Raw genomic sequence first — 72089 nt, 5'->3', positions numbered from 1 at the left:
TCGTAAAAGAAAGAAACGAATCGAAGGAAACGAGATTCCAGAAGAGTTGAGGTTCCAAAGATAACGTATACTATTTTCTCAACCCTGAAAAATTGACGAACGACGGGAAAACCGATCGAGCCAAGAACGAATGCTTAAAATAACCATCTTAACCCTTCATAATTCGTCAAATCTTTTTCTCCCCCCCCCCGAAATTCTGAATTCTTTTTCCATAAATAAAGCGGCACGAATAACGCAATCCCCCAAAATTTGCAGATCTGAAGTTACGTGGCCGGAAAGAAACGAGCGGAAACGGGGAGGACGATTACGAGGATTCAGCCGCCGCGTCGAGCAAGAACTCTTTCAGCTTGATTTTCGTCTTGGCCACATTCTCCATTTACCTCCGTCATCATCACCCTCAGTTAAGAACGTTGCATCCGGCTTGAGGATCGGCCCGCGTGCAGGCCGATCATCGTCATCATCGGATCCTCCTTTCGATCGCGAGCCATCGAAAATTTGTAAATCCACTTAAAAATCCATCGTCGCTCAGGGACTCTATATTTCGGGGATAAAAAAAATTTTATCGAATCATCGTCATCCGCGCTGACCATCACTCATCATCGATTCTATTGTAAAAAGACATTAATTACTATTATTATTATTGTCATTATTATTATTATTTATTATTATTTATTATTATTATTATCATTGCGTAACGATACTAGCCTAAATCATAGGTATAAAGGGAAAAAAGATAAAAAGAAAAAAAAAAAGAAAAAGAAACTGTAATTTCGTAGAGTTAAGGATGAAAATAGTCGTTTTTCATCATGGCGGACGTTACGTGGCGAGCAATAAGTAATAGGAGATCCTGTTCTGGAATTGAATTTAATAGGTGTGCAACGAGAGTCTGGAACATGCTCAAATGATGAATGATATTTCGAGCTAGTCAATATTGAATTTTATTCGTTGCTTTCGATCCATCACTTGCGTTTAGGTATGTAGTTTAAACGTATTTAACATATTCTTATTTCTAATTCTTATTTTCTAATTTAGAATTATAATGTATACATATTTAATCATAATATTTATATTATTTTATATTATAGGTATTATTTAATTAATGATTGGTAACGATTAATTAATCAATTAATTAATTTATTTATTTATTTATTTATTTATCAAATTCCTTATTTTTTTTTATAATTGAATGGTGCAGAAAGGTATCACAAAAAAATGAAGATAATAATAAAAAGGATACAAAGACAGGGATTATGTCTAAAATTTGTAAATTATTTACAAACTTTTTATCAGAATTTTAATAACGTTTAAATATTATCGAAGCCGGACAGGCTTTCTCGAAATAAAAAAAAATCAAATCATTCGTTCAGGTATATATACATATATATATATATATATATATATATATATATATATATATATATATATATATACATATATATTTTTAACTAGACAATATAACTTTTTTGCTTTTTTTTTTTTTTATATAAAATAGTTACTGATCCTAGTTTTTCTTTTCTTTCATTTTTAGTTAGTCATTTTCTAGATGGAAAGATCGTTAATACGAAAGAGTATATATATATATATATATATATATACGTATAGAGATCTAGTTAGAATCGAGTATTATATAATTAATAGCGAGCTTGAAATAAATAGCAGCAAGAGCCTCGATGGAAGCCTCCAGTGATTCGTATTCGTACCAATGAAAACTTATATCGAACGAGCATTCGTGTACATATACATATATATATATATATAGACAACGTATATATGTATATTATATATGATTATACATAAAATACATATACTGTATATGCATAGGATATGTGTATATAATATGACTATACATAGTACTTTAGATTATAGTGTTATTCAAAGACTGAGAGTATCGTTTCGACGCTCTTGAACTGCATCAATAAATAATGATAATATAAAAAAATGGTGGCTGAATATAACCCGATAAAGATCATGGATCAGTATGAAGAATAGTATCCTTTTCCGTTTTTGTGACATAACGTGTGCAACAAAAATTGTATAACAAGTTTTTTCGAAGTATATAAATATATATAAATATATATATATCTGTGTGAAAATTTATCGAGGGGATGTGCTGATTTGGAGGATCAAAAAGTTGAAATCAGAAATTACAGAATTAGAAAGTTTGTGTAAATCAGCTCGTTTCGACGCAATGTATTTTCACTATTGATAGATTTAATGAAATATTTTGTACAATTTTTATCAAGAAAGGCCTAAGCACTACCATACTTTTCGTTCTATCCAGAAAATTGAATTTTAGAAAACAAAAATTTTAAAGATCTTACGAAGCAGCATATTTTCGAAATTCAAATTTTTATCTTCAAGAAGATTTCCAAATAATCCTCTAAACTAGTATCATTTCTTTGATATTCTTGTTGATCGATCGATCGATCGATCGATCGATCCATCGTGAAATTAAATAAAATTTTCGTTTAAGAAATTTCTACTGATTCTATCGTTCGAAATTATAAATATTGAACGATATTTCAAAGTGTACATGCAAGTGCGTTAATACATTTTTGTAACGAAGTTTCCGTCTGAGAAGATTTAGAAATCTCAGATCGAACGGAAGAAAAGTCATTGACTTTTACTATATAGTTTATAAATATATAATACGAGTCAAATGTAAATTGAAACTTATAGGCTTAATTAAATATAGATTTTATTAAAAAAAAAGAAAGAAAAAAAGAAAAAAAAAAGAACGTACGAAGAAAACGTGTGAAAGCTTATATAGATTTTAGAATTGAAAATTTTAATATAAAAATTAAATAGATGTACAATATGTTGAAATTGAACATGGTATATCGGTACGACGATATTTCGACTTTATTTCATTGCAGATAATTTCTTCATTTTTTAATTTGCTCGTAAATATCGACGAACGTTCGAAAAATTAGCAATATTTCATCGATTCATCAGATTTCTCTTAATGTAATATGCAATAACGTTCATTCGATGCGAATAACATAACAATTCAAAAAAGAAAGAAAATGAAAGAAAATGAAGGAAAAGTTCTTTCAATCGAATTTTCACTGCCTTCTCGACTATAATATTTATGAATCGGATCATCGATTCGTTCGATGATAACACCAGCTCGTAAATGTAATGTACCTTATTTGAATATTTGAAAGAAAGCTGATTATTCGCGATTTTTAGAGCATAAATAAAGAGGTAATACCAATATGACTGTGAGGCAGGATAAAAAAGGATCGCGGGTAATGTCACGGACAGTGTAATATTCCGTTTTGGGATCGTTCGCGTATCCATTTTCCAGTGATCGTAAAAAAAAAGGGGGGGAAGGAAGAGAGGAAGAAGAGAGGAAACGAATTTAAAATCTTTTTATTATTCGATGATGTAAGACGTATCTATAAGGATTTTTTTTTTTTTTGGAAAACGTGTAATCGTTTATTTAATATCCTTTGAAAGAATAAATTATATCTATTTTCATTTTTACGAGAGTGATACGATAAAATAAAAACTCGAGAAAGCTTCGAATATTTGGAATGATAATTTACATTCACAGATATTCGAATATTGTATTCGAATGGAAGGAGGTTATTATTTCATCCGATTTATGATTGACGATCTTTTCCCCTTTCCTTTCTATTATTATTATATTTTAATTGAAATTTTTAATCTCAAACTTTTCTTGATTCCGTTTGGAATAATTCATATGTATCGAAGCCAGCAAGTGCAACAATAACAGAAATTTCGTTCGATCGAAATTCGATAATTCGAGCGATCTGTTAGAAGTAATAATATACATATATACATATATATATATATATATATATAAAACAATTACGCGCAGAATACGACATACTTTTATATCATCCGCATTGTAGATACCATTTGTAATCAATGTTGAATGATCGATGTAATTATATTGTGATGCGAAAGTGATGCGAGTGTTTCGAAAGCGAATTATTTGTATGCTTGTAAGTAGATCCTAACAATGAAATGTGAAAACTGAGAGAGATTAAATTCGACGAGAGTATATATATAGATGAGAAGAAGAGATGTAACGAGTTATTACACACGATGTACAGATAGGCTGCATTTTCCTTCGCTAAGTAGCGGCGTGACTATATATGCCTCTATAACGTATAATATTGCTCATGAATATACGCGACTGAGAGTAAATACGATTCTTAAATGTACACACACAATGTTGGAAGAGAAATCGTTGGTCGATAACATCCTATCGTTTTGTAATAAATTTGTCTCTGATGAATTTTCTTTGAATTTTCCAGACTTCCAATATTCGTGGTTTGGAAATTGGAAAGAATAATTTTAAAAGTATATATAATATATATATATTATATATGAGAGAACGAAATGAAATAACGCCGTTAAATCATTTGTTTTATTATTACTTTTGCAATATGGTTGCGCCATACATCGTGCTTTCGGCACGCAATCTAGTCTTATAAGCACCATTGAGACCAGGAAATTGTCCACTGTCCGTGTACACATGAAAATACAAATTTATCACGTACCATTACTTCGAATTTATTTCATTTCCAATGACACGGTTGAAAATTACACGGTTATTTCAGATGATATAAGTAAGTATATATAAAAATATGTATATACATTAATTTATATTATTAAATCTATGCAAAAATATATTTTAATTATCTCGAGTGATTTATTTGATTAAATATATAATAAAATTTTAGAAATATCGTTGAAAAGAAATTGAATAATATTGGAATAAATTGAAACATAAGATCAATGAGTTAATTTTACTCTGTGATAAAAATTTCAAATTTTATTATACATAAAATATCATAGAATAATAGAAAAATATCATTATCGACCGCTACAAATGTAGAAATTATAAAAATATAGAAATTATCGTCTGTATTTAAATTAGAGGAAAAAAAATAGTATAAAAAATTAGAAAATTAATAAAATAATAGTAAAATAGTAAAAATAATAGTAATTAAATATTCTATATTTTAAAATATTCGATTGAAATTGACAGACGCCTAGATTGACCTTGCCCATCGAGCAATAGTTACCAGGTGAGAAAAGGTTACACGTTAGCAGTTTCTTTTTGACTTCTATACCATTCGGATGTGTTGAGGCTATACGCGTACAATTTCATGTATAATTTAAAGTTACATACTAATTTTGTATTAATTACGTTTATTCAAAAAAGTTTTAATTATATTTTAACTACGAATGTAATAGTTGAGTGCGTTTTTTATACCAGTATAGAAACACTTCGTTATTAATACGAGTAAATGAAAAATTATTCCAACGTGTAATTTATGAACGATAAGTTAATTTTTTGTGAATTTATTTTTTAAAAATGTATAGCAATTATGAATACAATAATTGACTTATAAAACAAAATAAAAGTTTAGAATTTTTCAATTTTTATAGGATTATTTGTATAATATTAATTTTAAATTATTATTATAAAAACATACTGTAAGCGTAAAATTGATAATAAAATTTTTATGCCATTTCTATAACATTTCCAATATTATTCCGATAAAATATTTGAAATAAAATTTTAATAATTTATATTTTCTTTTCCAATATAAATTTGATAAATCTGTGATTAATTAGTTTATTCTTGTAAAAATTCAGAATATAATAAATCTGGAATAAAATAAATCGAAATTTTAATATTACTATAAAATTTTAATAATCTTAAATAATAAATATTTAAATATCGATACAAATTAATATTAAAATTAATATTTATTATTTTATAAAAATTCTATAAAAATTAAATATAAAATTAAATAACTTTAATTAAACTAGTATTTTTATATTGTAAATTTTTATTTATAAAATATTATATAAAAATATATATAAAAATATAATATTTAAAAATATGAAAATCCATATAAAATATATATGTTTACAAAAAAAGATTAAATCAAATAAAATAGATTAAAATTGTTAATTAGTAAATTGAATAATACAATAAAATTTATCGATCATTTTTTGTATATATTTATATATATATATATATAATATAGAGAATAAATATCCAAGAGACAAGAAAGGCAAATAATAGAGAAAAGGACAGAGATAATAAAACTATTGCAATCAGCGCCATCTTCAGAGTGCCGCAAATGAAACTCATAAAGGAAGGATAGAAAATAATAGAAAAAGGATAGAGATAAGCTAAGAATTGACTAGTGATACCATCTTTTGGCTTCGGAAAATATCTTCTTAAGATAAGGTAAAGTAGAATAGGAATTAACGTTTAGTGCCATCTCTTGGTGATTCTCTAAATTTATGTTTCTAAAAATATTCAAGAGATGGCACTAGTTTTCAATTCTTACTCTACATAATCTTTCACAACATTCAAGAGATGACGCTAATAATCATTTCTAATTCTATTTCTATCCTTTTCTCACTATTTTCTATCCTTTCATTATGAGTTTCATTTGCGGCACTCTGAAGATGGCGCTGATTTCAATATTTTTACCCTATCTCTATCCTTTTCCTACTATTTCTTTTCCTTGTCTTACTCTGCGAATTCATGGGCGAAAAGAATATTAATTTCTGATCAATTTTAACGTATTGTTAACCAATTTCTTAATTAGAAATCTTAATAAAATCAATTCTATTCACTTTTCATACGTCGTAAGTGTCTTTCAATTTTTATATTTTCACTTTTTTAATTTTTATTATAATTTTAAGGATATATTTTTATTATATTGTTTATAGATGGGTCTCTACACGTAATCACCTCCTCGTTGATGAGATCTGGTAATTGGCATCAAATATTCGATTAAGAAAAAAATGTATTATTATATTGGAAAAATTATACTAGTAATATTATATTAGAAAAATTATTTTATGAAAAGTAATGGCAAGAATTACGTATTAATAAACAAAAAATAAATAACTTCTTACATAAAAATTTCTTTTTTATTTTCAGCTTACAATTTCAATTTTTCCCTTTTCTTTTACATCATGATATGACAACGAATTACACAATTACTTCGGGGAGTAATAATGCTCATTGATTAATATTTTTAAAGGTAACATTATATATGATATGATATGATATGATCTCATTATGTAATTCAAGTTCATCATGTATGCATAACGAGCTATGATTTTGTTTCATTCGTATAGCTATTAATAATCATGTCGACAAGAAATTCTTATGCTATAATGAAGAATTAGATCATAACGTATAGTGCATCAACCGGATTTTGTCACAGGGTTGCCTTTGGGTTGGTTAACGAGAGTATCATCTTGTATTTCAGCGATGAATTGAGTTGTAAATTTATACAGAAGATATCAAAGCTATTTATGATATCACAGAGACAATAGATCGTTCAAACCACTATGTTAATTTTCCCTTTAGCAAAACCTATGGAGTGGTAATTTTATATAAACATGAAATATATCAACTTATGCTATTAATTAAACGCGAGAATATACGTGTACGATAAATAAATAAAAAATAATGAATAATAAATCATATCGTTATCGTTTTCTTGGAATAATATTTTGCATTAAATTTTATCATACATAAATATGCAAATAATTTTGTATCAAATCGAAAAAACGATGTCATTTGAAATTATCGATTTTTTGATTAAATAAATGATAAGTAAAGTAATTGCGATTAATTGTAAATAATATTACGGGATATATATTTTTTTTATGGAAAAGTAGTTACACGATAAAAATAATGTTTTTCGAGATGAAACAACAAAATACTATTGAACAAATATAATTAGCAGGAGCGATAAAATATCTCAAATATTTTTCAAATAATTTTTTCAATTTAATTTAATTTATGTATATATATGTATATATATATATATGTATATATATATAAATTTTATTAAATTCCATTCAACGAATTCTTTTGATCAAGAAAACAAGTTGTCTGAAATAAAAAACAATTTTTTAATTAAGGAAATAAAAATATTTTCAGTAGGGAATATTTTGAAAAATTAAAAATTTGTTCTTTGTTACAGAATAGTAGAGTGACATATGGAAAATTTAATATGAATTAAATGGAATTATATTCAAAAATATTAATTTTTTACTTTTTTTTTTTCTTTTTTTTTTTTTACATCACATAGTCATCACATCACAGGAGGTGAAAGGTAGGGTATTTGAATATAGAATACATTTTAAGTGGAATTTTTTAAATGGGAATTACGAAGACATTGATGACATTTTGAATTATTCTAGTATAAATGCATAAATTCTATATCCATATATAAAATTTGTTAAATAAGAGAAGAATTATTCCATACGAAATATCGCAAGGGAAAAAGCTTTTTAGTTTATTTCATTTCCATTTCATATTTCATCCATTAATCGAAATAGAGTAAACTGACAATTAGAAAGCATTTTCATTTTAAATTTTGGCCGTATATCTTTCCCTTTATTTATTGCGAAAATTATTGCTCGTTTTATCGTTTTTAAACGAATTAAATATTTATAGAATATTTCGTAATAGCGTAATCATTTTTTTTAAAATTTTATTAAAAATCATTCTCCGGAAAAATAATATCGTTTATTCCAGCAGCATTAGCAAGTAAAATAAATCACCTTTACAGAATTTTAATAAACTGAAACTATATGTTTTCATTATCACTATAAAGTTTGCAAAATAATAAAGATTAATAATCGATAAAAATCTGAATAAATTTAAATACGGATCAAAACTTTATTTAATAATTAAATAATAAATAACTTATTTTTTACTTTTACAACAGTATATGCACTATTCGTTATCAGAGATGGCAGAGATTTTCATTTTGAAAATTCTATACGTGCACTCTGCTATTATGATTCAAAATTTGGAAAAGGATAACAAATACAATATATCATACAATTAACGAAAATGATACACAATCAAGATAAAGATGTACGCGATAAAACTCAAATTTCCGTTTAAAAAATTTATCACATCGTATTAAATCATATATTATATAGATATTTGCAAAAAAGATAACATATATGTAGGTTATTTGTTTTTCAAAAAAGTATACAATATCAATTCCAATGAAAATCTTTGGATCATCTATACATATAAAACGTTTTCCAATGAAGCCAAATGAACGATTAAATATTTTTCATTTTTTAATATTATAATAAAAAAATAATAATGGACGAATTTGTTTTTCTATGAAATTTAAAAAAAAGTCAAATTTATTTAAATAAAATCGTATTTCATATTGTTAATTATAAAAAAAAGGAAAAGAAAAAGAAAAGAAATTGAATTTTGAATCAAGATAATGAAGAAATCAATGCAAAAGATGATTGTTACTAAGCTAAATAATAAATTGATAAAAGATGAATAAAAATCTCTTTTTGATCTCTTGTTCATTCCGTTGCATCGAATTGTTTATTACCGTATAAATCAAATGCAAACAGTTGTAAAAACACGTATAGAAGGTCTGCAGTGACATATAAAAGCAGTTGAAATCGGGATTTTTATTAAGTTCGAGGATTACAACCAAACGAATAACATGAATACATTCAACATGTCTCGCATTCTTCTTACTCTCCTAGTCATTTTGGCTATATTCTCTTCCTGTAAGTAACCGCATTATTGAAATAAATTATTATACAGTGTTATGCACTCGACTCATTTGCATTCGATTAAAAAAATTTTTTTATACCCGATTGAAATTTAATTCCATTTCAATCTTGCATAATTTTCGTAGAGTGAAAGATGACGTTTAAAATTACTTTATTTAGAAGAAAGAATTAAAATAATTATAAATATGTAAATTAATCCAGTCAAGTTTCTATTCAATCTGATAATTATAACCTAAAAAATCTTAATAAAAATTTCATTGCTTGCTTCGTATGAAATGGTAGTACAATTTCCTGGAATTATGCAGATTTCATCAAAAATCATTATGTGATTTACGTGAAAAAAATTTAATATAGCCTTATATTGCATAATACATTTTAATGTAACATTTTTCACAAATAAAAACAGCAACACTGGCAAAAGGAATATGTCGAGAGAACGAAGAATGGCAGAGCTGTGGCACTGCCTGTCAGCCATCTTGCTCCAACCCCACACCCATATGCACACTGGTTAGTATTTTCGAAATTGCATATTTTTATAACAAATTATTTCGTGTAATAATGCAAAATAATATTTTATAATTTAAGACAAATTTTCTTAATACCGTAATTAATTAAATATTATATTATTTCCAGCAATGCGTTCCAAGCTGCCAATGCGAATCTGGATTGCTCAGAAACGAGAATAAGCAATGCATTGAACCGTCTGAATGTTAATCTTGAAAAGTGAAGCATCGTTTTATTTGCTTTTCAGTTATTTGAGAATGAAGGCCTTGCAATTGTTTTATCGTCGTATACAATGAAACGAAATAAAGAGTAGTAATTCAAAAAATCAAAAATCATTCTCTCACATTGTTTTCTCCCGCATTGAGAAAAATTCTAACGAAATTCTTCGTATTATTAAATTAATTCATCCACTTTTCTTTAATTCGCATGGAAGTAATAAGAACTTCACTTGGGCTTGGGATTAAAAATGGTTTTGGCTCCTTTAGAGAAATTTGAATTGAATTTTTTACAAGTAGAATATTAAAAGTATCCAGATAATATCTTCCTTTCACGACACTTTCTCTTCTTCATTCCTTTTTCAAAGGAATGAATTCATCCTTTGAAGATCGAACGTCTACTTCATTTACACAAAAATACCTCGTTGAGATATATTTAATACACACACAATCAATCAATTTTCATTAAAATTACAATAACTATTTAAATTAAGTATCTCCAAGTATAGCACGTATCAAGAATGTTTCCAAGCAAATATCCAATTATTATCAGATTATTCTTCGCTCACGAGTAAATATTTTTCTCGAAATGCAAGAAATTATTAAATCGTGAGACGAATAACGTGGAACAACAATGATGCGACAATTGTTGCCCCAACAATTATATATATATAATATAATAATAATAATATATATATATATATATATATATATATATATATATGGAAAAAAAACGCTACAGAAAATTTCAACTCGTGCAAAATTTGAAAAAAAAAAGAAGAAAAAAAAATTATACAACCAAATGTTTTTCAATATGAAAAAAAAAGGAAAAATGTAAAAAAAGAAATTCCAACAATTCGTGAACGCGTCAATCTATTATAAATCGACATCGCGTGACATTGAATGATACCAGGGTCTCTTTATTTCCAACGAATATCTCGAGTTGCTGTTTTGACAGTCGGAAATAACGGCGATTTTCGGCACGACCGATTTTACGACACGGTCGTAACGTTAGATCGACCGTATATAAGTTTAAAGGAAAAAAAGAAAATGCATTCACAGTGCAACGTAAGTTCTTTTCTTCTTTTTTTTCGAAAAAACAACTTTGTTTGAGAAGAACAAGACATGTCTCGTCTGGTTCTTGCCTCCTTCCTTCTTTTGGCAATTTTCTCCATGCGTAAGTAAACGAGATCCACTTCCGTTTTTATTATTTGAGGATAAAGTTAGGATCTGATCTTTTGGAAATACACACATCTATATATTGTATGAAATAAAACATAGTTCGGTATAATTTAATGCCAATTAAATTAATTTTATTAATACATCGAAGTTATGAAATTGTTAGAAAAAAAGAAATATTCTAAGTGTGACATTCTAATAAATATAGTTGTTGGAGGATTTGGAGGATTTGGAGGATTTGGAGGACTTGGAGGACGTGGTAAATGTCCAAGCAATGAGATCTTCAGTAGATGCGATGGACGGTGCCAACGTTTTTGCCCCAATGTTGTTCCTAAACCTTTATGCATCAAGGTTGAGTAGCGTTATAATTTTGAAAGACAAAGTTGGATGTACATGTTGAATGTATAATCCATATTCGGTTCATCGTTTTTTATTTCAGATATGTGCACCAGGATGTGTATGTAGACTTGGTTATTTAAGGAATAAAAAGAAGGTATGCGTTCCGCGATCTAAATGCGGATGACTTTTATAATTATTTCATGATTATTTTATGATTGTTTAACAATTATTGTATTGTATTTTATCATTCATAAAAATTGTTATGTTATTATTTTATCAGTAAATATATATATATTATTTTCATTATTCATTTTAATAAAAGATGAATGGAATAATGTCAAGTAAAAAGTGATAAAATTACTACATTTTAATGATTATTCTTTCCTCAGAGTGAGATAACCTGCTTCCCTCATTTTCACTTCTCTCTTCTTTATTTAAACATTATTCCAATGGAGTCTTTTATTATCCTGTCCATCTTATAAACATAAAAATTCACCCATTAATTAGGCGAGGAATGAAATAGTTTTTAATTCGGCCTAGAAAAAATATATGAAATTCTTTGAAACGTGTGCATCGTCGCACGTTTCAAAAAAATTCCATTCCGTTTGACGAAACAGAGCAGAAGAAGAGACTGGCGAGAAGACTTGTTTCTTTTTTCTCAGAGTATGTCAGAAAATATAGATAGATAGAACGAATAAGCAAATTTAATCGTTCGTGACATATTTTTATACATGTAATAATTATATGCATAATAATCGACGAAGGATTATAATTATTCGAGTTAAAGATTAATCCACGACCATTGTTGTTTGTGATATTAAATATCCAAAGGCGTGCTTATTCTCTTATTGTCAAATTTTCGCTTGAATCATTTAATTTATTCAACCGTGGTTACTAAGGTGAATGGCCAGGGAAAATGGCGAACGACTTATCGGGATTATTCAAATGAATGTAACAATGGGTGTAAGTTCAAAGACACCGTCTCTGGAGGAATAATTTTTTTAGATTTAAACTTTGTTATCAACGTTCGTTCGTTCGTTCAGATTATTATCGCAATAAATATAATTGAAAAATATATAACAGGAACAGTAAATGAAATTCTTAAGAAGAGTGTTATAAATTGTCATGTAAATGGATAGATAAAAAATATGAATAGAATTTCTTAATCTTTTATCCGTTATCAAAGGATTAAACGAGAAGATAGAAGATATTTCGATTGGAATTCGACAACGATTCGATCGTCGATTAAATGCTACGTTATTTTATTTACATTATTTTTTTCGAAATTGAACGTCGTTGTTTCACGATATTTATTAAAAAAATCATATATTTGTGTAAAGTAAGAAAGAAAAATTGCAAAGATAATTTTACACACATAGACAAAACTGAAATTTATATAAAAATTTATTTCGATTTCATTGGAAAAAATGCATGGGAAAGAACGAGTAATACTACCGTAGTGAAGGAAGATTGAATGTAGTATAAATAATTCAATCTTTTCAGAGATAAATTTATTATGCTGCGAAATGGTTTTATCTCGTTCTATTTCGTTTAAAATGATATTTGAAATGGTATAAATATTAAACAAAACGGATGATACCGGAAAATTTGCGTATTAATTAAAATTGATTTATAGTAAATTTACAAATGTATTAATGTTATTATTGCCATTATCTCTGGAAAAAGATTTAAAGCGATAACGAGGGGGAAAAAAAAACTGATAAGGTATATAATCAAGAAGTTTACGGAAGATTAATTTATCTGAGAATTTTCGCGGAGACAAGAAGTCATTCGGTTTCAAGAAATTTGAATGTAAATTCGATAGCTTAGAGGCGTTGAATTGCATTTAAATTATCCATACCAATGATATTCAGAGATTTTCAATAAGGTTTCAATAAAAATGGATAAATGATAGCTTAGAGATGTTGGAAGTTGGCAATCAAGATCTCTTCAATATCTCTCAATTATATATCATTTCAATGGAACGTAGATTTCAACGACGCACGATAATTACATAATAAAATTTCATCCCATTGAAATATATTTTCTCCCCGGATAAATTAGATTTGAATTCTTTTAATGCTAATAATTTAATTAATATATATCGTAAGTTACAATTAAAAATAAATAAAATTGTGTTAATTAATTATTGCAGGAGAATATTTTTGTTTTTAATAATATAGAGATCAATGAATAATAATCATGATTAATAATAATAATTACCAGACATAAAAGTTCCATTTTACAAAAAAAGTTGCAGTATTTGTTCACATTGTGTATTATATTTACGTTGAAATAACCAAAAAACATTTGCATTGATGCAATATATTATTCTATAAAAGTTTAATAATATTTGTACATGCTTAAAATAAAAATAAAGAATATCTTTGTACATTTGTATAAATGCAATGGTTCATGAGTTTTATGAGTTGAAAATGGAATTCAAATCTTAGATAATAATGTTGATTATTCTAGCAATATATATATAGTTGCAGGTATAATGATAATACTTGTTATTCAAAAACATAATTATTTACAATAGATTACTGAGATTACAATTGTTAAGATATTGTTTCAATGAAGACTGATTAAACTTAAGCCTTAACATTCATTAATGTTGATTCACTTCTTCATTTCTTTTTATTGCAAACTACATGTAAAATCGATTAGTATTCAATTTCTATTAATATTTTAAAGAATCATCAATTAATTCTCCCTAAATTGTTATTTTGAAAAAAAAATATTTGTAAAAAGGATTTATAAATATTATTAATACATGATATTTCCTAAATATGGATTATGATATTAATTAAATTCTTAGATATTAATCTTTGATTATCAAGCTGAATGTTTCATGGAAATCAGTTATTAGAATCATCAATTATTTCTCTCTAAATTGTTATTTTGAAAAAAAAATTTGTAAAAAGAATTTATATTATTAGTACATGATATTTCCTAAATATGGATTATGATATTAATTAAATTCTTAGATATTAATCTTTGATTATCAAGCTGAATGTTTCATGGAAATCAGTTATTAGAATCATCAATTATTTCTCTCTAAATTGTTATTTTGAAAAAAAAATTTGTAAAAAGAATTTATATTATTAGTACATGATATTTCCTAAATATGGATTATGATATTAATTAAATTCTTAGATATTAATCTTTGATTATCAAGCTGAATATATTTCATGGAAATCAGTTCAAAGCTTTTAATCATAAAGTTCTTTCTTATTTAATCAGGAAAAAATTCGTGAAAGAAGGAACGAGTTTTAAGAAATGAAGGAACTTATCGGACTTAAAAATCAAAGAGATGTCACCGTTGTTGAAGAGAAAAAAGAAAGAAGAGAGTAAAAGCAAGATGTATATATCCAAATATCGTTTAAATATTTCTAATTCGTTCGTATGAAAAGAATTTTTCACAAATTTAAAAATATAAAAGGGACATGTCTATGAAGGCTCATTTAACAATCAAATTCTGTCTCCAATCAATAATCCATCACCGCGTACTTTTGCATGCAAAATAGTGCAGATTCGTATATGAATATTCATGACAAATATATAAAGGCGTCGAATCGAATCTTTTTTTATTTTTATTTCCCTCTCTTTTTATTTATATATTTATTTATTTAAATACAGATGTCCGCTATCATATTCACATATCATATTCTAAACACTAAATCTAATCTGTTTTTGACAATTATGGTTTATCGCGAATTTCAGTGAAAATGACAGAAATTTATATCTGCATATTTAATCTAAAAACGAAATACGCAAATATTTCTGACAATATGAGGTTGATAGACAGTGCTGGATATTAAATTTTCAATAATGCTGTACTTTCGAGAAGGGAAAAATATGGTTTATCGTATTCTTTTTTTTTTTTTCAAAATATTTTGCAACCGTAAATGGTTATTGTCAAATTTTCGTTAATAAGAAAATATACTATTTACTAAATCATGATTTGCTAAACGATATGAGCTTGCATCCAAAATTTTTTTTTCTGCCTATTATACTTTTTATTTTATTTTTACAATTTATTTTAACAAGATCGTGAAAAAGTTATTAAAACTTATTAATTTATTAAAAGTGATGGAAACTATTGAATAATCCAAAAATTAATCCAAAATTATAAAATAAATTTGGATTAAATGTATTATACGTTAAATTTAAAAATATTACTGTTCTTTTCTTTTTTTAACATATATAAAATGAACTTAATTATTCTTTTAAATTAGGATGAAAAAAAAATTCAAATTCAAGAATTGAAGTCGCAAAAAGCGCTTTATACGTGATTTTGCAACATGCGAAAAAATTATTGTCGAAGTTATGCATACAACAAGTTTTCAAATCGATAGAAAATAAAATGACGGTGGATGTAGAGTAAAAAATGGATTCCTATTTTATCAATACTTTTATAGTAGAATTGAGAATAATCTGAAATACTTTTAAAGGGGGAATTTCTGCATTTTATTATATTGCTTTTACACTGCCATGTACTCATCTACATTTCAAGATTCTACATGGACGTGGCTTTTATGCTAAGAAAACAATTCCGATGGAAACCAACCACTGTTGCACCAACCATTGTGGCATAGAATTTTTTCATAATATTTTATATTCTTAAAATCTACGTCTATTTAATAATATTTTATTTATAATTTTAAATTCTTAGGATATGAAAATATTGTTATAAACAATAAATATTCCATAAAAATAAATTTATCTGTTAGATTAATTTACTCTGAAATACGATCAAACTCGATTAAAATTAGGAAAGCTTTGAAATCTCTATAGATCCAAAGATAATGACCTTCTGTCAACGAGTGAAGGACTATTAGAAGCACAAAAGCTTGCTTTTAAAAACGCTCTTTCATTTATCTCGATACGACTTCCTGTTTCCGGGATATCATCGTCTAAATAAAAGTAATTTTTAGATAAATTATCCTATTAACCATAAATTATCCTAACAAATCCTATTAAATCCTAAAAATCCTATTAAAATTAGAAAAACTTTGAACCGCTATAGCTCTAAAGATAGTTGTTTTCTGTCAACGAGTGAACGATCGTTAGAAGCACAAAAGCTTGCCTTTTAAAATGCTCTTTCATTTATCTCGATACGACTTCCGGTTGCCGAGATCTCGTCGTGTAAAGAAAAGGGTGGTTTTTAATCGTTTTCTCACTGACCTATTCTAAAGACAAATTACAGACGACATTCCTGGCAAAATATAGTACGCATTTCTAAGATAAAAATGTAAGTCAATGGGTCTTTTAACCCATTGATAAAATTCTGCTACGTCTTGCAAGCACTTTGAATCCTTATATCTTAACAATCGTATGAGATATCAGGATAAAACAAGAAAGAAACTTTATTGGTATAGTTTCTTCTATATTTTAGATATATTTTGGTGACAAAATCTTTAATAATTTCTTAAGTTTGTTACATGAAAAAGGAAAGACATATATAATTAAAATTGCAATAACGCTAACAGAGGTTTAAATATGATAAAATTCATATTCTATTGTTACAAAGATGATATTTACCTAATTTTGTTGAAGAAAGAATATTTTAATTCCGTAATTTATCTTTTTTCACGGTATTGAATTTAACTTGTTCTGTTACTTCAAAGGAAAAATATTTTGTAAAAATATCTGATTCTCCATATATTTTCTCTCTGTGATAATATATCCTCGGGAAATAGAAGCGTTCTATAGTAATCATCGTTCGCGATGAGAATTTCAAGCAAGCAGTACAGAAGATGACATCAATGTACATCAATTGAGATAACAAATATAGATATGGTACGAATCTATTTCACCAGGACAAGTTTTCATGATTCTTTATGAAGAAGAAGAAGAAAGAAAAAAAAAGGAAATCTCTTATTTTCCGTAATATTAATATCTTTCACAATGCACTCGTTTAATTTATCGATAAATGTATCGCTACCCTTTTTTAAGATAATTATATTCTCCATTTGGAATTATTCTTATGATGTTATAAATATCGTACAGATTTGCATTTATTATTGAAGCACAATAAAACCCTATCGATAAAAATGATAAATGGTTTATGTTAAAACATTTAAAATACTGAATAATATAATATTTGAAATTTTATTTTCAGATTTATAATATTCGCACGTTTGAGGACAAATCAAATCGAAAGACAATCAGGGGACAGAGGAATAATTTAAATGTAGAAATTATTTTTTTAAAAAAGGATGATGAATACGATGAGATGAAGTGGATATTGAAGAGGAAGATATGGAGAGGAACAAGACATGGGACGAAGGAAAGTGATAAAGGGGATGAAATGAAAGATGACGTTAAAGGGGAGGAAATAAATGAACGTAATACAGATCTGAACATGGAAAATGATGATAAAGGAGAACGAAAATGGAAAAAATGGTAAAGAAGAGAAGTGGAAAATGATAAAAAGAAAGGAAAAGTAAGGAATGATTAACGAAAATAGAAAAGATGGGTCAAGGACGAATAATAAAAGAAGATAATGTAACATTTTTATACAATTGTAATCTTGTAATCTGTAATCGTAACTATCGATTTCGAAGAAATAATATAGCTTTATACGTATTGTAATGTAATTCGATTCTTCGAAATCGATAGTTCACAGATAGTATTGTAATAAAAATTATAGTAACTATTCCAAACTACTGTAAATTATTGTACTTCGAGATTTTGTATTACAATAAAGACTATTGTAAATTATTATATTGTATTATTGTAATTATTACAAACTATTGTAAATTATTATTGTATTTTATAACTTTATATTATAATAAAAACTTTTTTCTATTACAACAATAAAATATAATACTTTTGAATTTTTTCTTTATACATTCCTTGACATGTAATATAAAATTTAATTTAATTAAAGAAAATTTGGTTAATAAATATGACTGAAAGATAGTTTTTATATAAAGATAGGATATTTATAGTTTCAGTAGCTATTAGTTTTTTAAATATCTAAAATAAATTGCGAAACTTTTCCCTTTGCTTTTAGCATATTTGATCATAGAAAGTTTTTAGGTACTGCATAATTGATAATTCCCATTTTCATAATGTTAGAACTTTAAAATAGTAATTTCGATAATTTAGAACTTTGCAATAATTGGACATATACATATCGATAATTTTTGTTAAACTACATTTGCAAGTACAATTATTAGGAAAGTTATGTTCCTAATTTTCCAAGTACAAGGTAAAAATATTTAACTTCAATAGATGTAGTGAATATTTTAAACTAAATTATCAAAATTGAAAGATACATAACTTTGAATTCATTTGATTAAAATATAAAGGATTTAAAATTTTAGATTATTTTTCTCTTAAAAGTTTATTTTTTTGATATTGTTAGGCGATTTCCAAATTTAATAATTTTTTAATAGGAGATAGTCTAATGATTTTAATTCCATATAAAACTGTATTATTGATAATATCATTATTCTATAATTTGATTCTATTTGGTATTAAAATCTCATATCAGTTCATGTAAGATTGATTGAATCTTATATAGAAGAAAGTTATTTGGTAATTCAGTCATGGAATCAATTAATAGATAGATCTTTCGGATAGACCTCTTAATGAACAGTTTACCTATCTTGGTTCTCAGTTACTAAAATGAGGATAGCAGAATTAGTTTCGAAACGGAAATAGCTTTGCAAACCAATTACTATATAGAGATAGGATATAACTTTAACATATTATTAAATGAGTTTCCAAAAATAAAATGTTACCACTTTACGTATTATAATTAGAGAATATAGAAATACTTAACTTCATATTAGTATTATACTTTGGCTTTTAACATAGAAAAAAATGTCCTTATCAAATTTGATTACTTTGTGAAGAATATATATTAGAATAAAGTAAAATTAAAATTATAAAACAAATAATAAATAAAATAGTATAAATAATTAATAGTTCATAAAAAAATAAAAATCAAAAAGATATAAAAATATACAAAAAGAAAAGAAACTTCGTAAATAGAAATAAGTAAAATGTTGAAAAAATGAAATCTTCCCAAAAAATTGCATAAAAAGCTAAGTATGGAAAGGTAAGTATAAACCAGTAAGTCTAAAAAACTACAGACAAAAAAAGTGACACCAGTTTAAAAATTATATTATATAAAAAAAAAAAATTAGCTAACAAAACATTAACTTATGATTTCTATTAGGAAAATATAATTCTAAAAGAGGTGGCATGACAAATTCTGAGAGAAATTGTTCCCCTGACAAATTCTGGCTAAAATTTCGACTTTTCATTAGGAGAATATAATTCTAGAGGAGGTGGCACGATAAATTCTGAGAGAAATTGTTTCCCTGACAATTTCTGGCTAAAATTTCGACTTTTAATTAGGAGAATATAATTCTAGAAGAGGTAGCACGACAAATTCTGACAGAAATCGTTCCCCTGACAAATTCTGGCTAAAATTTCGACTTTTCATTAGGAGAATATAATTCTAGAGGAGGTGGCACGATAAATTCTGAGAGAAATTGTTCCCCTGAAAAATTCTGGCTAAAATTTCGACTTTTCATTAGGAGAATATAATTCTAGAAGAGGTGGCACGACAAGTTTTGCGAAAAATTGTTCCTCTGACAAATTCTGGCTAAAATTTCGATTTTTCATTAGGAGAATATAATTCTAGAGGAGGTGGCACGATAAATTCTGAGAGAAATTGTTTCCCTGACAATTTCTGGCTAAAATTTCGATTTTTCATTAGGAGAATATAATTCTAGAAGAGGTGGCACGACAAATTTTGCGAAAAATTGTTCCCCTGACAAATTCTGGCTAAAATTCCGACTTTTCATTAGGAGAATATAATTCTAGAGGAGGTGGCACGATAAATTCTGAGAGAAATTGTTTCCCTGACAATTTCTGGCTAAAATTTCGACTTTTCATTAGGAGAATATAATTCTAGAAGAGATGGGACGACAAATTTTGCGAAAAATTGTTTCCCTGACAAATTCTGGCTAAAATTTCGACTTTTCATTAGGAGAATATAATTCTAGAGGAGGTGGCACGATAAATTCTGAGAGAAATTGTTCCCTTGAAAAATTCTGGCTAAAATTTCGACTTTTCATTAGGAGAATATAATTCTAGAAGAGGTGGCACGACAAGTTTTGCGAAAAATTGTTCCTCTGACAAATTCTGGCTAAAATTTCGATTTTTCATTAGGAGAATATAATTCTAGAGGAGGTGGCACGATAAATTCTGAGAGAAATTGTTTCCCTGACAATTTCTGGCTAAAATTTCGACTTTTCATTAGGAGAATATAATTCTAGAAGAGGTGGCACGACAAATTTTGCGAAAAATTGTTCCCCTGACAAATTCTGACTAAAATTTCGACTTTTCATTAGGAGAATATAATTCTAGAGGAGGTGGCACGATAAATTCTGAGAGAAATTGTTTTCCTGACAATTTGTGGCTAAAATTTCGACTTTTCATTAGGAGAATATAATTCTAGAAGAGGTGGCACGACAAATTTTGCGAAAAATTGTTCCCCTGATAAATTCTGGCTAAAATTTCGACTTTTCATTAGGAGAATGTAATTCTAGAAGAGGTGGCACGACAAATTTTTAAATATGTGTAATACTGTATATTAAATTTTATATACTTACCTATACTTACCTGAAATACTTACCTTCTTTCGCCTTTGCATACGTAATTTTTTTTTTTTTTTACAGTTTCCTTATATCTAATATATACTTACCATTTATACTTACGTGTGTGCGTGCTATTGTAGTTTGCATGGGAAACCCGTGTAGAATATAATTTATCACTCCTTAGAAATCTGAGAACATATGTAAAAATAATATATATTTAGAAACATAAATTTTATATGAAAATTATAGTGAAAATATGCAGGAACATAAAAAATATATTAATTATATACGTACAAATATTTTATTTATGACAGATGAAAATAATATAATTTATGAAATAATGGAATATGGTTAAATATAATTATTATACATTTTTAGAAATTTATTAAATGTTTCATTGATTGACTACATAATGTGTTGAATTTTTATTGTACATGTATATATAAAGTTAATAGTAAATATATTGGTTATATATATAAAGTTTCACAATTATGTATTTATTTATTAGAGTTTTAATGTATTATATTTCCATTATTATGAATAAATTTTTCCAATAAAACATTTATTAATATCTTCAATTAATAGTATTATTCTCTATTTACATAATGTATTATTTTCTATGAATTCCTGTTATGTATATTTAATTTACAATTAGAAATTAGTGAAATGAATCTTTTTATTGCTGTATTACTTATTAGACTACGGATTTTTATGCAAATGCATATGAATTACATAATATGTTTTGCATAAGCGACATGAATGCAAATTTATAAACTAATTCTAGAAGAATTATTAATTATAACCTATTTATAATTAATTTATAAACTATTGTAATACGTTTTGGATTTTGTTCTTTAATTTATTGAAAATCGATTAAAATATCTTTGAGCAAAATTGTTGTCTTGACTTAAGCTTGAAGCTTGATAAAATCGTTTTTGAACGGCTATAATTCCAAATTTGATTTCCAAAATTGATCAATGAACATTCATGGAAATGAAACTTTGCTCTTTAAAAGCACTTTTGATTTATGTCGTCACGACTTCCGGTTCCCTAGAACCAAAGAAAAGATAAAATTTTTAATTATTCATCATATAAACGATTATATCCGATATAAATTAAGAAAACTTTGAACCGTTATCTCCAAAGATAATGATTTCAGGTCGACAAATGAACGATTATTAGAAACACGAAATCTTTCCTTTAAAATGCCGTTGCATTCGTCTTGATACGATTCTCGGTTTTCGAGATTTCGTCGTGTAAAGAGAAGTGGTAACTTTTATCAGTACGTAAAATTACTCTTATTACGTAATTTTATTACTATTTCTGCTCGTATTGCTTATTCGAATCTCTCGCTCGCGCTTTGTCTCACTGACCTATCCTAAAGTCTAGACAAGTAACAGACGCGATTCCTGGAAAAGCACAGTATGCATTTCCAAGAAATAAAGTAGGTCAATGGATCCATTCATGAATTATGCAGAACCTTAAGTATACAAAGGAAAATACTAAATCACCTTAAACCTTATATCTTGATGATCGATTGAGATATCCAGATGAATCAAAACATGATTTTCAGGATTACATCCATATTCTAATTGCGTTTTAAATATATATATATATGTATATATGATATAAAGCTAATTGAATTTTTGTTTGAACACGTTTTTAGCTGTATAAAAATCCGCAGTCTAATTTATTACTATCACAGTTAGACAAAACCTTCGGTTTTTCGAAATGATAATTTGATGAAATTACAAAAGTTTATGTAAATGAAAGGAGCATTTGTTAAAACGATAAATGTATCAGTAAACACAGTTTATTTCAGTTGTATATTTTTTTTTTTTCATCGTATTTCAATATTAAAATTTAATTTCATTTGCATAATTCCGGAGACAATTACGGAGAAGATACATATATTTATTTTTTTTTAAAATCACTTTGACATCAATATAATTAATTAAGTGAATATAACAAAGGATAAACATAGCAGCAGAATATAACAGAATATAACGTTGTCGCTTAATTTATTGCAAAATGTCAGATTTAATATCAACTCGAACCATGGACCTCGAACTAAAAACGGTTATAACGTAATAAATGCTTTTTAATGAAGTTATAATAAGCGTGCACCATTTTTGAATAAGTAAAAAAAAAAAAGTATTTTATATATATATATATATAAATTTAAATTAAATAATAAAAGCATTAAAACATGAAGCGTAAGAGTTACTGAAAAAAAAAAGTTATCGATAAGAAAAGTTTAATTAAGTTTGATACGTCAAATTGTACGAGATATTACGTGTATTAATTACACGTTACATATAAATTAGATGTATATCGCATAAAAGTTTTTCATAAATATATATGAAATAATGAAAATAAAAAATTGGATACACGAATTTTTAACCTAATCTAATCGATGAGAATAATTAAACAGAAAGACATATGACAGACATATGAAAGACATGAATAAACATATTTTGATCAATGAAAGGGAAAATACGAAAGATACGAACTTTTATACTTACTCGATAATTTTTTTGAAGAACAGAATGTATCTAAAAGAGAATGTATTTCAATGAAAAAAAACTGTGTTTACTGATTAGTAATTAACGATATGTACTTTTCGTTTCAAGTTTTTTTTTTATATATTATTTAATTTTCCATCGTTCAAAAGTTTATAATTTTTACAAAAATTATTTATAAATAAATAAGGATAGCTTAATTACTCGTTCGATTAAAGCTTAATCTATTATCTTCAGATATTTTTATTTTTTTTTCTACAATTCGTCGATGAATTTTTTAATGACAAATATCTTTTTCGATTAATTATTCATTGTTTATTATTTATTCCTTAGCTATTAAATGTTTCTTACATCTCTTAAGACTAAGTCAACAAGTTTCATTTTCTAAATCGTGGCAGAAGAAAATCAAGCAGGTGGATTATTGCAATTACAATAACAAATGTATTTGTGAAACTTGTAACGTATAAAAACATTCAACAAATCGCTCGAATTTTTTTTAACACTTTGAGTCACATTTTTTTTATATTTAATCTCATTCTCAAATATCGTTAATAATTCTCGATATCTTTTAATATCTCTAGCAAATAAATATCTTGATATCTCTCTAAACAAATAATGTAACAATATTTTATCGACCATTTTTTTATTTCACATTGTGTTTGCGAACGTTTTAATAAATTGTTCGTGGATGTATCTTGAATCAGATCTATCTTTGATGAAATGACTCAAGTGACACGATAATGGAAAACATGGTGGAAAGAAAAAATTGTTAAGATCGAACTTGCTAAAAGCTATATCGAAACCTATTTTCCCGTCTGAATTGCATTTTTTTACAAAGCTTCTTTAAATTAAAAAAAAAAAAAAAAGGAAAAAAAAACCTTCTTCGGCTTCAATCGATTTCACATCGCATTTTATGTAATACAATTCCAAACTGAAATTGATTTTAATCATTGATCATATTGAAAGAAATTATGTATATATATATATATATATTAGTATAACATGTACAATGACTACATAAATGTTTAACAACATGTGTGCAACGACATGTGTGCAATGCATATATAAATTTTTGCATAATTAATTCGCACGGATAATTGTTGAATCGATTATCTATAGAAAAATTAACAATTTTATTAAATTCCATAAATGCACAAAAAACATATTTATACAATAATTACGATTGATTGCTTTGGTCGATTGTGATTATTTTATTGGACGGAAACTTCTTATGCGTTACGTTTTCCTTTTATTATTATTATTATTATTATAATATATTACGTGAACATGATCAACTTTCTCTTAGTAAATAAATTAATCTCTTAATAATTTAAAAACATTTTCAGACTAGCTGGAAAATATTTTTCGTAGATAATAGCGTAGAAATTTTTCTATTAAAATGCATATTTATACTCTAATAAAGCTCTAAAAAGAAGAAGAAGAAGAAAAAAAATAAAATAAAATAAAATAAAAGAACATTAAAAAACGCATCGTAAAAAAAAGAGAGAATATGCATATATTAATTCTTCTTGTCCGTCGTATTGTATTTTGTTTCATATTATACCATGAAATTATATAAAATAGATAAATATTGCATTACGTATATAAATATTACGTATCGAATAAACGTTATCGAAATTATTTATCTCTCTGAAAAATATGTTCAATTGAAAATAAATTTTCCCCTCGTTGAAAAAACTATATCGTTTTACGAACGAAAAAAAAAAAAAAAAGATTTAAAAAAAATATTTTAAATCTCCATCAGCAACGCTCTTTTTCATACGAAAAAAAAAAAAAAAAAAGAATTAAAAGAAAATCACTGATGACGATAAATTGCATCTTCTGCAAAAAAAAAAAAAATAAAAAAAATAAAAATTCTTTCATTTCCTCATTACCAAGACTCAAAGGGTTAAAAATGATATGCCGATTTACCCCCGAGAGAAAAAAAAAAAAAAGAAAAAAAAATGTTCTTCAATTACTTATTATTATCTTGCTTTATTGAAAACCATCAATCGTCAAATGAATCGGACGACGAGACTTACAATTTAATTACAAGATCGCGCCGCCATCAGTCGTAAAGGAAATTAAGATTGTCCACGCAGGATGACCGCGACGAGGAAAGACGGTGCAGATCGTTAACGGAGAGGCATTTCCCTCCAGAGTGGAAAGGAACTCTGTCTGATGGACGCCAAGATATCTTTAAGAAGAAATCGTCCTGCTCGTTACCGGTGTGGAACAAAGAAACGTTTGGTCTCGTACTCTCGGTGAAACACACGTTCTGCCTATACTAGACACGGTCCTCCTCCTCCAACAGCCGTACTACTTCTGGAAACAAAGTAGTTTTCCTTTGATCATCGGGAGTGATACAGTAATATCTGTACAATTAATGCAATTAAAGGAGTCATTTGATCAATCGGACTACTTTCGGGGTGCGCTTTTATCTTCTCGACTCTTCAAATTGACGGAAGAGTCTAAAGAACAACAGAGACAAAAATATCTCTAACTAATTACAAGGCCAATGAAAATTTATATTCCATCTATTTTATTGAACGGATAAAATGATTTATATATATGTGTGTGTAATATATATTTTATTTATTATTATTAATCGATATGAATGGCGTTAAAATTAGTAATATGGAAATATTTAGATAATTGAACGAGATTACGCGATTCGATCTAATGAAATTCTACGAGTTTCGCGCTAATGAAAATTGTGTCGAAACGAAATCGATCGAATCTCGATTCATTTACACCCCTTCCTTTCATCCCTTTTATCGCTTTGCTTCCGTACAACGTTTCAACGCGTATATCATCGAGCAACCATTTCTTTTTCCTTTCTCTTCCTTTCCTCAAACGAGATATCAATCAAGGACGAGATTACATTACCTGATCTAGTGGCGAGGGAAGCTTTCCCAAGATAAACTGCCGATTCGTTCCCGCTTAGCTCGCTGTTGTTCCCCGCTTGGGCGGCATTTCTGGTCGACGCCATCGCGATATCGCTATTCCTGCACCCTACCCTGTAAAATATCGGAACGGAAATTTTCCGTGAGCGAAAAGAAATAAATCTCGTGCAATAAAAAAAAAAAATCTTCCTCGTTTCTCTGTTTAAAAAATCGAGTTCGAAAACGCGGACTGGACTTGGACTAATTTCGCTCGAAATTACCCGCAGAGTCCGAAACATCGGATTGAATTGAAGGATATATCTCGTTGCAATCGCCCCATGTTCAGATTATCGTTTCGATAAACACCGCTTTGTCTTTGAATTTTAATCGGTGCACTTACGTTATCGTTTTCGGGGAACAAACAAAATTGTTTCATTCATTCGCCCATTATATATAATAATAAACTGTTTGATCAACTTTTGCTCGTGTTATTTGATCCATTCGCCCCTACGTATATCCATTTGAAATCCACTCGTTGAAAACTTTGAACTTTGCGCACCGAATATTTTTTTCTACATCGACGAAAGCGTTAAGCGTAATAATGCTGCGCGAAAAATTGGCGTCTCCCCCAAGGGGTGGCTCGCAACACCCCTTCGCAATTTCACAGTCGAAAGTATATATATATATATCGCGCTCGATACTTCTCAATTTTTTCTCTCTTTCCTCTTTTCTAACGAATCGCGATCCCCACCTTTCCCTCGCGCGAAGCAAACCAACAGAAATTGGGGAAAAATTGAAGCGTGATATTGAGGAGAGTAAACAAGACGTCCAACAGTGGATCAAAGCGAGGGAGAGAAAGAGAGAAAAAGAAGCGACTCCGTCTAAAAAAAAGAAATGTATAATTCGTGTGAATGTTCGACGAGATACGTTCGTTTCGATTAAATCGTTCTTGTCCTTAAAGGGTTAAAGTGAAGCGTTTACCTCCAACAACGGTGACAATCGAAGAGACCGAGGAACGCTTGACGAAACTTTCTGTTCATGAAGCAATACGTGATCGGATTGCAGCAACTCGACACGTAGGCAAGCAGTTGTACCAGGCTGATCCCCGTGCTGCCGACCGTCGAATACACGAAATCTGGCGCGAAAAGATACCAGGTATTGATCACGTGCAACGGTGCCCAGCAGACGAAAAATTCCAGCACGATCACGAACAGCATCCTTATCACCTGGGACACAACAAACGGTGAGATGGAATATTTCGAGGCGGCCTGTCGTTATTTATCAGAAAGATAAAGGAATGACGAGAAACTGTACGAGATCAACTGTATAACGCGTGTGTTAAACGTGGAAATTCGATTTTAATTACGCTCGTCCCTTTGACGAACACGATACGTCTATCAAAAAAGGCAGGAATATTTTTCGTATGGGAGTATCAAATTCTTTAAAAATAATTTAAAGACACAAATTTTCTTTTCTATTTTTTTTTTCTCTAAAGAAAGCAAAATAAGATTATTCTATTTTCTTCGTGCCGCGTTAGAGACAAGGAGGATCGCTCTTTTTCGGGATTAAGAGAATGGAAAAGGAAAGAAAGTAAGACTTTCGAGAAGACTCGAAGAAATAAATTACGAATATTAGTTTGTCTTTGAAAAATTAGGTTAAGGAAACGTGTACGTTAAAAGAAGAAAGGGAATACGATTAAAATAAGAAGGAGTCATTTCGAAGTGGAATAAGAAATTTAACGAAAAAAAAAAAAAAAGGGGGAAAAAAATATACAGTTTTCGTGATATTGCAACTTTTGCGATAAGAAGGTAAGGACCGATCGTAAGAAACGTGGAAAGTTTTGAGTTTAAAGTGATGTTAAACATCAAATAGAAATATCCTAAATTGCTTCCAAGGAAAATTTATATCTATCATAAAATATAATTGGTTCGAGGAAAGGGGAGGGGGAAGAAAAAAAAAACGAAAAACCTAGAAATCTCGTTAATAACAGGGCAATAAATTCGATGTAAAATTGAAAAGGAAAAAAAGAAGAAGAAGAAGAAGAAGAAGAAAGAGAAATTAATTTGAAAGAAAATTAATATTGTGGTGGATCATGAGAATTTATCGGTTGACATCTTTGTCTAGAAGATTTTAATCGAGTCTGATACGCGTCACAATGTTCGAGATACCGCGAGTAAAATGGATGTGCATTATACAACAGCCTCCTGTCACTCACAAGCGATAAGGAAAACCAAGAAGTTAGATAAATGGATTTTCCAAGGATCGAACGTATATCGAGAAGTAGGATTAAAGATGTGCATGTACACGAAAATCCTTTCTTCGTCACATCATTTTTGAACGCAAAAATTGAGAAAAAGATCCATTTTATATTTATTACGAAGTTGTAACTCGTAGCGACGAGACTAGTCACTTATTATTACCGAATAGAAAGAAATATGAAATAATTTTCGTATTTCTTTAAGTTTCTGAGAGAAGCCGTTATAATTTAATCCACGAATTTTAATAAAATTTCACGTTCTAGATTTATCCAAAATAAATCTTGAAAAATGTACTGATTAATATTTTTTGATTTATAAATGATGGAAGATATATTTAGATATGAGAGAGTTTGAGATGCAAAAATTAATAAGATGATAAAAAATTAATTTTCTAGATTTGTCCAAAATATTTAAAATTATTATTTCATAAAAAAAAAATATTAAATATTCATTTTTGGAGGATAAGGATCCAAACAATCCTTTTTTTTCTTTTTTTGAGAATTAATTCGAGATTTATTTAATCTTACTTACTTTTTTCTTGGCTTCGATGCTTTTGCCCATGTAGTTGCTGCGTATAATGTGTTGCCTATTGAATGGACAGCCCGAATCTTGTTGCTCCTCGTTGGAGGAATCTTTCGTATCCCTCGAAACACAATTGTTTCCATTGCTACGAACCTGCACTCTCGATTCATTGGAAAAATCCGATCCCTTTAACTTTCCACCGAACACACTGGATACTTTCATTCTCGGAACGCGTATCTTTATGAAAAGATTAAAAAAAAAAAAAAGATTTGATTTAATTTTCGAAAATCCAGATAATAATTTTTGATAGATGAAATTTTTTAAAATATATTTTCCAAAAAGAATTTCCGCCCTTTTCATTTCCATCGAGGAAAATGGAATATGTAAAAATGGAATAAATGGAATACGAATTTTGTCATTGAAACGATTTAAAATCCTCCAAATTTCACGATTTTAATGGGCTGTTCTTGAAAATGCTATTCGTTACTTCGTAAATACGATCGAAAATATTGTAAAAAAAATTGTTTGCTATACAATTCATATTTTATTTACGGCAAAATTAAAAAAATATGAACGGAAAAATTTGTGCAATATACGGAAATTAGATTAAGTAATAATAATAATAATAATAATGAAGAAAGAAAGAAAGAAAAGGGAAAAATAAAAACATTTTTAATAAACAGTTGAATGGATTTTTCAATTTATTTTTAACCTAATCAAAAGGGCATTTTATTTTTCTATGATATTTTTACGCGTATTTTAATAAAGAGGATAAAGTTGAAATCCGAACGTGAACAGTCAATAAAATATCGTATTTTCGTTACAAAAAAAAAAAAAAAAAAAAAAAAAAAAAGAAAAAAAAGGACTTTGAAAATAACGAACGAAATAAAACAGGGACGAATAAAAATTTCTCCCTGTAAGGAGATACGGAGTCAAAGATTAAATCGATTTATATGGTAGACGAGAACTAATATTGACGCAAATTGGCCGTCCAGTTTTTACGTATACGTATGTGCTCACATGTGCGTATATGCACGTATGTGTGTGTGTGTGACAGAGAACATATCGATATTTAAAAAAATATGGCCAAGTGAGAAAAACAGTTGAATTTTATATTTGAGATTTAAGGATAATCTATCTAAAAACAATTGCAATTTTCTGCAAGGTATTGAAAAAAAAAATATCTCATTTTTATGACTATATAATAATTCTAATTTCTCTAAGATATCTAAAAATCCTTTTGTGGAAAGTAGATATAAAAAAAATGTACCAAATGTAATTATTATTTGTCGAGAAATCGGTGGATCTTTAGAATCTTTCTCTTTTTTTTTTTTTTTTTTTCCCTTTATAATTTATGGATTTTTATGAAAACAGGTATGCGCTTAGATACAACGCGATCCTTCATCCTTTCCTTAGCACCGTTGATGGAACACTTTTGGATATTTCATTTTTCAATCTTACGAAACGGATGCACGCAATATTTTATCACGTTTAGCGGCTTCTGTTATTCCGATGGCCGCACGCGTTTCAACGGCATCAAACATTCCACGTATTGCAAAAAATGTAATATAAGATCGGCGAGGAAAGCGTGAAAAATTGTGCCAATTTAATTTAAAGATTGGTCAATCCAATCTTTGCGAGCGGAAAACAGATTGGTATTTTCTTTTTTTTTATTATTATTGTTTTAAGAGAATAATTTTCCTGGAAAGTGACGACCGACAATTTTTACTTTCATCGTTGGAAAATTGAGAGAAATTGAAGCACGGAGAAAAACTTTTCGACGAATTTTATGTAAAAAGTTCGACATTTTTCAAAATTGCGAAACAATGAAGTTTATTCAGATAGATACCGTCGTAATACGATTTTTCAAAAAATATTAAAATATCCCGGCTATCTATACTTAAAGAACGTTTAATTAACAAATGTAACAATTCCATTTCACAATTAAACACCATAATTAATAATTAAATTCTCTCATTTTATAAAATCGTATTGTTATTTATAATCTCTCCGCGAGATATAATTTAATAAATTCATTATTCAAAAGTTTTCCATAATGTTAATTAATACATCTCTGATGCCCGCAAGTGAACGCTAAGAATAAATAAAAAAAAATTTTTAAATTTACATTAACGTCAGAATGAAAGGAAAAAACAAGCACGCGATCTTCCATATTTACTTTATATATTTGAAAAATGTAAAAATTCGCGGGAAAATTACGAAATAAAAAAAAAAAAGAAGCAAATAACGAAACATCCCAGTCAAAAAACTCTCACTTATCATTATCTCTCTCACTTTCAATCTTTCAAAAAAAAAAAAAAATATCATAAAGATCCCCTCCCTCACTCGATATCTTATCTTAACAAAGATCCAAAAATTGGATCTCTCTCTATAGACCACCTCTATATCCACCTTTCCACGGATCGGCCGGCCGAAATGTCGTGTTTCACGCGTGTAAACGATTAAGTAGATGTTGTGCGATCCCTCGCCCGGTAAAAAAAAAAATCTGACGACCCAGTTTCTCCGATCAGCCCCTGCCCGCGATATTCGGTCGCCACCTTTCTCACCCTAGACGCCACTCCCTGGGGAGAGCCGTGGTAGTATCCGTGGGAGGAGGACGAGGGAAATCCTCGCCTTAATCTCGAGGATGCGCCGCAAGCATTGAGAACGACCGTGGTGTTCGCCCCTCCATCACCTTTGTCATACGTGGAATTCTTCACCGTCGCCCTCGCCGATTCTATCCTCTCCACTGTAATTCGAGCGCTCGGTTATTTGGATTGGATATATAAGGATTCAGAAGGAGCTAATGGTTTTTTCTTCTCTCTTTCTTTTTTTTTTTTTTTTTGTGCGTGTATTTTATTGGATCGTTGCGTCACGCTTGATTTGCTTGCTTTTTTCGTTCCTTTCTTTCTTGTCTTTAATTTCCGCGCGTTTAATTCTGGATGGATTCCCAGGTTCGAGTTTGTTTGCTCGAGTTAAAATGTGTTTGCAAAGAAATATTTGCGACCACTGGAATTTCTGCCCTCTCTTTCACAAGTATTTACGAACAATTTTTTATCGTTCGAAACAATCGCGAGAGAGAAATATTTCGAAACAGTTTTTGAAATTTAATGAATTCCCTTTTTTTCTATCTCGTCAAACGCGAAATATTTTCGAAGAATCGTTCGATCTTTTTTTTTTTTTTTCTTGACTTTTGGGTTCACATTCGGGGGTTTAACGAAGATTAAACACTTACGGCGTTGCTGGCAATTCGACGACTGACGAATCTCCTGCCGTAATCCCCTCCAAAGTTTCACTGCGATCAAAGAATAAGCCAGACTCATCACGATTAAGGGAACTAAAAGCAGGGTCCCGTCTAAGAAAAGATTATAAGCTCGCTCGGCGCCAACGCTCGGCCATTCCTCCCGGCACTTTTGTCTTCCTGTAAATGCACGCTATTCAACTTCCTATAAATTTTCACGAAATCCTCGAGACAAGAACATACGAGAAATTCGTTGGAACGTGTGAATTTCAAAGGAAGAATTGCGATCGGATCGAGGAAAGAAAAAAAAAAAAAAAAAAAAAGAAAGAAATATCTTTTCTTAGTGTAGAACTTCGATTCGAATATTCTATTCCTCGCTATTTCTTCGATCTAATTGTTGGATGCAAGAATATTCCAGATTCTTTTTAAATAAAACACTCGATTGAATTTTTAAATTTCATCCAATCTTTCTCAAAAGTTAGAACGTGTTTTGCAAATCGATATTGACAGAGAATAAAATATAAATAAATTTTTCTAAAGAAAAAAGATTATAAAACACCGAGTTAACACTGAGTTAACAAATTAATTGTTAAAAGTGTTTTAATTTTTTAAAATATTAATTTAAAAAGATTTAAAAAAATCCATTACCATCGCGTATACTTTTCAACCGCGAAACAACGAGAATTGGCGCATTCCACGTAAGACTTGCTGTCCAAACCACGGCAATCATTTTGTAAGCATGGAACTGTGTTTGCCATCTTCTCGACTTCAGTGGTCTGCAGATGGCAAAGTAACGCTCCAAAGAGATGGCGACCAGTGTCCATACGCCGACAGACACCGAGACGGCTGGAAAGAAGAAGAGATAACAAAATATTATACTCTCAAATATTATCTTTCAAATGAATTTTTTATTAAATTCAAATCGCCTAAAAAGTAGGATACTTGTATTGTTAATATTAAAAATAAACGATCCAAAATCGTTGTCGAATATTACTTATCGAGATATTATCGATATTCACCCTATGAAAGATATAAAAGACATAATTTATATCTTGATTGTCGATAAACGTCAAATCATTCTCTCGATAAACACGGCATAGATAATTTAATCCCCCCCCCCCTTGGATACATTAATTCTCCCGTTTATACCTTTCATAATTCCTGTCATTAACTATATGTAATTATATGTATAAAATCGTTCTCTATTGTGCGCCGAGTATGAATACGAAATCTTGGCTACTGATAATATTCAACCGTGCCGCCGGTATATCAATATTTCCCCTATACAACAATATATAGTTTATCTTTGAGGAAAATTAATAATTGATTCTCACTCGTGCGAATGGAAATAAAATACAAATAATTAGGGAGGATCAATTATTCGCGCAAAGATAGTATTTCTCTTTTTTCTTCTTCTTCTTCTTATTTATTAGAAAAGATTCCATGGAAAGGAGTGATGAACGAAATGAATGAATAAATAAACAACGATTAAATTAGAGAAATTTATTTGCGCAGCAACGTCGTGTACTGTATTTTAATTGCACCACCATCCATTTTATTTGGTTGTGCAACTTCAACGTGAATTAACGATTCTTCTCGGAGGAATATGGAAACTAGTTTCTTCCTCAAATTGGGGCATTAATCTCCATTACCATCTGTGTTCTTAGCATAAGTTTTTACAAAGAGTAAAGTATGCACAGTTGGAATCAACCGTGGAATGCAAACGAAAACGATACGAAAAGTTTTAAGGCGGCGGATATTTTTTCAGAAATTCAAATTTATTCGAAACAAAATGATTTTTCGCGTTTATGAACGCGTGGATTTATATGGAAACGTGTTCGAGACGCAGCGTTCGTATCCGATTTTCTGCCAATGAATTTAATATCATCTCGAAACGTACGATTTAACATAATCGTAATCCTAATATCGGGGGAAATCGTGCTCGTTTTTTTTTTTTATGATAAAATTGTATTTAACACACGAGTAAACGTAGGATTAAATTTAAACAAGCTTATTCATTGTTGATTTTAATTATTAAGAAACGTTGTTCTTAATTAATAATTGATCAGATTTTAGATTACAATTTGAATTTGTAATAAATATATGTCAACTTAAATCTATCGTGATTATTATGTAAATAAAGATTAAATATTCGCTATTTCTATTTTATAAAAGTTATAAAGATAAATGCAAATAAGATATTTCTGTTTGCTTTTATTCACGTTCAATTTAACTTTTCAATAATGGAAATCTTTCGAACGCACATTTCACAAAGTGCGCATATTCTTCTTCGTGCGATGAAATTCAATGTAAAAAGTATCGAGTCCAAGAAAAATTTCGATTCTTTAAAGTCATTGAATCGATGTAGTCGATGAGTTTATTTATATATTCTACTATTCAAATTATTTTAATGTAAAACGATAAACGTTTCCTGTTAAAAAATACTTTATATATTTATTTTAAATATTTAAAACGAGTCGCAATTTTAATTAATTTCATATCAAAGAAAGAAGATTTTTGTTTCCGTCCAAAGAATGGAAGTTTTGTAGTTGAATTAATTAGAAAGTTTATAGAACGAAAAAAAAAAAATACATTAAGAATTTGAAAAGAAAAACTATCTGTTTGGCCAAGAGACGAGGAAAAAGTGATATCGTACTGGAGAGCAGTAACAAAAGTCGAGCATGCGCATTCTTTGAGATCGAAATGTATATGTATGAAACATTCGATAAATTTTTATTAAAAACTTTCTCGATCAGATAGAGATTCGCGTTACGATTTTTTATAATTTAAAAATTTTTTAAAAAAGATTTTCAAGCAACGGTATTATATAAATAGATGAATGTATTATAAAAAACTTTACGAAATTTACGTAATTTTTATAATGCGAAATATATTTTAATACTTTTATTTTCGGGTTCGAATTTATTCTAAATAAATGGTAGAAAAGAAAAATTCATGTGGTTGCCGTGAAAAATATTCCGTACTCGAGTTTTTTTGCAGTACAAGAGTTTCGTGGTTCGTTGCACAATTGCTTCAAGCTTTTAGAATTAATGATAGTGTTCGCGGACGCGAGATTTCATTTGAACAAAGGGGGGGAAGAGGAAAAAAAAAAATACCTCCCCATTGCTTCACATATAAGATACCTTTCGAGAAGATTAATTATCTCTAACTTTAATTAATTAAATGTATAGTTGAGTGAATTATATCGAAGAGTTAGAGTTTGCAACAACTTTGATATGAACCGACAATGATACTTGTGCAAATTTCTATCATTCTGTAACTGTTTGCCAGACAGTGATGAAAACAAGAAATAGATAGATTAAAATTAAAATAATATAATATTAAAATAATTCGGTAGTTACGCTTTTATTTTACTGTTACGAAAAGAGAGATATAATCAACATCTGACGAGATGGCAGAAATTATCATTCGTATGATTAACAAATCCTATTAAATCCAAAATTCCATTAAAATTCCTTCCGTATCCGTTTGAATCATGGTTACTTTATTCTCACCGCGACTATTTTATCCTATTGTTTGACCCTAACTTTCCTATTCCACTTGGCTGACCACGTCAGTCTCTTGTTCTATTTGTCTACCCTATTCTACTTGTCCAGCCGTGCTGTTTTATAATCTCAAATGGAAGAGGTCGGACGGGGAGTAGAATGAACCAGCTGTGGTCAAACAAATAAATTCTTGAGAAAAAAAAAAAAAAGAAAAGAAAAAACATTTAAATAAATTAAAATAGATTTAGAAATCTGAATATTTTATCTTCATATCACACATAATATTACGTTACTCCCTATAAAGTAAAATATTTCGTTCCGTTATTATTAAACCTTAACGCGAAATTTCATTATAATTATTATCTCCACGTTATTTTTTGTCTAAAAAAAAAAAAAATTCAAAAGTATACGCAGCCTCGATATTTTCACACAGAAGACAAAAATATTAATTATAGTATCGTTTCGTTGTGACGATTCGTGATGCGTCAGTTTACTAAAAACGAGAAATATGTAAAAATACACGTTCGACGCTTGAAAACACGTCGAAAGATTTTCTTTCTTTCACACGTAAATAATACAGGTAACATTCTCGATCACTTGGGAACTTCGTTCGTTTTCCGTCGGTATTCGATTACAAAACGTATTTCACTAGGTGATCCCGTTCCTGTTGCACTTTCCCTCTGGCTTTTCCCCAAATAGTCGTTTTCTCTTTTACCGGTTCATAAAAATTGTTCGCGTCTAGCAATAAAAATCGATCTCTCAACACTCGTTAAACGACGCTAGAAAATAAAACCCTCTCTCTCTTGAAACATTATATTTTCCTTATCTGAAAGAAGAGATAAACAACTTCGATACAATTTCGATTTATCAAGTCACGTTAATATTATTAATAATTATTATTATCAACTATTATCGATTAATCCACAAATTGATAAATAAAAAACTTTAATTTAAGCTACTAATATATCTGAGACAAAGTTTGGGAAACAACAGTTCGGAAACAATGATAATTTCTATTCAAGTACACGTAGCACGCCTCAACAATCTTGCCTCGCCTTGCGTTTAATTCTAAGTTAAAGGTGGCTACCTAAGCAATATAAGTTTCATAGCTTAGGTGTTAAGTCAAGGATAAAGAGCGACATTTGCGTGAAAAAATTCTTGAATATTTAATGTAAATATCGATAATGATATCTATCTAAAAAGATAAAAATTTCTAGTTTCAATAATACAACAATAAAAAATGAAAAGTTCTACATCAAGAATGTAGAACAAGGAAAAAGGATTATATTTTTTGTTATAATATATATATATACATGTTTCATACTCATTCGTACGAGAGAAAATGATAAGAAATAGCATAGGATAAAAATAAGAAAGAACAATATATCAGCTCTGGAACTGCATTCCATAAGAAATCACGGTGGAGGACAATAATATTTTCTTTTTTTATAAAATCAATTTTACTTTCTTTTTTTTTTTTTTTTTTCAAAAAGACATATTTTCTTCTTTATATCGAAAAGAAAATTGACAGTTGTACTTTTTTTTTATTAACTGGTAACTGAAAGAAAACAATTAATAAAATTCATACAATTCAGAGATGGCCTCGGGTATGTTGAAACTTGTTATCAAGTCAAACAAAGGTTCAAATTTCAATACGCTATATCCATGTTTTGAAAGAATATTTGATATTTAACTTACAACGTGGGGAGAGTTGTCGAGAGTGAAGAAAATATCGTTTTAAAAAATAATTATTTAACAATTATTATTATTATTGTGATACAATTTAATTTTCTTAGATTGGATTATATGGATATATATATATATATATAAATACGTATCACGTGGAGAAAGAAATTTTCATTATGTAACTTCGATGCAGTTAAGGATTAAAACACTCCGCACAAATAAAATTTAATCGCGTAATATAAACCCCCAATGTTTATTACCGCCTACACGTGTTTATTCCAACTTACATTCAAGCTACGATTTCAACACGTAAAGTGTTTCTCCTTTTTTCCCTTCATTTTAATGTAACCTTTTCCTCTGACTTTTTTTTTTTTTTAATTCTCTACATCAAATAAATTATTTCAAGATAGAGATTTTTATAGGCGTTAACAACAGTGGCGAAATAATAATTATTTCCCGAAGGAAAGACGTGTAAAATTCATACGTGTAAACGCCGCCTCGTTTGAATTTCATTAGACTGAATTATGCAAACTGTGGGGCAAGTTTTTCATAACCCCTATTGAATGGCCCTTTACCCACGCCACTGTATAAATTACCATCTTCGTTAGGCGGGCTTATGCTCGAATACAAGGCACATACAGGTTTACAGGTATCAGATGTAATCGCTTAGGTTTATCGCAAAATTATTCATATTAGAAATGTGTGTGTTTCTAATTTACATGTTAGATCGTGCGCAGTTGGAAATTGTCAGCGAGCTTCAATTTTCGAAAACGTACGACAATGCGGTACGACTACGATGACAGTTACTTACTACTACTAGAACGTAACTAGTTGTAAAGTAGTATTGTGTTTGCGATAATACTCATCTTGATAAATGTTCCACCCAGTGAAACGAATTTAAATATAATCAAAGCGTTCGAAGTTGCAATTTTAATTTTTATACCACAGATATATCTCTCGAATGCTTCAAAATTGATTCCATGATTGAAAGTGTAAAAAAAAATGATTTAATTTCGGAAAAAAAAAAGGTTTTCAAAGTTATACCATGGAACGTGTTGAATTTTTTCTTTTTTTTTCTATAAATTAGTAGATTAATTAAAAGAGAAAAAAATCGATTCTTTGAATCAGAGAAATTCCTAATAGCAATTTGTCAAAAGGGAAGAAAAGAGGAAAGGAAAATTATCGTGGGAGTAAAAGTTAAATGAACAAATTTTTTTTAAGATTATGAAAGAAAGAAATACTCGAGTTTCGTTTATTTCGAATGTGATTATTTTTATATTGTTTTTACAACCTTTCATTATTCCTTCCCTTTCTTTACTTTGAGCAAAGAAACAATATTAAACTGAATGAACCAAATGGACAATTTTTCATTAAGAAAAAAATATGTCGCAAAGTGAAATAATTAAAATAACGAGAATAGAGTAAAACAATCTTAAAATACTACTCAACCGAAAGCAATTCGTCAAATCGTGAAATTTTTAAATGTAAGAATAAATATATAGATGATATATGCCTCGATAAATTATATAAATAAATAATAGTACAATTATTATGGATGAGAATATTATCACCTAGAGATTGCTTTCATTATTAATATATATACATATATACACATATAAGTTTCGATAAACATTATAATAGATACAAATTAAATTGGACGTTTAATGTTTCATAATGTTTAAAATATATGGGTATATCACGAACACCATATCTCGATGAAGTGTCAGAATAATTATAGAAATTAATTCAATCAATTAAATTAAATTTACCATCGTCGTTTCCAGATAAAATTGAATTGAGCTCTAATAAGCAAGGAATTAATAATAATTGTTACTACAGAGTTACTAATTTCGATAAGAAAGAAAAAAGAAAAAAAAAGAAGAACCCACGTAAACGCGTTTAAAAATATATATATATATATATATATATATATACCAATTCATGATATAACAATTCGGGATGAGCAAACAATTTGAAAATGCAAATTACACTCGACAACACGAAATGTTATTTGCTCCCGATCTCTATTCAACGACTGCTCCATTCGACGATTATTCAACGCACGCATCGTCCGCACAATATAACCCGACACCCGAATATTCCTCTTTTCTTCTATTTTACAATATCTTCCATTCGTCGGCCAACAAACAGCGCGCATATTATCCCAGAATACATTTGGCCACGAAATTTCGGATAATATTTTTCCTTCGCGTCCTAATCTTAAACTCGCGCATTCTCTTCTACGCCTCGAGAGAGAGAGACAGAGAGACTCATAGATTCCGTTGGATAGATTCGCACATGATTTATAATCTATTAGTCAGAGGGAAAAGTAATGAATAAATTTTGCCATTTCTTTCTTCGGTTAATGTGCGATCAATCTCGAAAGGAGAGAGAGAACGAGAGAAAATTCGATTTCTGAAAACATAATATCAATGGAAATCAACCTCCCCCTCCGAAGTCGCTTCAAAGAGTAAATGAAAGACTTCAAAAGGATACTATTAAATTCCAAACCGTATCAAATCTTCTCTCACGGGGAAAGTAAATTATCCTCTCTGGTATTTTAGAATTCGATATAGCGTTAAATTTTTATGGAATAAGATGGAATGGATGGAAAATAAAAAAGAAAATAGATGTATATGTGTATCATAAACATCCGCGTACACAATATCGTTTCTACGTTGAATTATCTTATTAACTTTTTTACAATTTTTCGGACGGCAATAATTTAAAGCTTTTTATTCTTAACTCGTTACGTATTGATTCCAGCATCGAAACTTGTACGGGTGACGTTTGTTCTATATCCAGGGATATATACGATCGAAATTCTACATTCCTAAAATTTGTTTGAAACTAAAGCTCAACTTTGAACGACGTCTTCCACCCAACAGTCATCTCTATTTTATGTAGCAAAAGCAAAGCTGTATCGGAAATGCAATTTCGCCCTATCGAACGTGTGAGTTTTCAGCGCGATGATATTTTCGGAACGATGATATTTTTCACGCGTGCTTAGCTGCATGAGATAAACGTTGTGAAATAAAAATTATTAACATGATTAAATTTGGATCATGATGTAAAATCTTGACGTAGGATTTTATTCAATTTTCTATTATTATTTCGAAAAATAATTTAATAATCGATAACGTTTAATTCGTTAAATAAACGAATTTAATACTCGTTTCACTTTCTCTTTTTAAATACGAATACGAAATACACTTTTTGGTATTTTATTTAATCCTTTGTTCGAGCAACCATTGCAATTCCTTTTAAAGCAGAAATACAATTGTATAAATTTATAAATCGGAAAAGAATTCGTGGAAATTTAATACGATACACCTTTACTAATTTCATGAATAATAATTAACAAAAATAATAATAACCGATATTTAAATCGAATGACGAAAAATATACGAAAATATTAAATATTAATAACATTTTATAAATTCATTGATTCTATTGATTTTAATTTTTTACTTCAATATTTGCTTATGCAAATACATATACATATACATATATATTTGGTGATCTCTTTTTCCACGCGTGTTCAACACATGTGTTTATCAATATATTATAATTACAAATCATGATCTCTAATATGTATAGTTTTTAAATAAATATAATTATTTTTATATCATTAGGAAAAGTATTGGTGGAGTAATTCCATTCATATTTTGAAAAAAGTTAAATAAGATCCTAAAAGTGATTAACGCGTCAATCATTTGAAAAACTTTTTTGATGTATCTTAGATACAAAAATTGGAAATCTGATTAAACTTGAAACTAAATCGTAAAGTCGATACTAGCAAGAAACCTTCTTATTTTTTTTACCATTTTCATAGCACGGTTTTTCTTAGAAAAGTTATGAAAGTTAAAAATATAAAATATCGCGAAATAATTCTACTCTGATGTGTAATTTTTCACCGGTAAATCTTCTAATTAATTCTAAATATTCTAATTTCTACTATTTTTGTTCAACCTAAAATTTCGTTCCTCGTCCATTAAAATGCAAAATTATCTTTATATTTTCGATTTATTTTATTCGTTTCTTCTTTCGCGAAAATATCGCAATTACATTCTTTCTGCGAATATTTATCAAAATATGCAAGCATTCTTATCCATAATTATAAATCTCACTTTATATTTCAAGATTAAATTTTCGAACGAGAATGGAATGGAATCCAAATAATTTTATATCACAACGATCGAATAATACGTACCTTGAAAATACGGTATTAGTTTGCACATCGTTATACCAAAAACAAAATTCTTCAGGACTTGTCCAAGAAGTGTAAAAGGCATGCAAAAGACGCCGAGCAGCAGATCCGAAACCGCCTGGAAATTAACGAAATATTTTATGTATAAAGTAAGTAAATTTTCACAGAGATTTAATTCGAGTGGGCACAGAGAATAAATCGTAAACGCAATTTGCAACAATGTTATTAAAGTTTCTATTCACTTATGCGCGTTTATCTCTATCTTCCGTAATTCTCATTTAAAGCAAAAATAAATACAAACGAACCGGTTGAATAAAACAATCGTGGCCAGATAAGTGGATTAACGCCACCGTGGTCAGACCAAGTGGAATAAGACGATTATATCAAATGCGGACGCAAAGTAATAGAGACGCGTCTAATAATTGAACAAGTGGAGCAAACTGATCGCGATCAAACGAGTGATACAAGTCAATCATTTCTGTACGGAGATCGCAACGCAATTATGAAGAGAGAGGAATGACTCTTTCAAAATTGATTAAACCGAGATGAATAATATTTTTAAGAATTTAATTTATAGTTTCGTGAGGATACCTCTCTCTCTATTCGTGAATCTACTTCGATAAAATTAAACTTCGATCGAAAGTTTAATTTTATTGTAGAATGCAATCACCGTTCCTCACGCAATCTCGCTGCGAAATTTATAGAACATCGACCTCCTACGCATTAAGAAAAATGTTAGGAAACAGCGAAACGAAATTAGAATACCGATAGAACGTTTGTTATTCCAGTGAAGCACGACAAGAAATTCAATCAACGAGTACAGAGACTCTACCTCTTCAATCATTAATGGTGAAGTTTTGCTCCGAATTTGTTGTATGATCGTGTTTAACGATCATCGATAAATCCAACATCACTCAATACGTATGATACTAATTTCCATTTGAATTAATTAATCGAATATTGGCGAGATTTCATTATTTTGTCGTCTTACAACGCTTCATCGAATATATATTGTATAATTTAATTTTATTGAACAACAGATATGTTCTATATTCTCGTGTTTATTATCATTTTGTCTGGATTGTTTCGAGAATTAAAAATTTATATTTGTGAAAAAATGATTTTCAATTAAAATAATGTGTACATATATATATGTATATATTTGAATTTTGATTTTGAACAAAAGAAATAAATAAAAAGTAATTTTAAATTCATGAAAAAGCCGTGTAGAGAGCTATATATCAGAATTAATTTCTGTTTTTAACTATAACAAAGGGCCGGAAATTATTAAAACGTTTCATTATATTTCTCTGTTTATAAGTTTCCTTCAAAATTTTTAATTGTTTCTCCATTACCGTATATTGCAATAATTTTACAAAATTCATTACAATTTTGATGCTAATTTAATATTACATAGCTCGAAATTATTGACAATTGCACAACATTATAGAAATAGTTGATTTATAATTGTCCGTGATTCGGAATTAATTAATATCCATTAATTAATTATATAATAATTAAACTGGAAAAATAATTCTTCTTAAAATTAACATAAACTTAAATTACTGCAGGAAATAACAAGTTTTAAAAGTATCAAAAATAATCAATAAATAAATCACGTATAATGTTTATGCAAATCCATAGGGTAAACTCGAATTCGTGTCGCAAACCTCAATTCACACAAAATAATCCTGCAATTTATTGAATTGCATCGAATCGTTAAATACAGAATATTTTACATCGCTCAAATTTGAATTTACGATTTTCCACCATACACTGTATTTATATACATTTTTTCCCGATTTATCAGTGATTTATCACATTTTGACACGTGAAACATTCCTGCTTTATTTTATTTTCTAATTTTTTAATACTTTTCAAATATTTCTTTTCAAAAAAAAAAAAAAAATATATAGAAATTCTCAAATTCTATAATAAACTGCGTGAGTTACTAAGAAAGATTTTCTTCAAACATTATATTTACGTTTAATTAAGAAAATTAAAAATGTAAGGCAAAGAATTAGAAAATAGTCGAAAAGAAAAAAAATGAAATTATATAAAACTACCATGTACAAAGGTATGATTCTAATTTTAATGTAAATTCACCAAGGATTAATTCGCGACTTAATTATAGTGGATTTCCATTTTCGTTCTTATTCTATAATTTTGCTTCGTGTGCTCTTTCATGAAATAAAAATAGACACGATTCCTTCTATTTCTCTCAAAATGAAAAATTATCAGTTTTGTCGTTAAGATACAAATGGATCATTAATTTTTCTTTAACGATGATATTCATCCTCTGACATCCTTTGCTCAATTTCTCAAAATCATTCCAGCCTGATATATTTAAATTATTGAAAATTAGAGAAATGTATAAAGTATATTCAAAGACTAGACGACGATCAAGAAATTATTAAAAAAATTAAACATTATACAGAGATCTATACATTGGATTTAGACATCAGTATGACTGTTTATACGCTTCTTTTACTTTTTTTTTTTTACACGTAACATAGTATACACGTTCAGAGTCGAAAAGCAATTACAGAGAAATAGCTTCTCCGTATAAAGGAAAAATAGATAGTAGGTTTCGATTCCGTTCGTTATGCGTGGAGAATAATCCGTAGATTAAAACTCTTTGACGGCATTGATCGAAAATCAATTTTCGTCGTAGAGGAAACAATAAAGGTTTTGTTGAGAAGTGGCATGCATTCGAAGGAAAAAACGAATATTTCGCGCAAGGATGGAATTGAAGTAGAAAAATGATCAAATTTTCTGCTTTGCATCAATCTTTCGATGTTAAATATCGAATACGATGTACGATCCGCCCAATTCTAGTAATTTCATCGTTTTAACAAATTGAAGAAAATTTTGGAAAATTTTAATAATTGATAAAAAATTGAATAAAATTTGAATAAAGCAAATCGGTTGAAAATTACTGACCTAGATCATCGAATTAATTAATCCGCCTCTAATTGGCGGGAAAAGATAAAATTTATGATTCATTAGTTTTTACTTTTATAACCCCTGTTATCTTCCACTTAGCAAGGGATTCCACTTTCATCCCTTAATATCCCTTTTCCTGTAATTTTCAATTAGCCCAAAATAATCAGTGAATGGTAAAAATGGTATTATTTTCGGGATAGAGATCTGTTATATCTGTCGTACTTAATCGAAGCTTGAGAAGAACAGGAAAGAGGAAACGATCGAATGCATTTCAAGATAAATAAATAAAATGCCTATAATGGATAGGAACATCTTTTTTCTTTTTTAGATATTTTTTTTAATTCAAGAAGTTGCATGATATTTATATTATTGCAAGCAACATAGTACATTTTTTCTTATCTTAAATAAATTTCAACCGAAATAACCTTAAAAATTATCTATTTCCAAAGGTTGCTTTCAGAGTGAAGAAATGTTGCTAAAAATTCACCACGCTATTGTGTGCCTCGCGTTAAAGCACGAACCGTGTTCGTTACCAATAGATATTGCCGGAACCTTTATCAGGTTTAACCGTTCTGAAACACATCCATCATTCATATCTTAAAGTGTATCAGTGCCAAATGAATGGAAAAAACTTACTACAATATCCTGTACCTCGTTCAAAAAAAAAATCTCGTTACTTTACTTTGCTCGATATTCAAAAATAATAAATAAAACGAAAAATAAAATTTTCAAATCGAGAAAAATTCTTCATCCGTCGGCCGATTATTCAATCCTCATTTAAATCGATTCGAAAAAAAAAAATACTACAATTCGTTCGAACAATCCTCCAAATTCATATATTAATCACGTGCAATCCATCTTTCAAAACATGACGCAAAATTGTATTCACAAGATTAATCCAATAATAAAAATGATCGAATAACAATCCTTAAGTGATCATTTTATCCAGATGGAAATTGGAGTGAAACAAAAAAAAAGTAAATAAATAAACATCAAGCGTAAATATTAAAGAAAAATGAATTGAAATGAAAATTCTTTTTTACCAGATTTAACAAGTAAACGTTGGTCACCGTCCTCATCCTCTTGTTACGTGCCAGGGTGATCAGCACCAACGAATTGCCAACGATGGACAGGAGAAATATTATTCCGTATAGAGGGACGATCAAACTCTCGAGCAGATTCGTTTGGCCGTAATGCGTGGCGGCCGCCATTGTTGGCAACGTTGTCACGTTCAAAACGGTGGACGTAGTTGTCGGTTGGGGCAGGTTGGTGGCGAACGATTGATCCAAATCGGGATTACCAAAATAATTGGCCATCGTTCCGGTATCGGTTTCGTTGTAATTCGTGGCCGACATCATCATCTTATTCAAAACGACCGTTCACAATTCAACCCCCATTTAAAGGGGGATTTACGATACGATTGTGCAACGCGATCGAATTTGATCGATATTCCGTGTTCCATCCATGGACGGCCGCCTCTGTGAAATCGGTGTCAAACGATTAAACTTAAGACTCGTGCCGATATCTATCTCTGGAATCGATTCTCTTCATCTTGTAAATTTGATTTTGATATTCCGTTAACGATTCTGGAAAAATAAAAGAGAGATTTATCTGGTTAGTAAAATATTTTTTATTCGAATCAATTTTTAATTTAAAATTTATTCCTTGTTATCTTATCTTTTCGTTGATCGTGATTTCTTCTTAATTTTTCATAAGTAATTATTAATATCGTTATCACTTGTCTGATTTTTTCATTGGGTTATCAAGAAGTTTATGAAGAGATGGAAATTCTTAGTAATTTATAGGGTTTGAATAAAAAATTTTTCAATCCTTTGGAATGATGGAAAAGATTTTGTTTCTTATTCCGTGTGATAAATTGCGTGTACATATTTTATTCCAGATATAGATTGCTTCTTTAAGATAAGAAAGAAAAAAGTAAATATCCTTTTAATAAGAAAAATCTCTCTTCTTCCAATGTATAAATAAATAACTATTCCTCGAAATATTATATACTTATCAAATTTAGAATTGTTTCAGAATATTTCTGGTAATAAAACTTGTTTCAAATTTATAGCTGCGATTACACTTTATCTGACTGCTGCTTTAATCCTAAAAAAAATCGTACAAGTTATTTCAGAATCATTTTGAAACGACGAGTTGGAAAATAATATTTAAAATGAAAAATCGTGGTCTTAGTTCCTCGGCGTTAGTTCGAGAAATTTTACGATCCCCAAGAATTTTAATTTTAATATCTTCTTAAAACGCCACACACGTTTCACGGCATCAAACTGCATCAAAGTGACGCATAGATCAGTGCCGACGATCAAATTGAATGGATTAAATAACACACGGTGTATCGAATAACTTAACGGATATGACAGCTGTAAAGCACCTGGGGTTTGCTCTGACCCCTGCTTCCTCATACTTCCTGCTGCAGATGTTACCCTCAAATACCCATCATCATGGATATGGCTCTGCATACGTAAAGAATTTCGAAGAAGATCATTAACTACCATTAACTTTACATTTAAAAAGAATGTTAAAACTCCTTTAAACTCATCTTAATACATCTACTTTAATGTTTTAAATGAGCATCAAATACAAAGTTAAATTAGAATATATATATTTATGTAATTCTTAATAGAATTTTGTACAAATTGAGTGTAATAGAAGCATTTACTTAAGAAGGCTTATTAAGAAATTACATTGAAAAGCTTATACAAACTTTCGAACCCTTTCATTTATCATTGAACTAAACTATTACTAAACGAAACATCGCAGACGGTAAAGAAGATTGGTTAAATCTTATTACACGGTTTCGAGTGAGAAGATCCCACAATGGGGAGTCGTGTATATCGTTAGGAATATAAACTTGCTGAATCGTGGGTAAAGTAACCCATTACGAGATCACGACGATTCGTCTTCGTCAGCTTTTATTATCAACCAAGTTTGTTCCAAGCTCGGATATAAAATTGGAAATCTATCTAGGAGAAAGAAAAATCTCCCGTGGAAAGTTATACATAAATTTCGAGCCGAGGTTTCGAATATTATTTTTCGATCTCGAAAGGGAAAAAGAAACGACGAGAATTTTTATTAATTAAAAAATCATATACGAGCGACGTGTGGAAAGGAAAATATATAAGTTTCGAACAATTAGTTTTATGATTAAAAATAAATAATTTCGATAATTTCGATTCGTTCCTTTATTTCGTATATGCATGAACTTAACAGTGGAGCAAAAAGTATTATTACGTAAAGATAGATGGACGTTTAAATGCAAAAAGTTTTGAGCAACAAATGAGTTGTTTGAATTGAAGTTGCTGCGAGACGGTCTCTCGTGGAATCAAGTTTGATTGGAGAACAGTGAGCAAGAATTTAACGAAGTGCTATGAATTCTTAAAAACCATTCCTCCGAGCGAGGAATTATTCGAAACTTTTCCTCGTACGTTCTACGTAAAGAATAATGAAGAATTTTGAATAATCGAGACGAACCGAGTTATTAACGAAAGAGGCATGAATTCTTAAATATCATCTTCCAAGCGAAAAATTATTCGAAACTCTTCTTCTTTGCTCCCTGTGATTATTTGAATAATGAGAGATTGATCGATCGAAAAATCATAATGAACGAACGAATAAAATCTTCTTTTTTCTTTTCCTTTTTTCTCTTAGAAATAAGTAATAACAAAAGAATAATTTATGGAAAATCACGATATTTTGCATCGATATTTTATAAAAATATATAATGATCATTTGAAATTTATTATTTAAAAATAAAAATATTCGCCGATATTTCCATTTTTATTTCGCGTGTGTTTACTGCACGAAAATAGGGATACGTGAGCCGTTTTCACGAACTGATATGCATTGATACGATCATCACGAATACTTTTTTCTGGGAAAAACCCTAATCCTAATTAGACTAAAATGAGAAAATCTTATATATTTATATAATCATATATTTGATGAATATTAATTGATATTTAATGCACATATTTACTTTATTGTCGCGTAAAATTTATTTTTAACAATATATTTTATCGGAAAAATATATTGATCCGGATAATGAATAAAATGCGCTCGCACACTCTGAAACCGTATTTATTCGGGATAATTAATAAGCTTATTCGTGGAAATACATTTACATCTATTCAGGAAGCGTACGTTAACACGTACGTATCACGAGTGTGTTACAGTGCACGATACTCGTTATATATTATCATTAAAAAAAAACATGGAAATTTTCAGAAGAATTTTCCACGATAATGAAGAAGATCGAAGTTTCTGTTGGCCAATTTTCAGCTGCACACAATACGAGTAAATTTGCATAGTTTCAAGCAACGTCACGTCATCACTTTTCCCTCTTTAAATAAAATTTTATCGAAACATTGGACGCTTCTCTGTGGTAAACAAAGCGGTAATTGTAAAATTTGATTGAAGTTGATGAATTTTTCCTTTTTTTTTTTTTTTTTTTTTTTTTTTTTTAATATCAAATTCGAGACTCGATTTCTCGGGACTCGAGTAACTCGATTTCGCAGAATGCAAGCTGGAACGTATCGAATTGTCGATCGAGAGGTTAGAGAGAAACGTCAGATATCTTCGGTTGGTTTCAACCGAATTATCCTATTTGTCTCGAGTCGAAATCAAAACTCGATCGTAAATTAATTCGCAATATCGATTCGCGATCTAAAATAGCGAGAATTTCTGTCTCCTCCCTGTACGAAACCACGATTGAAATATGTCTTTGTACAGCCGTACACAATGCATCACGAAACTTTGGCAAGAGTTTCGTTTCTCCTCCCTAGAAAATGAATTAATGAAGCTACTGAAGTGGTATTTTGCAATTTTAATCAAGATGGAGTATAAGATATTCGGAGAAGAATATATAGCAAGATATATCGCTTTCGCAATTGATACATATATATATATACATCTTTTGCAAATAATTACCAGTAGAAATCTTCGTGGATTAAATATACGTACACGCAATCATACGTATGTGATCTATGAGCAAACGACGATTCGAATCGAATGGATAATGAGAAATTGATCTCACGATTTCCAAGTGGAGCAACAACGGTCGACAAATATTGATAATTTCATTTTATATTATATTTATTTGAATAATAATAAAAGATTATTTAGGATTAAATAAATAACAAATGACTAAATAAATACGTACAGGTTGAATTTTCCGTCTTTTGAATATTTAATGGTAAACGGTGTTGCATTGTAAATATTATTGCGAGGGAAGAGATTGAAATCGACGAGTTGAATTTTAAAAAAAATCGAGAATCATGATAGAAAAGAAAAGAAAAAAAGAAAAGAAGAGAAAGAAAAGAATTACTTACGGGTCAAGAAGCTTTTTAAATTTCTATTAAATTTAAGCAAAGTAAAGAGTAAAAAAAATTTATTCCTCTTCTTATTTATTCATTGCACGATGTAAAATTCAAAGAGGATAAAATGTTTCTCCTACGGTTTCTTACACAATGCGGTAAAAATTAAGAAGAAACAATTATCCGTATCTCCATTTCGAAGAGAATCTTTTTCAACTTAGAATAAAAATAAACAATACAATTTTACAAAAAGTGTTAAACTACTTGTTGGTTCGATCTTCGCGAAACTTTTTAATTCCAGACTCCTTGCTCGAGGGTGGGATCAACTTGGGACAACTTGGTCTTTTTTGACGACTCAATTTCGATCATTTTTTTCTTTTCTTTTTTTTCCCTCCTCTTCAATTCGAAGAAAAAAAATCGCGATAAGATTTCATTTTATCGAACCAATTTTCTTTTCGAAAACTTTTCCATTTTGGACGAAACTTCGATAAGATTTTTATAAAGAAAGAAATAAAAACTCGATGATCTTCTTACTTGATTAATTAATAATAATTCTTATATCTTGATATCGTGCGTTAAACGTTTAATTGAAAATTGCAAATATTATTTATTTATCGTGAGAAATATAATTTATTTGCATACGAACGAGGGAGGAGAGTACGCATGTATTGTATTCGTAATATAATATATTTATATCGTAATAAAATATACATGTGTTCGATAAATATTTCATCCGCGATTATTTTCCATAAATCTGACAAAATTTTATTCATTTTGCAACTTTCATTCCTACTTTTATTCTCATCTTGTTGCGATTTTATCGTAAAATGTTTTATGCTTTTATCTTGAATAATTTTATTTCCATACATATATATTTTTTTTACAAATCTTTATACTTTTTATATATGTTTTCTTAAAATAAAAATTCTTTTTATACTTTTCTATCCGTTTACCATTGATCACGCAACGAAGCAATTTATTTCTTATTATCGATACACGTTTAAAAAAAAAAAAAATTAGTAAGGCTGGTTTTTTTTTCTACCAATTAATTACCTTTATATTAAAATTCCTCGTTTTTTCTTCTTCTCGGTTATAAGCGTAATGAGATACCCGTATTTCGAGGTAAAAATTATTAGATTTATTTTTTCCTTTTTTTTTTTTTTTTTTAGATCAAATCTTTCCAGAAATAATGAAGTTTTTATCTTACGTTAATATTATTAGGAAAATATGAGAAAATATTTCGTTGATTTATAACGAAATGATATTATTGCGAATTATTGAACAATTGTTATATTTTTCTTAAATTCAAACCATTTGATTACGATTAACGATCTTGGAAATTTTAGAATGACTTTTATTTCTTGAAGAAAATTTAGTTTAAAATTTTGTCTGACAACAAAGAAAGAGAAAGAAACGAAAATAAACAGTAATAGAAAATCAACGTCCATTTCTTAAGAAATATTCCATCCTCAAGATTCATCTCGAATTGTATCGAGCTTTACACTCTACATTGCTTAGAATTATAATAAAATAACTTCTTCTACAATTTTCCCCAGAAAAAAAAAGCCACGAGTATTCGATGAAAATGTCGCAAAGCGACGCGACGTGTGACGGATCGTTTTCGGCAAAAAAAAAAAAAAAAAAAAATGATTTCGATATATTTCACGTAATAAAATCTCGTTCCCTTGTTTATTCAAAAAAATTTTTTCTAAACATTGTTATTATCAGAAAAGTTCTCGTGCGAAAAATTCGTTGTTTAAAAAAAATTTTGCGTACAAATATTAGACATAGATTTTTATAATTTTTATAATTTTATATAGTTTGACAAATTCTATCATGTATATATATATATCCAACGTTACATGTATTTCACACGGTGGAAATGGGGCAAAGTAAGAAGAGAAGGTAAGCAATCCAGTCGTATCTCGTGCTTTGTATTTGTAACTAATTAAACAATTTTTTTCGTTTCTTGAGAACGAATTTGTATGAAACTTTTATTCACTTGTTCCTTAGAATAAATTACCGCCTCGTTATACTTCACAATGTCGTAAACAATTAAATGGAGAAAATGGATGGTAAAGGAGGTTGAAGTATATTCGTATATAAGTGAAATATTAATGAATTCGCACAGTTGGATTGCACGTTAAAATTCTTTCTTCCTCTTCCTCTTCCTCTTCCTCTTTTTAAGAAGCGTTTCATTAATCATTAATCGTTGTCTCGCGTTATTTATTTATCCTTTCTCTTAAATTAAATTTTACGAGAACGCAAAATTCATATCTCCGTGAATATGAATTATCAATAGATTTAGAATAACGATAATTGTTGCCACGTTACGTGTCCAAGAACACGTATCGTATTTGCCACGATAACCTCGAAATTCAGCGATTTTTAATAACGAATTTCGTGCCTGGTTCAACCCAAGGCGTACCCTCGATTCTCCGCCATATCGATTACCGTCACATCAATTATAATGGAGAAGAGAATTGAATAAAAATTGTGCCTGCGTGGAAAATGTGTCGTCGCCAAATATCTTTCAATTTGTCCGATTTCTCAGCTCCTCTAAGTGAAATACGTTTCCCGAAACATTATTCATAAATTATTCATCGTTCGCTCGACATTCTACCTTTATCCAATTATAACACTTAATTTCTCTCGTTAGTTACTTCAAATTTCACGAATTCCGCTCGAATCAAACACTATTTAATGTTAATATTTAATATTCGATTTTCGAAATTTTAAATTATCTATTAAAGGTAAACAATAGAAAAACGATATATATATATATATATATATATATAATATTTTCCTATAAATCATTAATTTTACACAGTTTATCATTTATTGTTGCTTTAATAACACCGCGAACAATTTTAATAACCGTAAAGTCTTAGCTCAAATATCGTGCAATTGAATGAATTGTTAACAAAGTCACGTCCCGAAATTACGACAGTTTCTTATTCCGGTTTCGAGGAATAGATAAGAAATTCAGGATACATTGATCTTTAAAACGAACACACACGGGACGTGTGTGCTTTCTCGGTCAACTTTGAAATGATAAAAAATGGATGGAAAATTTGATTTCCGGCGTGATTGAAAATGATCGCACGTGCGTGATTCGTGTTCAAATGGAAATAAACTTTAATCGCGACATATTTTTCTTTTTTTTTTTTTTTTTTTTAATATCGTAATAAAATCTCAACGAGTTCGAATTTCGAAATGCTAGATTTCCAAAATTTTCTGATATTCCATAAACGACGAATAGCATTTGATAATCACATTTCTTTCCTCCCCCTATTTCATTTTTTTCATTTTTCTCTTCTCGTTTGAGAAAAAAAAAAAGGTTTGTTAATTTGATAAAAATCGAAACATTTATATAAGATGACACAACGACATATCGAAAAATTCGGCAATATGCCAGCAGCACGAATTGAAACAATGGACAGAACAGTAATCGATAATGGCGAATAATAACAAATCGATATTAAATCACGAACAATCGTTGAAAATATTGAAAATGATATCTGGTAAATTTTCCTCCCCTCAATATGATATTCGAAAAAAAAAATGGAAAAATATATTAATTGTAATTCTTCTGTGCATTTTTTTCATTAAAAAAAAAAAAAAAAAAACAACGTTAACACAATTTCCGCTCCGGAATTACAAACTGCACGATACAATTAGTTTTTAATCAAACAAAAATTTTCTCTCGCAGGTATCAAGATCTCGGTATACAAAAGATTTTTTCCTGAAAAAAAAATCCACGTTTTCCCCTTTTTTTCCCCCCCAATCTCATTTAAAATGAACACGTACAAAACGGGTAGAAAGATAATAATAATAAAGAATATTCGTTTCTCGAAATTCTCTTCCATTGTTTCAATCCATTGTAAATTCATCTCCTCGTCGATCATTAATTAATCGATCGAGATAAATTCGTTCGAGAAATTCATCCGTTTAACGCATCCAAGGGATAATAGATAAGATAATCGATAATAAGATATTAAATTGTTCGCTTTTGCAACTTGCTAACGTACAATCTCGTGATATATATATAAATATAAATTGAATATTTGTTAAGGAATTACGTAGTTGTAGCACGTCACGAGTGAATAAATATTTGCTTACCAACGTACGGCATTAGAGCCATCGATGAAAATAATCGTCGTTCAATCGTCGCTGGAGGTAACAAGGAGGTATCGAAGTACTTTTTCTTATTATAATCCCGTTGCAGAGGATCAGCCCACCACCGATATTTATTCGTACGGAAATAAGTGGAAAATAACCGAACGGTATCGTACACATTTCACTTTTCGAGATTTCACGATGAATTCACGATTTTCTTCTCACAAAATTTTCAAACTTCCTGCTCCGACGTTTAAACTCGGTCAAATCGAACAGTTTACAATAAACTTTCTCCTCGCGAATTTCTCCTTCACCCTCTTACAGTTTAAATATTGAATATATACTGAATATCTTTCTTGGATCTTTGGATCGAATTTTTAATCAAAACTTCCTTAAACACACGATTCAACGTTTTCTTCGAATTTTTTTATTATTAGGTGAAAAATTTCTCTTTCTCTCCGATGTATATATATATATATATTACTCGATGTACATTCCTCTTAACGCAGTTGTGAATATATTTTACTTACACATGTAAGACCGATAAATCCTTGGTTCGGTTTATTCGACAGATAGATCCGGCCGGGATCTCTGGGGGGTTGAACGGGTCTTAAACAAGTTGAGCGAGAGTATCAGAAGGACGAGAATTTCTGAGATCACGATTGATCGACATTTTATGGTAATTGCTCCTAAGTTTCGATGAATTCGGATCCGAAACCTGGATAGATTCTGTTCGTGATTGCGACGAATTTTCACCGTGTATAAATTCTGCTCTACATTCCGTATTGAATTGTACGGATCATAGTTGTGAACTATATTGTATAGTTGCGTCAAAGGATTCCGGAAATAGTTATCGTTCGTTTACGTTACGAAACGAATCCGTTTCGTCCAATTTCGATCACGATGCAAATTTTCTAATGAGCTTTGATAAAACCGTCCACCGTGTTGTTTACCGAGGAAAAAAATTAATTTAAATACGCCTATAAAATATTGATCGTGAACAGTTCGAGGTGTGCATTATAGTATATTTGACGTATCATTCTAGAATTTTTCAAATTGAAATTTGTTTAATCGTAACGAAAAATTCAATGTCAATGATGAACATAAAATAATCTAATTAAATATTATTTTTAATCGGTCTCTCGTATCTTCTTAAAAATTAACCTGCAAATCTGTCGATAAATTTTCCACTTCTCGACACAATTCAATTTCAAATTCATTCAATACGTTTCCACGATTAATTTTCTAAAGCAATTCTCAATTTCTGTCACAGAAGAGAGTTAGAGAGAATACGAATAATGGATCATCGAGTTATTGTCACAACACACACAAACGTTCCATCCACCGATTCGATTCGAAAAAATCTTGATCTCTTCATGAAGGAAGTATTCACTTTGCGTTGAATAAGAAAACGAAATCGATCGATCGGTCGGAAGAGGGAAGATCGACGAGAAATTTACGTTACGTTCAACACTTTTAACTCGAGCTATTTCCCGCACCTTCTCTCTTCTTCTTTACACATTCGAAAGAAATGAATCGATTCCCTTGATGATGACTCTCTCGAGAATCGTGGAGAAAAGAGAGAGGGGAGGGGGAAAGAAAGGAAAAATTACGCTTCCATTCGCGAGAACATTGTTTCTTCATTTCATCGAGGGTTTTTTCGAAGGTTTAAATCGCGGCCAGCTGCGGGCGATTGGTTTCGAGTGGTGACGCTCGGCGATTGGCGACGCGGCGCAAGTGGTGCGGGTCGACGAGCGAGCCGGCCCACGTACATCGACGCGCGCGCCACGAATCCTGGCCGCCGACTGAATCCAGGACCGCTTCTCCTCGCGCCAGCTCGCGCCACGCTCTTCCTTCCTTCCTTCCACCGGATCGTTCGTCGCCCGTCAATTATCCCTCTTTCTGCCATTCCGGATAACGCTTTTAGATAGAACTAGCTAAAAGGTTAACCGAATTAACCTCTTCGCGGATACGTGTCTTTTTAATTTTTCGATTTTAAATTAAAATTATTTCAAAAAAAAAAAAATTGAAATTAAAATCTATCGAAGAATTCTTCGTTATAGAATCTGTGAACGAAAAGAGGGAAAAAAGCTCGAGCGGATATTTTATCTTGCTCGACGAATTCGCTCGTTGCTTTCGTGACTTCGATGCTTTATGAAAGAAGGGGAGAGAAGAGTGGTGAACGGTAAAATTGCAATCACCGATTAATCAATTCAATCCCTTAATATTCTATTAGCTCGGGGATTAAGTGTGTACGGATATATTGGTTTAACGTGAGATCGAACGGTTAATGTTTGAAAGGAGATTCGATTCGGAGAGATTTGTTTCGAGGTGGATTCGGATGATGTTCGAAAGAGGATTTCATTTCAGGGTGAAAGATGCGATGGGATTTTTTTTTCCCTCTCGCCTTTTTCCCCTCGAATTGGCGAGTTTAAAGTCAGGTCTCTCCTTTTCGATAATTAGAGGAATGGAGATGATACGAATTAATCCAACTACGAAAATTGAAAAATTTTCGTATTATTCGTACTTCTCTCTGTAATTAATTCGATATTCTATATATTCGTCGATTCAATCTCACTCTGACGGATCTGATATAAATGAAATAAAAAAAAAAAAAAAAGAAAGAAAAAGGAAGATTTTTATTTAGCCAATTTTTCATGGATGGAATCTCGCGAATATCGCTCTATTTAAATTCTTTGATGCGAATTCTGAATTAGAGAATTCGAGGTCGACGATTTATATATGATAGAAATAACCTTCCATCGAATACATTAATATTCGTCTTGCTATTATACGAATGGTGCTTCCTGATTATAATTAGCTTGGCGTAAATAAATTATGCGGCACACAAATATCAGTCAGATATCATTAACTTGATATATTACGTAACCAGAATTTATTCACATAATTAGATAATTACAGCGGTGTATTAATCAACGCGTATCAAACTTGATATAGTTAGATACGCGTTAGAAAGTGGTATAATAATTACAATTCTCACAATCGTGTTGTAAATAAAATGTACACGAATACAAAAAGAAAGAAAGAAGGAAAGAATGCATTAAAACGAATACACGATTGTATACCTTTTCTGTAAATCGTGCATCGTACATATCAATCGGAAAGGAATATTTGGAAACGAAATGTAAATAGTATCATTTTTCACGAAACGAATTGAAAGAATATCGATCGAGGCACAACCTGACAAAAGAATGTTCCACTTTAAATCCAGTCGTTGGTCTTGATTTATTTCGAAAAATTTATCCTTTCATCCCTTCCGAAAATTATACAAAATTTTGGCGAATTTTTTGGCAAAAGAAAATTCATTGGACGAAGCAGAGCAAAGTGATGATCAAAAAGATGTCGTTAAAAAAATTAGATATTTCTAGATTTTAGATTTGTCTCTGAAATTAATTATCGACGTTAAAAAAAAAAATTCACCGTGGAAGGGAAAATCGAAAAACATTTTCACGCGTAATAAATCGAAGATGCGCAGTGTCGCAAAAACCATTTCGAAAGAGAGTTCGTAAAGAACTGGCTGCTATATCTTGAAACTCGCACTGGGAAAGAAGGGAGAAACTGTACGTAACTTATTCAATAAAATGCTGACTCCATGAACACGAGTTTTTCTTCAAACTTTCCCTTTGATATCGCTGTGAACTTTCTCAAGTATATATAATGTAACGAAGGAAAGTAACAGAGTGTAGAGGAACACGATCGTTTTCTTTCTCTCTCTCTCTTCTTTCTTTCTTTTTTCAAAATTTTCATTTCGAAACGAAATATACGATTTTCGATCGCGCAACAAATTCGATTTAATAGTTTTCCGTATCCTTGTGTACTGTTAATCCACAGGATGATACGAATTTCGAAAGTGATTAAATTTTGCCAACCGGAGGGGAGGGGGAAGTTTAATTACTCATAACTGTATACTCGAAACGATACAAACATTTAGAGAATATTTGCCCACTGTTTCTGTTATGGAATAAAAAAAGATAATCGATCGCGTGAATCCATGAATTTGTTTGATATTTTTTTCAAAAAATTATCGTTGAGTTTAATTTCGATTGGGCTCGATTTTTGAACCTGATTTGAGAATCTAATTTTTCACGTATGAGTGAAAAAAAAAAAAACTATGGAAACTATGGAAGTAATCGAAAAATCGACTTGGAGAATAAATTTGATAAATTTATTTTTCACTAATAAATCGAATGAAATTGGGAAAGAAAAATAAGAAGATACAAACTTTTATAGATCCCTTGCTCGAGTACTGTTCGAAACTTTTTAAATTAGATAACCGTTGTAAAATTTCCTCTGATCTCAGAATCGAAGGAACTCGAATCCATATAAGGGATGGGATTACCCATGTATCAAAAATTTCATATATCAATGAACGAACTTTGGTATCATATCGAAATTATGATAGTTGAAAATTATCCTTTCCCTTCGCATTTATCCTTCGATGTGAAATATATGTATATACTCCTTCGAAGTTTTATAAAGAATAAAAAAAATAAAAGAATATGTCTTTTCAAAGAGGAAAGGAATAAACTTTTTCAAAAGGGAAAATTTGCATCTCATTAAAAATCAATGCAAAGTAATTCTGAATATTTTCAATCATTTTTCTTTCCATTTAATTATCATATTTTCCATTATAAATATTCTCGACGAAGAGAAGAACATTCCAGAAATCTATTTTCAATCTTCCCTGTGAATATCACGATTTTCGAGGGAAAAAAATATTTTTACAATAAAATAAAGATTGAATCGATGTATCGACAAAAGGAACCATGTAGCCTATGTGTCTGACAAGCTCGTACAAGAAAAGAGCATGTTATCGATTTCGAATTTCACTATTTGAATTGGGTAACGTAAAAAACACGTGCCAATTTTCTGATTTTCTGATAGATTAACGATTCGCACGTGAGCTCGGTGAGCAATTTTTACACCTTAAAAAAAAAAAAAAAAAAGGAAAAAGAGGATAAAATACTAACTAAATTTAGAAAAAAGAAATTAAGATTTAAAATAGATAAGAAATTAAGATTTCGAGGATAAATGTTCGATAGGGATTGGAAAATTGGTAAGCTTACAATGAAGAATAAATATTGGAAATTAGAAAGGATATTAAATTCTGGAATTTTAAGAGAGAGAGATATTCGAGAAATCATTGGAACGGCGATTTACTGAGTTGAGAAATTTCATACGAAGAAAGACGATGTGAAGAAAAATGTAAAAAAAAAAACGTTGAAGACTTCATCACTCCGGATAAATTTTTTTATCCAGATGCAAATTAAATTTTTACTCGTTTCGAGTATCGGGTTGAAAAAAAAAAAAAAAAGAAACTTATATCTAGAAATTAAAGCCCGAAATGAAATAGTATTTCTCTGAATTCCAGTTAACGAGAGAAGACACGCAAACTTCAAAACAAATTTAAACACCGGCTTTTTGGTCTTCGGAGAATACTCAACTTGAATATATATCAAATTCGAAACTTTATCTCGCCCCTATTTTGCATTTCATGATGTCTCGATTTCATCAACTCTCCCATCTTGTTCATCGAGATGAATTATCCAATCCAAAATTATTCGAAATTATTTTTCCATATTTGGAACTAAAAATATCGGAGTGGAAAAAAAAAATTTAATAATCGAATAAATTTAATTTTGATGAAATTTACATTCGACGGATCAAACTTTGTGGAATTTTATTATACGGCCATTTTGCTTTAATTCGCGATAATTTTCTTAGTAATTTAATTATCGAAATAATCGTTAAGGAAAATATCGATGATCGAGATCCGCCGACGTGTGTTAACGTGTGTTTACATCGCGCTGTACGCAGTTTCATATTAATGCTATTACAAAAGAGATTGAATATCGAGCAACAGGTGGTTATTCGGAAATTTGTAGCTAGGGATTTCTAGGAAGCACGATGTATGTAGAGGACGAATCGTCGCCGAATACAATTTCTTCTCCATGGATCCCTTGTATCACTCCTTGTATCACTCCTTGCCAATATCGTGATAAATTTATCGGGAACGGGTCGAATGCAAACTCGATGTAATTGATTGAACTGTAAACAAAATTCCTGTTTACCGCCTGTTACAGAAATAACGCATAAATTAAATGCCACGCCTGGGTATTTCATTACTCTCGAAGTATATATATATATATTGAAATTGAAAATAACGTTGCAAAATTTTCTGAATACAAAATCCTGTAACACATTTTTCCACCCGATCATCCATCCTTGGAAAAATAAAAAATTTCTATTCGAATTTTTTCTAATCGCATTTATCATACGACAAATAATAAAATTCGTTCATTTATCCGATAAATAAAATTTCCAATTTTAAAGCAACGATCCAACAACTGGTTTATGTCTATCATTGACGAGAAAAATTCACATAGAATTCACGATTATTAGCTGTTGCCATTGGAGAAAAGATTAGAAGTACGGTAATCTCGTGATCGTGGAAAAGCATTTACGGAATGATCCAACACCCTCTACGTTACCAGCTCGCGAAACAACGAACGATCATTCCGCCATTGCAGGCCAGGAACGAGAAAGGAGAACGCTCGTACGTCGATTCCAACCGAGGTATGATTGCATTTTACCAGTAGAAAATGTCGTGAAAACTATATATAAATATCTCGTCCCACCTACTCACGAATCACGTTGTTGACGGAAAAAAAAAAAAAAGAGAAAGCGGGAGGATAGGCTAACCGTTCGCCGATGTTTCAAGCTCGAAGAGAAGTCTCGAGGTCGAAATCAAAGTCGAAGAACTTCCGTCGAGGGATGAGCGACGTGGATCGTTAACCAAAAAAAAAAAAAAAAAAAAAAAAAAAAAAGGAAGAGTAAAAAGGGAAGAAAAGGGTGGAGGACACTTCGATCTTCTTCGAGAACTTTTCTGTTCTGTTGGTGAAAGAGAGAAGAATACGTCGCGGTTTGGGGAAACGTGGTAACAAGGTAGGTCTGCGACAAATAGGGGGGGGGGGGAAGAGGGGGAGGAGAGATCGGCCATCTGATATTCAACTCTCGTCCACGAATTTTTTTCCGTTGAAAAAGGAAAAGGGGAATTTTTATCCCCAATTTTTTTTTCCTTTTTTCACCTTAGGCAAACGCGTGACACTTTCCACCGATTTAAACTCGTTCCGTGGCAATTTTGAAGTTTCGCGGAGATAAATGATCATCCGGTTTCGAAACATCCGTTTCGACAACGGATGATTTTGTAATTTTATTGGCTTACCTTCGAATCGAGGAAAGATATTCCACGAGAAAATCGGAATATTTTTGCTTCGTATTTTTCTCTCTCTCTTTTTTTTTTTGTTTTTTTTGAAAATTGAACCGTATTTTTTCGTTCCTTTAAACAGTAGTAGAAGCAGTTGAAGGGAGAAGCAACTGAAAGAAGATCAAACAAAAGCAAAGATTCTACCAATCCTGTTTAATCATCTAAAAGAATGAACGACAGTCCACACAAAGAGAAACCACAGAAATTAGTAAGTCGCTTCGCTTTAATTTCTGTTAATAAGATTATTGCTTTTAGATATTCTCGTTCCATAACGATAATTATAAATTGAAAGTATTCTGGAAAGTTGCATCAATTTGCATCCTCCCCGGTATTAATTAATTAAAATATCAGAAAAAATATTTTTCTATTTATTTTTTTTTGATAAAAAAAAAATATATGTCTGCATTAATAATTGCAAACAATTTATCGTATATTTTGGAATACGTTTCATCTCGATAAAAATTATCAAAATATCTATATATAGCTTTCGAATATCGATGAATATTTCTATGACTTTTATGATTAATTAGAATAAAAAAAATCGATAATTTAAAAAATTCAAGGAGAATACATTTGAATGAGTTAAAAAAATAACTTTCCACGATACTCTCCACAAAAAAAAGAAAAGAAAAAAAGGAAAAAAGAAAAATTTATGTTCTCCTTGCTATGCTGTAAGAAATAAAATTGAGAAATGAAATAATAACAAAAGTGCAATTTAACAGGCTGCAACAGAAGCAACTCGTTTCGATGAATCTCACAATTCGACGAGCCGTATTTCCACGCAACAGGAAGTAATTAGAGATTCACAGTCGATTACATTGCGGGCTACAAGTAAGTGAACAACTAATTTACTTGAACAAAAATATTATTATCTCCGATTAATTGCTGTTTACCGCGAAAACAGTATTTATATCTTTGAGAAAAAGATTAAAGGGAGTAGTAAAGGGAGAAAACGATAATTAAGTCTTCTTTGTGTAAAATTAAAGGAGATTTCATTAAATTTTATCGCAAAGATTATATTTAAGGAATTAAGAAACTTGCTCGGAAGAAAAAAAAGAAAAAAATGAATGAAAATCCTTCTTTAATCTATCATTTTATATAACTATAAATAATATTGCCGCATTTTTAAAGTTTCTTTACCCACATCATTTACAAAACACCAATTTCTAGAAGTTTTTATCCCGTTGATTCGATGGTGTATTAAATTTTTAATAATTTACTAAACTTTATTATTTACCGACGCATTTTTAATTCTCGTTGAATCCTGTCGACCACTAATCCTCGGTCAATTTACCTTTAATGAAAACTGCAATAATTGTTGTAATCAAGAAAGATCGCGAAAGTGAGCGAATTTCAATTTGCATTTCAATTTATTCTAAAAAAAAAAGAAAAGAAAAGAAAAGAAAGAAAAATTGATAAATTCGAATCTGTGAACCGTGTAATTCGCGTTGTAAATTCTCGCTTCGAACCTTAAAATTCTAATTGTCAAAAAGAACTCGTACAAAAGGAATTAACGAAAAAAAAAAAAATTGACGTTTTCCTTTTATCGGTCCGATTCCTTTGTTCCACCTTTCGATATTTTCAACCTTTCGCGAATGAAAAGCTTGAAATTTAACAGCAATGCATGGGGGAAAAAAACAGCAGAAGGAATCGAATCATCGACGAGGAAACAAAATGGTAAAAAAAAAAAAGAACGTTTGACATGAATGCAAAAATCGCAAGAAGAGGGGATGAGGAGAAAAACTGTTCGTTAATGGGGAGGAACAATGTGGAAACTTTCCTAATGGGAAGGATGAGCATCGTTATTTCTGAAAAAGCGCCAATTAGGCACGATATAAGTGTCCTTATATATATATATATATATATAAATCGGCCATTCGTAAATCGAAAGTCGTTCCTCCCTGCCGTTCCGTTTCCAGCCAGCCTCGATAAAGAACGGCCTGTGTCATAAACCACGAGGATGTCGAACGTTCCGTGGAAAAAGAAGTCGCAAAGGAAACATTGTGTGTCCACAAATTGATGATCACACTCGGAAGAAATCCTATCCGAGTTCTATTGCCTTATTTTTCACCTCTCTCTCTCTCTCTCTCTCTCTCTCTCTCTCTCTCTCTCTCTCTCTCTGTCTGTGTGTATCTCACGATACGTTTCTCTCGAAACCGGGGGCTAACGAAGTAAACCAGTATTCTTTACGAACTGTAAAAAAGAAGGGAAACCAGATTTCGCTCCGGGATGAAGAAGATTAGGTCAGGGATTTTTCGAGAAGATGGATCGGTCAACGTGATAGGGATTCTCGCGAGAGTTTGCTGGCTCGAATATTTTTGGAAATAGATACGTTCGAATAAACGTTTCGAATTTTTGTGGAGAATGGACGGATAGATTATTGATATCTAATATTTATAGAGTAAGGAACTTAAGAAGTAAAGGAAGATGGTATTGAAAAATTCTGAGGTCGGACAAATATTTCGTTTCTTTCTCCTTGTGTGATCTTCGATCTTCGAAATAATTAGAACAAAAACGAGATACGTAAAAAATATTTAATTCACGAAATATATCGATCTTATTTAATTGGTGTAATAATCAGGGATAAAATATAAATATTCGGGTGAATTTTTAAATATTTTTAAATAATTCGTAATTTGAAAAGAGAATTCGTTCGATTATTATTGGAAACGACGCGAAAGAGGTGTGAAAAAGAAAAATTATGTAAAATACACATACACGCTTTCCATTTCTTCCCTTTAAAAGAAATATTACCCGAGAAAATTTCAATTTAAATTTAAATCAAGGCCCATCAAGGATCGAGAGAAATGGTAATGTATTACGGGTGAGAGGGGAGGGGGAAAAAGGGAAAAAAATCAACCTTAACAATCGGATTCGTTTATCTTAGGCACAGACGAGGATGAAGATGTTTCGAAGAAAAAAGATAGGCCCGAGCAGTTGACTCAAAGACTCTCGAGGGCTGAAACTGTCAGACAGGATGCCAGAAAATTGAAGACTGCCACGCTTAATAGAATGGGGAAAATGTTTAAGCAACGTTCTCAGACACCTGTCACGGATAAATCACCCCATGTCAACAGCGATACGGTGAGCAATTTCTATCTTGTCAAAAATGTGTGTGTATAAATTTCTCTGACCGAAAGATGTATTCCCTCCCCAACTTTTTTCCATATAATTTTTTTTCATACACGATAACTTATACGATGATTGAATCACTATCACGCTTCTCTCGAAAATTTCCAATTTTTTAAAATTATGTGCTACGATCATTCGCCTAATTCATTCATTCGTCTAATAGTCTTCTTTTTAATCTTTAAAAAAAAAAAAAAAAAGTATTGACGATTCATTAATCCGTTCGCGATACTCTTGGAGATAGGAAATTAATGTTGAAAATGTCTTTGTTTCGTCAGAATCCAATTAAATCTATAGAATGCTCTAGCGAGGAGACATCGAAAAAAGAGAAGAGCAACTCTTTGGGCAGGATGCTGAAGCTTGTGGATAAAGACGGCACGTCGAAAAAAATATTTCACCCTCGAGCAGGATCGTTGAGTCGCATTCTGCGTCGGAATCCTAATCACGAGAATAACGAAGACAAAAAGCCCGAAGAAAACTCACCGGGGATTTTCTCGAGAATGCTGAGTCAGTTAAGAGGAAAGTAAAAAAAAAAAAAAGAAAGAGAGAAAGAAAGAAAGGAACTGCAAACAGCACATTCACATTTAACACTTCACATCTCTTCCTTCTAATACTTTCGAACAAGTTTTCGTCATTTACACGAAAGGATGATTCTTATAATTATTAGTTAGATTAAAAAATTAATGAAATTATTACGAAAAAAAAAGAAGGAAAAAATGGAATAGAAATTGCTAAATTCTCTAGTCAAAGTGGATAAAAATTTAATATTCTTAATATCCAATATGTTTAATTTTTTCCACATTATTTTTAAAGAGAAATACCGAACGATACGATATTAAATTTACTAGAAATGGATATTCTTTTCTATAAGAAATTGTAAAATATATTCTGCATAAATGACAAATCCACTTAAAAATATTCATTTTTGTATTTGATAATTTTTTAAAAATTGTTCTTCTGCTTCATTTATTGTGCGAGTAAGAAAAAAAAAATTCCTTTTCCTTATCATATCAAAGTAAAATATCTTGCTCAAAGGATAACAAGTAAACTGATCTCGTTTCAAGAACGATATATATATATATATTATGTTTAATTTTCACGACAGAAATACATACGTTACCTTTAATGAAAAGTTGATGAAAGTATATATTATTTATCCATTAAAATTTTCTCCCTGTTCAATTTTATTAAAATTCAGATTGATCCGTTATTCTCTTTACCAACTGTAGATAACAATCGTACGAAATGGATTTTTATTAAATTTTATCACCTATTCGTTATTTTGATTTTAAAATTTTAATATTTAGGTCGTCCACACAGTGGTAACGCAACACTCGAACCAAATCTGAAGATGCGCAACAAAAATTCGTTACCTCCAAAAGCGCCATTGAATACAAGAACGACTAACAATGTACCTTCGTCAACTTCCGCTTCATCGCCTCAGACACAGGCTGCGGGATCGCCCCAGAAATATTCCACTTTCGAATATTCGATTTAAGCCGATTAACCTCCAAAAATAGCGATTTTGTAATAAAATTAAAAATAATAAACTGTCTGATTATAAAAAAATCACAATCGTTGCGGATAAAATGGTTAATTTTTAAAATTCAAATTCAACTATTTCAATATAATTCAATAAGTTTTGAATGATTTTATGATATATATTGGCCATTTAACGTGCAACAAATATAACATTTGTATTTTATTATAATATTGTATTTAATTATTCGAATATTTTCGAACTGGTTCAACCGCCCTCGTGATAAAAATTTCTTCTCTTCTTCCAGATATAAATAAAATAAATAACGAAAAGAAGAGGTATCCAATGTATTGAAAAAAAGAAAAAAAAAAAAAAAAAAAAAAAAAAGAAAGAAACGGAGCGCGCATACGTGTAGAATAATTTCCTAGAAATGACGCGTGGAAATCGTATCAATCTCACGTGCAATATTGATATATTGCTGTATCGAAATACGTCCAATGTTGGGAACAAATTAAAAAAAAAAAAAAAAAAAAAAAAAAAAAAAAAAGTTTCAATTCGATACGTGATTACGTTTCGACGTATGCATTGTCTATATACACTAAAAGAAAAACAATAACAGTTTCGTATAAAATTTACATTATTTCACGACGAATCCATGTCTCTAAATCGATATTTTTATTTAGCTATGTATATTTTCGAGGATACGATAATTTCCTTTCAAAATTTCTTTGAAAATATTTTATCGATGAAACGATCATTATTATTATTACTAATATTATTTTAATATAATTTAATAAAAATTAATAAAATAAAACAAACTCGTTTTTTTCATTGGAATTTTCTCGATCAAAATAAAGAAATGCATGAAAAGGATGATGTGTTTTTTTTTTTTTTTTTTACTTGGAAGAACCATGTTTATTACGTATGTATATTTCGTCTTTCTTTCTTTCTTTCCTTTTTATTTTTTTTTTTTTTTTATTTTCGACGAGACAACCCGTGTCCCTTCGTGCATTTTGCACTTGCTGTACAATTTTTTTCTTTTCTCCTCTCGCTTACATTAATTACGCTCTTTATGATTAGCATTACGACAAAAGTATCATAATTTTGGGATAATTTTACGAATATTTTAACGAACGATCGGTCGGACGAATGATTCGCAAAATCATTCCAAATGATTCTGGCTGTTCTGACAGCTGGGTAAAAAAAAAAAAAAAAAGAAAAAAAATTGCATATTTACAAAAGAAAAAAAAAAGAGAGATGAAAACAGTAGACTTACACACGGCATACATGATTTCTCTTTTCGCGCACGCAAATCTCAGCGTTATTGCTCGTCGTGGAAATATACATACACGTGTATATATATATATATATATATATATATATATACGTATGTAGCTCGGTACATGCTCGATCAAAACCTGCGAAACTTGAAATATTTAAATATTTCTGCACAAGATTAGAAAAAAATTTTACGCGCATAAAACGAATAAAAATAACAATAACCGTTTTGATCCAATCCTTCCTTTTTTTCCTCCCCCTTTCTCCTTATTAAATAGATTAATAATATTTATAAAAATACGCATCGTGATAAAATACGCATCGGTGCATTATCTTCGAGCATAATAAAGGAAGATATGGTAATACTAAAAAATGATATTTCGTTTACTTCTTTTTTCTTCTTCTTCTTCTTTTCTTTCCGTCCTCTTCGTCTATTTATCCATCTATATAAATCTGTGTGTAAAGGAATGGTTTCCGAAGTGAAATAAATCGTTGTTGTCAGAATTTGTCAACAATTTGTTTCGATATTGCCCAGTTAAATATCGCAGACGTCAAGCATCATCCCATCTATCGATTAACACAATTTGTGTCCAACGATTTTTTGTGCGCGCCGTTTAAAAAATATAAACGTTACATATCTTTCTCCATCCTATCATCTACTTATTATTTACATAGAATCGGGCGACAATGCGCTGGATTCATAGGTGATTTCAACGATCGTTAGATCAATTTATCGTACAATTGTTCCTGTGTGATGATTTCTTTTTTTCTTTTCTTTTTTCTTTTTTTTCTTTTTCGTTTCACGTCGATTTATTATCGTTTCGGGATCTTGATCCTCCAAATGATCCAGCGAAGAAAAAAAAAAAAAAGAAAAAGAAAGAAAAAATAGTAATTGGCACGAACCCATACTCGATATCGAAAAAAACTTTACTATTAATCATCCATTCGGTTGTACCTCATCTTGTCTCTTTAATTCCCCATACTCGCTCCAACAATATTGATTTATCACAGAATAACGCATTCATTACACTAATGACAACGCAATTTTCGCATCGTATATCTTCGTGCTCGACTCTTTTTTTATTACATATATATATATATATATATTGTAATAAATGGATTTCTCCGGTTATTTATCAAATGTTAAAATAAATTTAACATTTCCATCGAACTTGTGGTGCGTACGCGTAAAATCGAGCACGGTGCAAATGAGATTCCAATTCACTCCAATTCAAAACTTGATGCAACGACCTACGCGCATCTTTGCATTTTTCATCATAATTTTAAATTCGTTCGAAACAATTCGTGTTCGATTGCGTTTGTTCTAAAAAAAAAAAAAAAAAAAAAAGAATCGTTATTTTTCTTATTAATTGTGCACAATAAATTTTGCCCTTTTTCGAAGAGAGATCTGATTAAAAAAAATTCTTTCACACTTTCACTTTCACATTATCCATAATTCTCAAAACGAGGCAATGTTGAACGTTTATTCGATCGAGAATAATTTGGCAAAATTTATCCGACAATCCAAATTCCGCAATTTTTATACCCTTCGTACGTATGGAAAGCTGCAATGACATTGAACGCCTTAGAACATAGATATAATTCAGATCATATTATACAGATCTTTTTTTTTTCCTTTTTTTCTTGTTTTTTTTTTTTTTTTTTTTTACAATTACGTTATGATATGATCGTGGTATATGTATACAGAAGCACACACTTACACAGACGATGATCGAAAATTTTCCATTATTTGTGGCGTTACACTCGTAAACATGAAAAAAATCCGAGCGGGTGTTTGACGCGATTCACGATGAATCTGGTGAATCTGATTCGATGAAAGCGACATTTATTTTTTGGGATTTGTTAATTGGTTGATCAACCGTGTTCTTTTTTTTTCTTTTTTTTTCTTTTTTTTTTTACAAGCAATACAACGTCACTTCAATCGAGGAATTATACACGCACGCGATAATAATTTGATTAGAAAATATATAGGATCATTTCTTAAATAAATTCGATAATTATTTTTATTATTATTATTATTATTGTTATTGTTATTGTTATTATTATTATTATGTACAAATAATTTAAAAACTGTCGATCTTTTAGTTACACGTTTCAATGGAACATTTTCATGGAAATTGAATATTAAATGAGATTGCAAAAATTATCTCCCTTTATTTATTTAGTTATCACATTAATTTATTATTGATTTCTTATGCGCATAAAACTATGTAGAGTCGCGTCAATGATTCGGGATAGCATAAAGTAAGCAATAATTGTAGCGTTGGATCGATGTGAAATTTTTGTGAAATTCGCGTGAAAATTGAACAAGCTGTGAAAAAAAAAAAAGAAGAGACGAAAAATATTATAAAGGAGAAAACTTGCCTAACTTTTCGAAAAGTTAACAAAGTTAGTTTTCATAAAAATATAAGAAATTATTTTCGACATGATCCGAGAAATTTCATTGGAGAGCAAAAACAAATAATCGTCGTGCATCGATATCGATGCAATAAAGTAAAATCGACTTTGTAAAAGCATCCAAGTACTTTTTCTATTAAAAAAAAAAAAGAAAAAAAAAAGTCACGAAAAAACGTAAAACATCGTAAAACGTGCGTCACAATCATCCGAAAGACACGAGATTATTTTTCGAAGAAAGAGGAGGAACAGAACGAAATTGAATGAACTAAACGATATTGATTCTTGATCGTGGACACACATCCACCTACGCGTTTACACATTTCCAGAATTCGAATGAGAAACCGATCTGTGATTTCATTTAAATTTCATTAAGAGAAGGAAGAGAACAAGAACGCGTGCATTTCCCGTAAAACGAAACTCGAACGACCCGGGGGGGGGGCTGTGACAATTATCCATTTACACGAGAAACATCAATGATTACAATAATGATAACACAGCGACAGCATGTACAGCGATAGATATCGTAGCAAAGAAATTCGATGGATTGGAAACTGCAACTTGTCGAACTTTTCCTTTATCGACTCGCCTATATCTTATCCCATTCTCATTATACAATTATATACAATATTACGCATCTAAGAAATCTTATCTCTTATTTGGAACAATTTTCTAACCTGGAAAGGAAACAAACCTCCCCCCTCATGGGAGTTTGATAAGTAATTAATAAAACCTTATCGCTTTATAATACTCTCTATTGCGTTTGGCAGTCGATTGGCAAATTCTTTTTTTTTCTCCCCCTCCTCTCTTTAAGTCGATATTATCGAATTTCCTTTACAAAAATATCTCGATTATCGATTAATCATCAGTCGTGCCGTCTAATTTCGTTTCTATAAAGTCGTCAAGCGAAGTGACTTGGAGAAGAATCAGAGAAGAGAATTTTTAGAAAAAAAAAAAATTATCATAAATGGTTCGTTTAGTCCTCGCTCGAATCTATCAAGATCGATGTTATTCTTTCTACCTTTTCATCATACTATCGAGTTTCGAATCACACTTTCGTATATTTCGCGCTGTAATCTAATTATTCAATCAAATAATTCGTGTTTCAGTCAATATTCACTCGATATCATTTTCAATCTCTCGATCACGGATCCACGGATCGAGTATATAATACGATATCGATAATAAAATGATCGAGCCGACCGGACTCATATTCACATCTCCTGATACAAGTAAAAGATTCACGAGTCGATATTCACGCGCGACTACTTAATAGCGAATATAAAAAACGTTCCTCCAAAAATACATGTGGGCAGTGAATTTGAAATTTCCAAAAAACACGATTCTCTCCCCTTCCATATTAGAGAGAATCAATTCTTTTTACCCTGATTCGAGAACAATAATCAGAAATTTCACGCGACTCTCAAACGCGTAAAAATCCCCCACCCTCTCCCTTCCCCCCCTCCTTCCTACATTGCCTCAAATATACGGTAAAAATAGAGAATTAAGTACACAGATTTTTTTTTTTTTTTTCTTTGTAGCATCGAGCAAATCTTCCGACCTCTAAGTACCGGAGGGTGATCGATCGGATCTTCCGTTTCCGTTCTCAAAACGGAACGTGGTGGAAATTCGTCGTCGTAGTCGTAGTCGTCCTAAAATTTTCGTCCAATTTTTCTTTTTTTTCAATCTCGATCCAAGATTCGATCGTTCCTTTCTCCTCCACCAGACTTACTTATCCCTCGTGATATTCCTGTCTAAATTGTAAATCCTATTGATCATCGATCATCGTTCGAATCGTGCAAACAGAGAAGCAGTTTTGGTCC

General features: G+C 29.9%; 6 protein-coding genes across 11 annotated transcripts in view; 4 read left to right on the top strand and 2 right to left on the bottom strand.

Moving 5' to 3' along the window:
• The window catches only part of LOC410655 (lachesin), a 214929-nt gene extending 214189 nt beyond the window's left edge, over positions 1–740 (top strand). Inside the window, exon 11 of the mRNA XM_026445719.1 lies at positions 256–740. Coding sequence (XP_026301504.1) covers positions 256–425 — 170 coding nt within the window. The 3' untranslated portion in view covers positions 426–740. The remainder of the gene's footprint in view (positions 1–255) is intronic.
• Positions 741–9444: 8704 nt separating this feature from the next.
• Positions 9445–10421, top strand: LOC100576444 (chymotrypsin inhibitor). Its single transcript, XM_003250037.4, has 3 exons — positions 9445–9579; positions 9992–10092; positions 10219–10421. The coding sequence occupies exons 1-3, from the start codon at positions 9513–9515 to the stop codon at positions 10297–10299; spliced, it is 249 nt and encodes an 82-aa protein (XP_003250085.1). The 5' UTR covers positions 9445–9512; the 3' UTR covers positions 10300–10421.
• Positions 10422–11358: 937 nt separating this feature from the next.
• On the top strand, positions 11359–12165 carry LOC678674 (venom allergen Api m 6). Its single transcript, NM_001040270.1, has 3 exons — positions 11359–11481; positions 11692–11834; positions 11923–12165. Exons 1-3 carry the CDS (start codon positions 11430–11432, stop codon positions 12004–12006), a joined length of 279 nt encoding a protein of 92 aa, NP_001035360.1. The 5' UTR covers positions 11359–11429; the 3' UTR covers positions 12007–12165.
• A 13452-nt stretch (positions 12166–25617) lies between these two features.
• Positions 25618–55804, bottom strand: LOC410654 (cholecystokinin receptor-like). Its single transcript, XM_006562370.3, has 10 exons — positions 54680–55804; positions 46268–46810; positions 42282–42396; positions 33525–33722; positions 32871–33056; positions 32203–32384; positions 29645–29872; positions 27837–28081; positions 26860–26990; positions 25618–26295 (listed from the first exon to the last, which is right to left on the bottom strand). Exons 2-10 carry the CDS (start codon positions 46583–46585, stop codon positions 26258–26260), a joined length of 1641 nt encoding a protein of 546 aa, XP_006562433.1. The 5' UTR covers positions 46586–46810; positions 54680–55804; the 3' UTR covers positions 25618–26257.
• Positions 55805–62133: 6329 nt separating this feature from the next.
• On the top strand, positions 62134–66665 carry LOC100576410. Its single transcript, XM_016916954.2, has 5 exons — positions 62134–62172; positions 62687–62795; positions 64852–65048; positions 65372–65610; positions 66399–66665. Exons 1-5 carry the CDS (start codon positions 62134–62136, stop codon positions 66589–66591), a joined length of 777 nt encoding a protein of 258 aa, XP_016772443.2. The 3' UTR covers positions 66592–66665.
• Positions 66666–68266: 1601 nt separating this feature from the next.
• Positions 68267–72089, bottom strand: part of LOC100576384 (tyrosine-protein phosphatase 10D) — a 48675-nt gene continuing 44852 nt past the window's right edge. For all 6 annotated transcript variants that reach the window (XR_003306337.1, XM_026445886.1, XM_026445889.1 and 3 more), the window contains one exon: positions 68267–72089. This exon is cut by the window's right edge and continues 2035 nt beyond it. The gene's annotated coding sequence lies outside the window, so the exon portion shown is untranslated.

The sequence above is a fragment of the Apis mellifera genome, linkage group LG16, assembly GCF_003254395.2.
Source record: "Apis mellifera strain DH4 linkage group LG16, Amel_HAv3.1, whole genome shotgun sequence".
Classification (NCBI taxonomy): domain Eukaryota; kingdom Metazoa; phylum Arthropoda; class Insecta; order Hymenoptera; family Apidae; genus Apis; species Apis mellifera.
Note: the sequence above shows the minus strand (reverse complement) of the source record. Positions and strands in the feature narration are given on the sequence as shown.

Coding starts and splice junctions, on each gene's coding strand:
- LOC100576444 (XM_003250037.4), top strand. CDS start 9,513: ATGAATACATTCAACATGTCTCGCATTCTTCTTACTCTCCTAGTCATT. Junction 9,580..9,991: donor TTTGGCTATATTCTCTTCCT/GTAAGTAACCGC, acceptor AAATAAAAACAG/CAACACTGGCAAAAGGAATA. Junction 10,093..10,218: donor CCACACCCATATGCACACTG/GTTAGTATTTTC, acceptor TATTATTTCCAG/CAATGCGTTCCAAGCTGCCA.
- LOC410654 (XM_006562370.3), bottom strand. CDS start 46,585: ATGATGATGTCGGCCACGAATTACAACGAAACCGATACCGGAACGATG. Junction 42,397..46,267: donor ACGTTTACTTGTTAAATCTG/GTAAAAAAGAAT, acceptor GTTAATTTCCAG/GCGGTTTCGGATCTGCTGCT. Junction 33,057..33,524: donor GTTGAAAAGTATACGCGATG/GTAATGGATTTT, acceptor GTGCATTTACAG/GAAGACAAAAGTGCCGGGAG.
- LOC100576410 (XM_016916954.2), top strand. CDS start 62,134: ATGAACGACAGTCCACACAAAGAGAAACCACAGAAATTA. Junction 62,173..62,686: donor AAGAGAAACCACAGAAATTA/GTAAGTCGCTTC, acceptor GCAATTTAACAG/GCTGCAACAGAAGCAACTCG. Junction 65,611..66,398: donor AGAATGCTGAGTCAGTTAAG/AGGAAAGTAAAA, acceptor ATTTTAATATTT/AGGTCGTCCACACAGTGGTA.
- LOC678674 (NM_001040270.1), top strand. CDS start 11,430: ATGTCTCGTCTGGTTCTTGCCTCCTTCCTTCTTTTGGCAATTTTCTCC. Junction 11,482..11,691: donor TTTGGCAATTTTCTCCATGC/GTAAGTAAACGA, acceptor TAATAAATATAG/TTGTTGGAGGATTTGGAGGA. Junction 11,835..11,922: donor CTAAACCTTTATGCATCAAG/GTTGAGTAGCGT, acceptor TTTTTATTTCAG/ATATGTGCACCAGGATGTGT.